The sequence below is a fragment of the Passer montanus genome, unplaced genomic scaffold (genome assembly GCF_014805655.1).
Source record: "Passer montanus isolate IOZ18808 unplaced genomic scaffold, ASM1480565v1 scaffold24, whole genome shotgun sequence".
Lineage (NCBI taxonomy): Eukaryota > Metazoa > Chordata > Aves > Passeriformes > Passeridae > Passer > Passer montanus.
In genome coordinates, this window is record NW_024367037.1 from 3,286,080 (window position 1) to 3,358,168 (window position 72,089).

Here is a 72,089-nt window from a genome sequence, read left to right on the forward strand (position 1 = left end):
GCATAGACTTAGCAATGATGGGGGGAGAAAAAAGCATTTTGTAGATCAATTTGCATCACAAACTAGTAGTACTTCATGTTTTGTATGTTTAAATTCTATATGAGTATCAGCCACTGTGCTTTCACATATTTTCCGTAGATGCAGAAAAAATCACTGAGGCTTAGAATTTATTTCAATATCTAAATAAATTCTCAGCTCATCATTCAGATGACTTCTGGACTGCAAATAAAGTCATACAATGCATGAAGAGATTAAATCACACATCTGGACTCCTGCAATGTATAAATATAAATACATACATACACACACAAGCACCCCCCAATACATACAGCTAAGGTTCAAATCCAAATACTTTGATCTGAGCCTCTCCTTTGGCTGTGGTTCAGACTAGACTAGAATAGCTTGGCTTCTCTTCCCCAGAACTGCAAGCTTAAATCTCTAATTTGTAGGAAGACAAAAGCAGACATTCACATAAATCTATTTAAAGAAGAAATCTCTGGCAAGGTTCTACTATTTGAAGCCAAACCCTTGCAAAATAGATAGCACAATTTTAATTTTACAGCCTAGGCTTACAGTTTAGAAGTCCACTTGCATAACAGAAATTAGCTCTTTTGCAGGATCAGATCCCAGCTGTGAAACACAAATCCTAAAAAGATGTCATCAAATGTTTAATTTTCAAGTCTACAATTTCTTTCACAGTATAAGCTTATATATTTTTCTATTTTTTATGTCAAAACCCACTAAGAAATTATATTATTATTGTTATTGTTATTATTGCTGTCTCAAAATACAGTCTTTTAAAAGAACAACATTACTGTTAACTTTTTAAAACACAGTGTTTCAAAGGACAGGATTAGATCTTTTAATATCTTTATGACTACTCATTTGTTAGAATACATCATTAGATATGATTTGATTGACCTGGAGAGAACGCAGAAATTCATAAGTTATGGAATTCTGAAAATTCCAAACTTAAGGCCCACAAACCCTTATTTGTACATTTTTCAATGAATATTCTACTTTTCAGGAATATCAACTTTTAAAAAATTCTAATATATTAAGTATTTGCATTATCTACTAATGAAGTTAAACCTGTAGGAATTACAGAGGAAACTTTCTAAAGATAATTTTGGTGCTAATTTTGAAAAGCTCAATTATTTTACAAGTGTTTGTAAAGGAGGATTTCTTTTTCCTAATGAAACTTAGATCACCCAAAGATAGACATCATCAAAATCCCTCTGAATTTAATATTCAGAATTTTCTGCAGAGTTACTAATAAGCAAATTTTCCCTTGTCATGTTTGTCTTTGTTTCCAAGTGTGCCTGAAAACCTAATTTGTATTATTTTTTGGTACTAGGTGTTCAGGGAACTACACATTATATTTTCTGCTTAGGATATTTCTCCACAATTTTTTTTTACCTAGACTTTATGCCTTTACCACAGGATTCTCAAGAAAATCTTAAAGACAATATGTTATTTTAAAATTTAAAGCACATATAATCAGTAGTTTAACTGGTGTGTAACAGTTGTATAATATATACCTTTTCTCTACATCATGGTCCTTCTCTCAAACCAATAGCTTGCAAAAGAAAAGCAATGGAGACAATTGCAATTATGGCAAAGCTGTTTACCTGCTGGTCACTTGTAGGCTTGCATTCCTTGGGAAAGAAGACACACTTTGTAACAATTGGGCAACAAGGTTGTTATATTTCGGTCTACTGGCACTAAGGATGAAAATGCCTCGTTAACACCAAAATACTTGAGAATAATCAATAAGTAGATATGCTAAAATTTTATTAGTTTTTATAGAGAGCATCCTTTCTATCCAAGTAGTATCCAAATATGTAGCGTATTATACAATGGGATTGTGGGGAGAATTTTGACACATTCTAAGAAATCTCAGTAACTCAGAGAAACTATATGATGAATTAGTAGATCCTATTTCTATATAAATGAACTACAGGACCTTTTTGCAGTCTGCAACTTAATTTTTTCAAAAGTCCATTGCCAGCCTTAATGCGTACTGGAAGAAAAGTGTTTTCTCAATGGTTTTTGCTTTTCCTGAAGATATAGTGAATAAAAGCACAGCAATATTTTGTAAGTGCCAGCAGTGAATGAAAGGAATCCAATAAATTGAGTTAATCATATCATCTAATGTGTGATTCCTGTGCTTGTCAATGATGGCACATTTTCTAGTCAGGTTCTTCTGAGACTATCATTATTGTGTCTGCTTTCTTAGATTTTTTTTGTTTTTTTGTTTTGTGGTGGGTTTTTTTTGTTTGTTTGTTTTGGTTTGTTTTTTTGTTGTTGTTTTTTTGTTGTTGTTGTTGTTGTTGTTTTTTGTTTTTTTAAGGAGGAGGGTGAGTTGACCCTAGAACATTGATACAGTGTTTTAGTCATTGTTTTGTTGTTTTGTGGTGGTTTTTTTTTTGTTTCTTTGTTTTGTTTTGGTTTTTTGTTGTTGTTTTTTGTTGTTGTTGTTGTTGTTTTTTGTTTTTTTAAGGAGGAGGGTGAGTTGACCCTAGAACATTGATACAGTGTTTTAGTCATCATTTGTACAAACCTTTGGTACATGCAATATATACCTACAATTTCTACATTTTGTCAGTGTAGGAGCTGAGGAATAAGTTAAGGAGGTGTGGTCTTTGCTGGCTGAAGAAACCAGTATGTGCTCATAGCTGCAACAAGGATTGCAAGCAAGATATGAGGGAGATTTAGGGCTCTATCAGTAGAAACATTTGAACAGTGAATGTACATGAAAGGAAGGACAAAAGAGCAGTTGCACAGGGGTCCTAAAAATTGTGCATGTCCACAGCTGAGAAATTACAGGGATTTAGCAGGACAAAAATTGGCATAAAGGAGGAGAAAGGGGCACAAACACAGAGGAAGATTGAGTTGTTTATCAAAATGAGGTGAAAGATTAGCAAAATTATATCAAAAGAGAAAGGATCTTCAGTGGCATGGGATGCTCATCTACCTACCTTTCCAGCTGTTAAAGCTACAGCTGGAGTAAGTTTTTACTTGGGTTCATTGTAGACACTGGTCTCCCTCCTGAAAACCTAGAAAAGCCCTTCCCCATATGAAGAGAGGTTGAAGTAACTCAGCTTGTTCAGCCTGGAGAGGAGCATATTGAAATGAAAAAACTCCAGACATCTCCCTTCCAGATTTCATTGATGATATTAATTTTGGACAACCAAACCATGGCTGCTCAATTCTCTCCTACAGCTTCCCATGGCCTCCTCTGAAAATCATGCTATATAACACTTTAAATACTTATGCAGAAACTGTGAGAAAGCACAAAGGTCAAGCTACACTCAAACATTCTGTTTAATAGCATTTTAGTTCAATAACAAATAGCAGAAATAATAACAAAAAATGCAAGTTTAATATCAAGTAATAACAGCAAAAACTGCAGCAGTCTTCCAGCGTGAACTTAACTGGCAGCTTTGCTATCAAGACAGGATGGAGAATGTGAGACTATAATAAACTACATGAATCAAAGTCTGATTGTTTTCACCAGCTAATATATCTGTGAAGTAATGTTTAATCTCTTCAATGCGGATTCTCTATTGATTTATTGCATTATATGTATTCAAGAGAAGTCATTCCAGGGAAGCAGCTAAGAAAATGTTTCTTTTAAGTGTACCTTATAAGGAAAAAATAAAATATGCCTAGATAGAAAGTAATAATTAAGGTTGCTAGATAGCAGAGTACAAAGAAGTAAATGGGTGGAAATATTTTGAAAGCAATGAACTTCATGGACAGGCCTGTAAGCACAAAGCAGATGCATCAAGAAATCATGGAGCTCCACTATAAGGATGAAACACTCTAAGACTACCATTTATGCGTGGTGAAGCACAACTTACTGAGGTAGCCTCAGAGACACAAAACAATTCCACAAAAATATGACTCTATCTCAAAATATTAAGAAATATTTCTGACAACACATTAAAATAGAAAGTTTTGAATAAAATTATCTTAAAGGTGTAGATAACATATGCATCTTGAATCAGCCCATTTACGATCATAAATAGGCACAGACATACTACACAGCTACTACACATGCTTCACTGAACTCTGCTCCCTGCTCCTGCAGTCAGGGCAGCTTGCTTGTAAAGGATTTCCACAAACTGACTGCAATTCTTATAAATAACTTGCTGTTAAAAAGACAATAAATACATTTTAAATAAAAGAATTTTATCAACACATTAGTTGAAATAGAAAAAATCCAAGAAAAAGATGTCTGACAAAGAAAATGGCTCTTGTCCCTCCCTCCCTTCCTTCACTCATTTGAAAAATTAAATCTAAAATGTCTTTCAAATAAAAAATAACAGAATCCACAACTTTGTCTTATATGGGAAAATGGAATTGTCTTATCCAAATAGCTAACTTATATACTAATATCAGCAGTTCAAATCAAAAAATATTATATTACTTATTTAGAGAATAATACCTGTTATATGTCCTTCAACTTTTTTTTTTTTTTCAGTTCAAATCAAAAAATATTATATTACTTATTTAGAGAATAATACCTGTTATATGTCCTTCAACTTTTTTTTTTTTTTGCTGGACAGAAGTGTTTTTTTACTGGTAGAAAGATTATAATCTAAATTGAACTTTAAATAGAAAGATCACTGTAAATTGAACTACTGTCATATATGGAGTAAATCTAAGTACTCTAGCAGATTTCAGCCAAAGGAGGATCAGAGATCATATAAGCATTGGACCAAACACTTAAAACAAGCCAGCCAGCTTAAACACTGACAAGAAAACTTCCACTAAGTTACATATAACAAAAGGCTTTTGCCAGAATAAACTAGAAACAACACTATGCATCCTAACAACATTTTCACAGATTCACAGAATATTCTGTGTTTGTGTCTTTGTACATTACAGTCATATCTGTAGTTTATAGTATTATCTGTAGTGACAGAAGTAGGACTTTGATATGCGTTGTTCATAGTTGCTACATTTGGAAAAGTAAAAGTAGCAGAAAATATGCAGGAGTCAATACATTCTGCCCAGGATTTATTTATTTAGAGCATTTGGCCTACAAATCTGTAGCTCTACCCTAGAGAAAAGGAACAACCACAGGCCTTGGGCAAAATCTTCCTTCAGTGTGGTAATGATGCTTAGAGGATTTCTATTAGTGTTCTTCCACGTATTTGTACTGTACCATATGCTTAACACAGTATCGTGGATTGTTTGAATCAGTTTGGATCTGATAATGCATCAGAACTGATTTAATTCAGTGAACAGTTCCCAACCCTTTCACGTTTCAAGCTGTCCCTTTAAAATTGACAACTCTTTCAGAAAACTAACTCATGAGATGTGCCTTTCTAATGTGAAATTGAAATACATGGTTTTTTCATTCTTTTCTTTTTCTTCCCTTTGCAAGTACCAAGAATTCATATGAACAGCTGTTTTCTTGTTGGAAAAGGACAATGAGGAAGGAAAATCAACTTAAAAATGTTATTTTTCTGTAAGTTTAAGTGCTTCTTGGTATTTACAGACATAAAGGAGGCAGCTGCATTCTGTCCCAGCTTGAATTCATAAACCTAACTTGATCACCTTCTGAAGAATTTATGAATCATGGTTAATAATCAGCTTTAGGCCCTTCTGAGGAAAGAATCACATTTTGAAGCTACAAAGGTCCACTAAATAGCCCACGGGAAATGACCCTGCATCCCATTAAATATAAAACCTCACTATTATAGGACTCTGTGTCAAAGGGAAAACATTTCAGTCTCTGCTCCCTTCAAGTGTCAGAGAGCTCACTCTGTCTAAATGCTTTATTAAGATTGAGGAAACATACCAGATTCCTGCTTCTCAAGGAAAACTGTTTTCTTCTTCTTGAAAAAGTTTTGTTCCTTTTACTTTGGGTGAAAGAAAACAAACCATTTCCTTTCTTCATTCCCATATATTCATTATGGTCCACCTTTTTTTACAGCTCTTATCTTTCTTTTATCTATTTCATATGCCTGTGGCAAACACCATAGCTGTCTTCTTTCTATTCCAGGAATTGGCTACAGTGTATTCTTTATCTTAGTTAGAACAGGTTGCTATTTTCCTATTTAAATGGAAGATATGGATTGAAAGTCAGATGTGAAGGTCAGAGAAGTGGTTCTTAGTTTATTGCAATTTAAGTCTTTGCAGACCACTTTTTGCTTGATGGAAGGCACAATCACAAACAAATTATCTAGAAATAAAGTGAAATTCACATTTCCTTTAATAATATATTTAAGTTTAAATATATTTAAGGCATAAATGGCCCCCATGTAGTTTGCTGTCTCTTCCACTGCAATAGTGGTATTGACCACAACTTCTACAGAAAAAGGAATTTAAAAGGCCTTCTTCATGTTTTAGTAGGGAACATACATACAAGGTATGTGAAAGTGAAAAGAAGACAAATAGAACAGGTAGACCTGTGGCTCTTGATACCCATTGTGTGATTTAAGAAGTAATAGCAACAAATTGTTATAGATAGGAATATCTTGTCTTTCTCCACTTATGAAGGGGAGAGTTTAACCAAATTATATTCTGATACAACCATTCTTACTCAAGTCAACTTCCCATAGCCTATAAGACCTTTGTTATAAAATTTGTTGGCATAACTGATGGCTGCTCAGAAGTTCCTTAGATTTATATATTTGACATGATATAAATAGCACCCAAGAAGTTATAATGATTATAAAAGCCAGTAGTGCTAGCAAGTTACCACCACCAACAAAAGCCATAAATTCTAATATCAATATTAAAAAAAGTTACCTTCAATCACTTGAGGTATGAAAAAGAACCTCCATTGTGAGGAAAGGAAAATGGAATGAAAAAGGAATGCCAATATTGTAGAGTCCAGAAAGAATATAATTACATTATTCCCTTATCTGAAATATCTAAAAGAAGAAAGGTCTCTGGAAATAATCAACAATTTTTGCATGATCTTATAGTATTTTAGCTACAAAAACCGGAAAAAAAAAATTTCTATTGCCCACACAGAGATTTCATTTCTGAATGCAGGGGAATGTCTTTTTATAGATGCCTCACAGTGTTACTTTGAATATTGCCTGCATTTTTGGAAATTGTAAGAAAAATGGTAAAAATTGTAAGAAAAATGGTAACAATTTCTATTAACTTTGAAAAAAAAAAAGAAGGAAAAACCCTATCAAAACTTGTAAAGGAAATAAAATTAACTGAGATGGAGAGAAAAATAAGCTTTTGGTCTGAAGAAAGCTAAGCGCCGTGCTCTGGCCTGTCAAGAAATCATTTATACAAAAAAGTAGGAGGATGAATTGTCTTATGACAATGTTGAATGTTTGTCTTCCAACACAGAATGAAAAATCTTTCTGCTCTGGATATGTGCAGGTTTCTGGGAATCCCATAAATCTCATAAAATATGCAAACACAAATGCTTATTTGTAAATCAGTTCTCTCCATGCATCAGCTTTATATGATTTTTTTTCTGACACTAAGTTGAGCTTCGATTATTTTTGAATGGCCTGTTGTCTTTGCTCCAGTGAACAGTCACCAATTTTTCTAGCCTGCAGGAATAACATATTATTTAAGAAAGGTCCAGATGGTATATGTTTGGTGAATAAATCTAAAGCCTGTTTTGTTTTGTTCTATTCATGTCGCTTACATTACCAATATTTTGCATGAAAGTTATGGAATAGATTGCCAGATAGTGTCACACTCTTGACAAGTGGAGCATTCAAATGCAGGAATTCACTGTTAGAATAATCCAGTGGTAATATTTAAAGTGCTAAAATATTAAATAAAAAAGAAGTCTAAATAAATAAATATAAGTCTAGCTACAATGACCATACTTCCAAATGTATTACAGCCACAATATTATGTATATAAAACTTTCCTCCTTTCTATGGCATTATTCCCACCCTTTGTTCCTCTGAGTTCCTAAGGCCAATGGCTGATATTTTGGGAGGGGAAATTGTTACAGCAAGTCATCAGCATGTCAGGAGCATTTTGGTGGTGATGTTGACAGTGCCATCCTCCTGATAATAACATATGCTTAGAGAAACTTTATGTGTTCACTAACATGCTCTACACCTAGCTCTGTCTTAGTTGTTCTGAAAGTCCAGGCTGCATCCAATCTTTTTATGTACTTACAGATTTTACATACAATGGATATTTGTCCTTTGAATTCTGCTTCCTTTGTTATGATTAAACCAGGTTTCATTCAGGTAACACTCTTGTGAGGAACAGTATTTGGGCATTGGTCAGTTGCTTATAACTCTGGAGTCTTCAAAGTCACCATTACATTTTCAGGAAGTTCTATATCATTCCTTGTCTTTATTAATTTATGCTGCATTTTATTCCATGACAATGGATCTCTCATTCCACATAAATATTTGTAATTATAGTGTATTAATTACAAAATGTACAGAACAAAAAAAACTGTTCAAAGTCAAACAAAAGCTAAGTCAATGCAGGTAATTGTTACCTGATCATTAAATGATCTAAAACCTCCACAAACAAAACCCTTATCTCTAGGCAGGCTAAGACAAGTCCAGGTCCTGAGGTCTAAAAGAAGCCTGAACCTTCTTACAGGGAGTAACAACTCCCAATTTTTGGGGCTAAAAAGCTACATTGAATAGTAAAGAGGGAGCTGCTCATGAGCACTGAGCACAAGAGTTCACAGTAGATGCTGAGCTACAGTGCAACCACTACTTGCATCTCTTGGATGCACAAGATGTCACAGTATGAAAAATACTCTTGGGAGAGGAGAAAAAGTAGGGGATAGAAACTGGAGTCTCTCCAGCTCCTCCTGCAGTATGATTTCTTGGAGACAAATCTGGTTTGAGACAAGCAGCACAAAGACTGAATAAACTCACAAGCTTTTAAACCATATCTCCACCAAAAGTCCTTAGCTTATTCTGTTTGTTTATTGAGGTTATTAACCTTGCTTGTGGATTTAGCTTGTAGAAAAAAAAAAATGATTGGCTGCTGCCCAGTAACTACTCCAGAGAGATTTTATTTTCTCATAACACAAGGTTGTGGTCATTATTAGCCTTCTGTGTTATGTACAAAATGGTTGAATCCTACCTTATTGTCTCTTATGCCATTTCTGTACTGAGGACAACTTCACAAATATGTCATGTACTCTGCAGGATAAGGCAGAAGTGTCATTACAACTTCATGGAAACAGACATTATGATTTCATTTTTAAAACTCTACTTTCCTGGTAGAGGATATATATATATTCCATTATAAACTGTTAATGATGTAGCTAACTATTGCAAAAACATACTTAAAGGTATAATACAAAATCTATGCATAGCTTTAAAACAGAAATGAAAATAAAGTTAATTTTATAATTAGTGTTTAGCTTCTTTGATTAAAGCCAAGCCGTCCTTCAGTTTTTGTGTCCATACAACGATATTTGGCCAAGGAGGATGCACTAGTCTGCAGAACAGACTTGCCAGGAGTCTGATAAAATATGCACTTGTTTGTTCAATTCCTGGGCGGGTGATACAAGTTCAAGCATAAGAGCTTCAGGAAGAAAACTCGAAAATAAAACTCATAACTATCAATATCATAAAATATTGTTTCAAGCATGCCTATAGTGAAAGCATTTTTAAGACTCATGGGTCCTTTTCTACATGACAATAAGTTTTTCAAACATTTTTGTGTATAAAATCATAATATTTTATTATTTATTCCCAAACACTTTGAAGCAAAAAGAATGACCCTCAATATTTCCGCAGGTGAGGAAGAGGTGAAAGATTTTTCTTCCATCTGTAAAAGCAGCTCCTTAACAGACATACAGCTTATTTGCTTAGACAAAAACCTGAATGCAGGTTTTAGTCTAAGAATAAACTGAAGCTACTGAAAAGAAAAAAATGTTTTCTACATAAAAGGTTATTTATAGATCTCACCTGGGATTAGCCAATAATTTCTTTCATATGTGAATCAAATGCAAGAAGAATGGAAAGTAATTAAAATATGATATATTACATCAAAAGACAGACGTTTAGAAGCACATCTGCAGCCTACCTATGGGAATGACACAGAGAAAACTGACACAAAAAATGCCTGTAAATGTGAACTGAGCAAGTAGCCACAGGTTACTAGTTCAAAACATAACTTATATTTGACATCTGGATTTTGTGAACTGCCTTAAAAATAAAAGAAAATAAAAATATGAAGTGGTGGAGTATAGTCTGCAGCTACAGCTCTATATCTTGTTTTTCTTAACTTATCTTAGGTGTTACAAGGGAATGCTCATCATTGCAATCCTGCATCTAATTATGCAAGTATAACTTTTCCTACGGGAGTCCTCCTGTTGAAAAATCAGAATGTTTTTAAACTTATTCGGTGCTTTTGTATGAACAATTCTGGACATACAGAAAGAATTCTTTCTGAGAAGAGAGTGAACAATAAAGACTGCTGGATTTCGGACTCCTTATAATAACTGAAATGATTAAGTCCCAGTTAGAGGAAACATTTAAAAATATGCAAAATTATGGTGGTGGATGGTACCACCATGGCTCATTCGCCCTCTGACAGTTCTCACATTTCTGTGCACAAAGATTCACAGCATAAGACTACTCAAGAACATGGGAATCCTGTCTGCAAGTGGAAGCTACTTATACTTGCAAGAGAAGTTATGTGTGAGACGTGGTTCAATTTTGTCAGAAGATGAAGTAATGCAATATCACACAATGCCAAGCTATGTGAGCCCTCCAGCACAGTACCAACACAGAGATATAAATGCTTTTTTTGATCAAATGTCCATTCTGTGCTAAGATTGGCATTTGGAAACAGACCAAACAATAAGACAGCTGTGAATATATAAAAGTTCATGTACAATAGGCAGAATATACACCCCTTCAATGTGATGAACTCATACAAAAATGAGCTTATCTATGACAATGTATCCATGCTAATTGAGGAAAGAGAGGTTTCACCATTCAGGAGATCCAAAAGTTTAATTTGTTTTTTGTGAAACAAAGATCCATTCTCACAAGATCAAAACATATTTTTGATCCAGAAGAAGAGCATACCTGCAGTATTTTTGCTACCATTGACTGTTCTCATCTAGGCATAGAAATAATAGTCTAATTTTGACTGTACCAATTGTGAGTCTCTGCTAGGTTGGTCCTGTCTGGACTCCAGGCACCCACTAAACCAGCCTTATCACTTGTATTCCCAGCTGGACAGGGGAGAGAAAATTTAATGAAAGGCTTGTGTGTCAAGATAAAGTAAACAGAGAGAGTTCCCTCACTGATTACCATAGTGGGCAAAACAGAATTAACTTAGGGAAAGTTAATTTAATTTATTGCCAATTAAATACAAATAGAATAATGAAAAAATGAAAAAATGAAAAAAAAAAAAAAAAAAAAAAGCCAAAATATACCTTTGCTTCATGTCTCCCTTCATCCCTGGTTTAGCTTCACTTTTGAGCTCCTTAACCATCTCCCTTGCAGCACTGCAGGGGGATGGAGAATGGGGGCTGCATCACACTATGTTTTGGCTTCTCTTTCCTCAGAGGAAAATCTCCCGACATTCTACCCCTGCTACAGCATGGGTTCCCTCCTATGGGAGACAAGCCTTCATGACACAATGTGGGTCACTTCCATGGGGTGCCTGTTCCCCCGACTGCTCCATCATAGATCCCTGAAAGAGTCACAAACCCTAACAACAAACTTACCTCAGTGTGGGTTCCCCTCTTCACAGGGACACAGGTGCCCCCAGGAGCCTGTTCCAGCGGGGACTTCCTATCACAACCTCCTTTGGACAAGCTGCTCTGGTGGGCTTCTCCACAGGCTGCAGGGGCACAGTCTGCACCATGGTCTGCAGGGGAATCCCACCTCCTGCACCTGGATCACCTCCTGCCCCTCCTTCACTGACCTTGGTGTTTGCAGAGATATTTCTTTCACAGATTCACACTCCACTACCCATCTGAAGTTGCTTCTTCCCCCTGTCCCCCAACCCTTTTTAAATCTATCCTTTGCCACTGTTGTTGATGGGCTCATCCTTGGTCAGAGTCAGGTCCACCTTGGAGCTAGCTATCGTTGGTTTCCTGGGATATAAGGGAAGTTTTGAGCACTTCCTGGCTGAAGACATCCCTGTAAGGTAGGGAACACTTGCAACATTTATAAATTACCATGAACACATTCATTGTATGATGATATTATAATGCAAGCAAATAGTTGATAGACATTGATTTACACTTTTTATTATTTTGCTACAGCATGAAAGGACACTTCAGTTGAGGAAAGGTATTGAAATCCTATAGAAAGCCTTGATGGAAACAGGACTAGCACTGTTCCATTTAGCTGGGTCATGCCTATAAACTTCAGAAGAAAATAGCCATTCTTATTGTTTCATGCAAATCTATCAATATTTATCATTATAAAGAAAATGAAGGACACAAATAAAAGGCTGTTATTTACTATTATTAGCATAATATTACTAGGAAAAACATGTAGTCAGACTGATCACACTCTTTTTATTAGCACGCATTTCAGAGATATCCTGAATTATCTTTTAGTTGGTTTCCTTATTAATTCAGCTAGAGAAGACACATCATTACAAGATTAAAATGGTATTATTATTGCTGGGTGAATATGAAGCTTACTGAAAACAATAGTTGTTGTGACAACAATCACTGAAAAAGAAAATTAAATACATCTAAAAGTACTACTGATAAGACTGTAGTCAAAACTCTCTTTCTAATCTACATTATAACAAGTTAGTATTTTTTCTTTCATGTTGCTAAATTATATATATAATAGACTAAATTGCACCAACATTAGCACATTACTGCAGTTCTTCACTTCCCTGAAAGTAGGAAATATTTACAAATTTTCCAAATATGGTATATCATGACTCTTGGAAATATTCATCTACATGATTCATGAAAAAGGAAGTTGTTTCCAGCAGGTAAAAACAATAAAGACAAAGAAATATTTTGCAATGCAAATAAAAGAAGATGAAAAAACAAGCACTTCCATCAGTCTGACTGTAAAATCATAAGACTACAGAGTATGATATGCATTAAGCATAATTATATACAAATGCATACTTTGAAAATGAACATCAAAAGTGTGTTTATATTGCAGTGAAATTAAGCACATGTCCCAGTTAATATTAATAACTTCCTTGTTATATTAGTGTGTTTTCATTTTAAGAGCATTTTATTTTTAGTCTTTGCCACTGAGTTGGATTCTTTCTGGAAGTTCTTAAACCAAAACTACATCAGTAGACCATTGCTGTGGGCAAAGACATTTCCTAGCTTGTCTCCCACTGCCACTTCCAAATGGGGTATTACAGAATCATATATGTGATCCTATCTAAAGTCCACTTATATGGGCTCTTCTAGCTGACAGGCACCTGTACAACTGGAGGAAGAGATGCATCAGAAAATACAGTAAAATAAATCAGTGGGATAGTAAACATGAGTTAAAAATAGGGGGAAATTATGCAGAAATGTTGCTCTGTTATATAGAAAACTCAGAGTTCAGTGTGAACAAACCTTTTTTCCCAATGATTCCTGGACAACCAGTGATTCCTGGGCCAAGCCATACAAGAAATCTGAAAGGAGAAATAATTCTTCTGTTTCTGAGTCAGTCTATATAAAATTGTCATAAAACTCTTGTGGAAGCTCCACTCTAGAACAAACTTCACCTCAACAGTTTTGTGTGAATAATGAGATGAAGAAACTGTCCTGTGATATTTATAAAAGAGAGCAACACTATATACTTATATACTCATAGATGCTTAATAAGAAACTCAAAGGAAATGTTGTAAGAACAAAATATTCACTAGAAGTTTGGGAATTGTTTGCGTCCTCTTGTTTGAGTCACAACACAAATGCATACATTTTCAAAGGTTAGAGGAAGACCAACAGAAAGTCAGCATGGCCAAAGAGCAGAGTAAGGAAGTAGATTAAAATTAAAAAGCAATCCTTCAAATACGTGAAGTTCAATCTGAATAATGACCTAACCCTAACCCTAACCCTAACCCTAACCCTATATTACTATAGTACTATGCCACCACCACACCTGGTTTTGAATGTTGTGTACATCTGACTCTCTTATATCCTGAAGAAGGTACAATGGAAAGTCAGGAATGTGTTCAAAAACAGCTTCAAAGTGAAGAAATGTTAAATAAACTAGCACAGTTTGAGGCTGACAGAAATGAGGGTGGTGTGATGGCATCTGTAAGTTCAGAAATAGTGCAGTGTAGAGACTGCATTCCCTTCAGCTCTAGAACTGTCTGCAATCAAGCAAAACCACAAGGTGACAGGTTCAAATTTCCAAACAATATGGAATATTAGTGGTAGTAATAGCCAGTCTGAAAGGCAGTGGGACACAAATACTTGCATGGATTCTAAAAAACATTGGAAGAAAATATAAATATGTCACTGGAGTCTGTAAGGAATGGAGATTACACACTTACCTCTAAAAGTTTCCTTTCCTGAACTGTTGGGTTCAGGGGAATTTCACAATATACTCGTCATCTTCTTTTACTTTTTTCCAGGCATCTGCTTTTGCCTACTGTCAGAGACAGGATACAGGACCAGACAGGCTTTTGGTCTGATCTGACACAGCTGTTCAGATGCTCTCAGTGATAAAACTCACTGTTCTTCATTATGAAAAATAAAAATATTTGATTTTTTGTCTGTTAAACATTCCATGTAATAGTCATGAGTGAGTGCTCTATTTCTTTGCAAGTGTGTTTGAAAGCCTTCCTCTTGATCATCATATACTGAATGCAGAAGAATATTGCAGTTTCTGTCTCAACTACACAGTGCTGTTATATATTAAGAGTACTATAAGACCTTAAAACTGTACTCATTGTTCTGGAAATCTTGAAAACTTAAGAAGGATTTCCAATGCAGTTCTAAGGGATTTCTTTTTTAGTGTATTTGCAAATCTGTTTTGGTGAACACTAGTACATCAAAGAAGAAAAGAAAAAAAACATAAAAAAGAAACCTTTGCAGGACCTTTATATTTAGCTTTGCAGAACAGTGAAATGGTTTTTTTGAACATTAATACTCAACTGTACATGTGCTCCTGGTCTGGAAAAATTGTAATGTCCAGTGGTTTCACTTAGGTCCGCCCATGTAGGTTGCAGTTGTGTGACATTATCTGCACAGAAGTCAAAACCCTTTTTTATTTTTATAGAAAGGTTCAGAAAACATAAAATTTCTGCAACCAAGAGTAATATACACTTCTGAAATAGTTCCTCATTTTAATAATTCATTCTTCCTTTCATCTTTTGTATTTGGTCAGATGACATTTTTCTGATGGAATGTGGTAGCTCCCTTATTTTTAAGGAGACGCAGCACATGACAATATAAAAACTCAACTCAGTGGTCTTACTCTTATTAGGAACAGATTTATCACTTCTATGAAACTCCTTATATACAGATAAACACGTTCAAATTTTGAATGAATTTTCTACCACTTTTCCAATGACATTAGTGTCTGCTTGTAAGTGACGTTATTGAGGAAGATTGTATATGGAAAAGAGGGGACTGTAATAAGGACAGAATATGTGATGTTGGAGGGGGTTTAATTGCATAGTTATTGAGTGTACAATGGGCATGCAAACCCCAAAGAAGATAGTGTGCAGTCATAGTGCACGACTGGGTACTATTGAGCTTACTGAAGTGTCTGTGTGGGAAGACATTGTGTCACAATGTCAGGGAATGAAATTCTCAGAAAATTTGTAAAATATTGCTAAAATTTTTATACAGCATGGAAAGTCTTGGCAATTATTCAGGTTTGGATGGATATTATTCTTCTGGAGAAGATTATAGCTGCCTGTCACAGGCTGAAGTTTCCTGGAAAGCATCTTCCAGATATCCTTGATATATTTAATATCTTTACCAGATAAGCCCAGGAAAGGTAGTGGCTTTCAAGTAATAATCTCTGAGGCACTTGCAATGTGGACAACAATAAAGTCCAGAAGTTTTGCTTTGCCACCTGATGAGAAAGTGAGTCAAAAAACTGCTCTCTAAGGAAACAATGTAAGCATCTTGGGTGACCCATAAACTCCATTCTGCACCGTATCTCTTCTCAGCCATAGAAAACATTACTTTCAAGAGAAAGTAAAAAACAAAACAAAAAAAAAACGGACAAAAAACCCCAACCAAACAAACAAACAAAAAAAACAAACAAAACCAAAAACCTCCAAGTTATAGGATAGGAATAGTGTCATGATTTGCTCACGTTGGCATTCTTTAGACTTGGCATGAATTCTGCCTAATTTTGCTTTGTATTTTATAAATACTGTGCTCCTGAACAGCCTGAAAGCAGTAGTCATCTCACCATTGGGAGCTGGCAAACCTCCCTCTAGGTCTGGTTTTTCATACCTGTACTGAAATAAACCAACACGTTTTAGATGCTTCTGGATTGAGACTTTGTTTTTACTATTAGAAAGTCTGATATCGTATAATGTTTCCAAAGAGATTTTGCTTGGTTGTTCTCCAATGCAGAGACAAGCACTATGGATGAGCAGTGGGAAACAATTTAAGAAATGGCTGTAGACCTTGCAACTGAAATTCATTTTGGCTAAATCTAAACAGGGAGGAGGGTTACAGAGGTCAAATGTAGTTATGTAGTATGTAAAGAGTAGAATGAGCAAATAATTGAAAGGCTTTTGAAAAATATATAAACAGTCTGGTAGAAAGACAGACTGAAGAGAGTTTATACAAATAAGCAGAAGAAAGTTAAAAGGATAATTAGAGGAGCAAAGAAATAATATTGGATGTCAAGCTGTATGGAATATTTCAATTAAAAGCTCTTCAACTATATCTGTAATAGAGACATAGGTTCAAAGGTTAAATTGTCCCATTAAAAACAATGATGGGGGATTGAAGACAGGGCATAAGGAAGTGGCAATTTGTTAAATGTTATTTAGCTTCTGTTATTACAGCTGAAGAAGAAGATGGAAAACTGCTTGGCAGAAGAATTTTGTTTCTCACAAAGATAGGCCAGCCCCTAATAAAGTGCAGGTAAAATTGGAAGTAAATGAGTCATTTATCAGCAAATGCACATTATCCTGGTGTCACAGACAGAGGTGTAGGAGATTTAGGAAATATACTCTAATTTCCTATAAGTTAGGGAGGTTCTATCTTATTATCAACACTTTTTTGTGTATAACCTTTGTGCAAAGTCTCATATAGCACTGGAGTAGCTCAAATGCCTTTAAATTTTCCTCAGTGCAGCTCATCCTGGGCTTTTAGAAATTAAAGTAATAGAAATTATCCAGGTTAGTGGCAGATTATATATCAAGGCACACCAGTCAAATATAGAGGTAAGAACATGCAATAAAAGAGCAGAACAAATCCAAACCTTCACTAAAGAACCATATGAAAATAAATGTTGGGAAAACCTAAGATTCTTGCACAATGTACAGAAATATATTTCCTCAGATCAGATATCAGCACTGCAATGAAATATTAAAGCTTTGAGCTGGACGACTATCTCAGCATATAAATGAATACATTAACCAGCTCAGTTTATAAACTGTGAGTAAAATTCAAGTAGAGTATCATATTCAAAAGAACCGGAAATGTTCGTATGGCATAAGGTTTAAAATCACTCTACAGAACAAAAGCAGCATACACCGTATAATGAGAAGAATTAGAATATTTTTACAAGAGAGACAAATAGAAATAATACACAACACACAGTGAATATAAAGATTTAAATATGAAATTAGTTTTCTGTCATTAAATAAATCTTGAAAACTGAAGTTCAGCACCTTTTATTTCCAAAATTCAACATTCAATATTGTCCTAAAGATGGCTGGACATTCAAAAGTGTCTCCTATTAAAACAGAATTGAGAGTTTCTAGGAGTTTTGAATATCTGGCAGTTTGAGTGCATCATCTTTTTTAACACCATTTTTTACAATGAAGAGTCAGATCTATGTTTCCTTCGACAGTCCTGTTTTGGCATTTCCACCTTTTATCGCTTACAGGCAAGATTGACTTCATCAACCTGTTCTCTATGACAGCTAATAACAGCTAAGAGTTTTCTCTGGTGAATCCCATCTCATCTTTGTATCTTTGAACCACTGGAATCTATGAGCTTCCATAGAAGGGAGGAGCATTGAGGATGCAAAATGGAAAGTGGCTAGCTGGAAAGCTGTCCAGAAACCCATCTTCCCCTAATTATAGGGGTCTAGACAATTAGAATAGCAGATACAGCTGTGAAGCAAAGAAATAGTAACAGCCTTCCCATAGACACTATGGGAAAACTTTCCATAAACCAGTTCTGGGCCTTTAGGGGAGCACTAGAAGAAAATAGGAAGCTTTTTTGTAATTTGATTTTTCTTTTTGTAAAAATAAGATGTAGAATATTCACATTAAGAATCTCAAACCTCATTTTTGACTAAAACTCTTCACATCTCAGATGCAATACCAGTAGATTTATTTCTGACTCAGCCCTCATGGACTATATATCCCTTATATATTCTTTGCCAGCTTTACAAAAAATATACCTGTTTCATCATGGGAGTTGATTATTGTAATTTGCTCTTTAAAAATCTCTCAGGTTTGTCACATCAGCTCTGAATATATGAACTCGACTTCTATATTGCTATTCAGATGAATTGAGCATATTATGCTGTTCCTCTCTTTTGCACAGTAACTGCTTCTTAAAAAGCTGATTTACTATCAAGTGCTACTATTTTTTAAAGCTCTTAATAATGTGGGCCCTGGTTCTGTTCTTTAATCTCATTTTGACAGGTATCTGTGCCATGTGTATCTCCTATTGTTTAAATACCATTCTGTCACCACTTTGGAAGGTAAATGTCTTTTGCTTTGTTTGCTTCAAATTTAAGATGGTTCTGAATTATGTCACAATGTATATTTTTATGTCTTTATGGTGTTTAAAATTACAAATGTCCCAATAGAATGAGAGGGAAAATATAAAATCCTTATCATTACCATAATAGCAATCATGTTTGGTACTTCAATGCTTTAGATGCAAAGAGAATACATGATTTCCAATAACCTGTCATAATTACTACACCTATGCAAAAAGTTTCTGTATTTCAACAAAATTCTCAATAGGAACAATATATGCTAAAAGGTAAGTCTTGAGACTTAAATCAGATTAATGCACAAATCTGCTTTTATCATAAAAGGAGAGGGGAAAAAAGCCCTTGAATTATTTTCTTTTCTTGCTACATATCTCAAGCCATTACTGCCAACCCATCAAATGAAAACTGCATCTTCTAGAAGCTAAAATTGCGAACACTACAAGTCATGTTGCAGTTGACATGAAAACAACCATTGCTGGCATATCTTGTATTTTTACAGCTGACTATTCTCTCCCTGACATTTTTAGTAAAGTTGAGCAATATCCAGATTCCAGCCTTGATACCAGTCGGCACAGCAACATTCATCTTAAGATGACATCTGTTGAGAATTTTTCAATAACTTAATGGTTATAAAGCATGTGAGGAGGGGGATAATAGAGGGATTATGACATAAAAATGCTAAAGCCCTTGTGGGGGAACTGCTGCACATAAAGTTTTGATTTGGTAATTCAAACTAATGCAGTTTGTAGTCCTCTAGAGAGAGGGCAATAATGGTGCACAATATGCTCTTAAACACTGATGCATAACACATTGTGCTAGAGCCAAAAGGCACTGTACAATATCATTATGGTGCAGAGAGAAGCAGTAACTTTGGGAGCTGCTTTTATAAAGATCTGAATGCACAGGTAACAAACAATGCTATTCCTCTCCTTTCTATGCTCCTCAATCTATTCATTTGGGCATCTTAGGAAAACATAGCATTTATTGTTAATAGGACAAAATTATAAAGTTAAAAATACAAAGATTTGTGTCATCCAGTACACAGTACATATAGCCTTACCTTCTTTTTTTCCCCCCTTTTTTTAAAAGATTAATTAGGCAAGATTAAAATTTTTCATTGTTTGTCTTTGAATGTGGTGAAATAGGGAATGGACCTGTTTGGACAAAGCTAGAAAACAAAAAACTAAATCTGTCTATGTGCAATTGACCCAAATTAAGTACTAATATTTTTTGGGGACAAAAAGCATGCAGAAATTAAATGGAAAATTATTATAAAATTCATAAAAATCTCATCCAATGTACAAATAATATGATGTTTTATTATTTTTTCCACTATTTTATTATTGTTGAAATGGGCTTATTTAATTTACATTGCATGTGCTGCTGGATGTAATGTCAAACATAACATTTAAATGAGAACACAGTTTTTTGATTACTTCTCCAGGACTTCTGGCAGTGTGAATTTAAGGAGACAAAACCAATATGCTTGAATGGCAAATTGACTGTACCAAGACAAAGCAAAATAAATAAAAAAGCTCCATATTAGCTGATTTTCTAGAAAATGCATATATAGATGACTTTCTGGTTCATAAGGACCCTATCAAGGTTGAACTCCATCATGCCCTTCCCGTAAACATAATGATACGTTTTTGGATTTTTTAATCTGAGTCAAAAGTTTAAGAGATCTTATTATTCAAAATACTTCTGAGGAATCCTATAAGATAAGTAAGTATTTTTGTGCCTTTGAATAAATGGTGATTCATCTCATCTTCCTTTTGTGGCCTGAAAATCAGTTTTCCAGTGGAGTTTGGTTGATTTGTCTAATCATAATTAATGGCATCAACATATGGAAAAATAGTAATCAATCACATCCCAATTTGCTTGTCCCATTTGGATTAGACTTAGCTTCCCAGGGGCCTATGTCCTTCAACTGTCTCTGAAGAAGCAGCCCAGACAACTGGAACATCTCATTCTGACTGACAAAAGTAGGCAGAAATTCTGTGTTAAGGACTGAGTATAGAAGTTTAGGGGAAAAAAAAAAACCAAAACAACAACAACAACAAAAAAAACCCAAAACCCAAAAAACAGAGAAAAATATTTGCACTCCTGAATGTGCAGGTATCAAGTGGCATTTCAGGTAGTGAGGCTAAATCTTCTGGCTGTCTGCTGCTGCTCCAGACAGCTGTGCCTTCCCTGTGGGTCCCAGGTCATAACTGCCCTCTCCATGCCGGTGTGCCAGACAACTGAGGGTATGTAAAACAAGTTAGGGGCTGCTGTTTCACTCATCCGAGATCCATGGGTCCTCTGCCATAAAGTGAAAACCAGTCCTATCTCACCAAGGGATCAGACTCTGAGCTGCTGCCCAATTTTAGTTATATCTGGTACCACAGACTCTATCTCACTGTGGTCTTCTGGATCTCTGCTGCACAAAATCTTGTTCCTCTCCAGTGGGCTCTGGAACCACAGGAGTCTGTGTAGCAGTACATCACTGGTCATTGTGCTCAAGAGGCTTGTGCTTTATGTACAGCATTTGTGCCAACAGGAAGCTTTGCAAAGGGGCCCAGATCTTGTCAGAGAGAGTTATTTATGTGCCATGTGATTGAACTTAATTTAAATGAATGTCTTTTTTGTATCGCAGAGAATATAGTGGCCAGTGTTTCCTCTTTTGTCATCCAGCTGCACTCTGGCATTTTTTTCCTCACACGTTACTGGTGACAGTAATAAGTTTTTAGGCTCCTTTCCTTTCCAGCTTTTTCCCTGTTTCCCGTGAGGAGTCTGATCTGAAATTTTGTTAAGCAAATGGACGATTTTTTTATTTAAAATAAAAATGTCTGGGGGGAATTTTCATTTTCAGCTGAGGTGTCTTTAATCATGCCTCAATGAATGAGAAGCTAGCACACAGTGGATACCTAGAAATGAAGACATTGCTTGTCAAACTATCACCCAACAATAGAGCAAGCAAGACTCTGCAGCTCCCAAAATCACTGTTATAAGGCAGCTGTGTGATTTAATAGGGGTTAATTAGGAATAAAGTAATTTTGGGTTCAAATGTGGTGGTTTGAATGTGTGTCACACAGCTTCTTCCTGTCAGGATCATTGCTGGATTTGGTACTGCGCATCACAAACAGTGCTCTGTGATCACATGTTGACTTCTCATCTAGAGCAGAGCAGTATGAGCACATTGATGAAGCATAGATGTTTGTGACTGAGAATCTATGACATTATAGACTTTTCTCAGGGGTACAGTTCCCCCTTTTCTAAGCTGAAATTCTTGGAAAGATGTAGAAATGTAGGTGTTGCAAATCTGTCGGTGCACAGTAGCTCTTCACTCATGCCTGGTCCGCAGCTGGCAAAGGTAAGGTTTCATTCCCAGTGTTCCCTCCCTTTCATGAGGACAGAATGCCAGGCAACAATGGCTGTGATCCTTCTCTAGGCCATTTGCAGTGTACATGCAAACCAGGAGGTGGGTTTGGAAAAGTATAGGCACTACTCAAATGATGCGGAAAGATTAGTAGCCCCAAAAGGATAGCTTGAATTGTATCTTTTTTCCCAGCCTGCAGATTTTGGGACATCTATTGAGTGTGATATATGAGATGCATATTATCATTGAAAATAAAATGCTGGGATATAAATTACCATCAAAAAAAAAATTAGTGACACATCTACCAATTAAAATACTCAAAATTCTGCTCCATGCTTAATATATAATGGGGGAAATTACACGGAATATATGTAAATCTTTTTATGTTTTCTTTATATATAACATTGTAATCCCTCGAATGAGAATTTGTTGCATTGTTCCATTGCCAAAGTGATGTCTACAAATGAGGGCTCAGGGAATTGCTGCAGGCTTTCTGATGAACTGAGCCAGCAAGCCACTGTGGACACAAGCCTGAGTTTTTGAATGAAGAAGAGGATTTACACATGCAAAGATATTTGTCTTCTTTCCCTTTCAGATTTCCAACAAACAGCTCCTCCTTTCATATACTGGAAATAATTGGAAACAAAATGCAAAACCTAAATGTACTTGTGTGCTGCAAGTCTTCTCCATCTTTTTCAGCCACATAATTTTATTTCTGTTAAAAGATGCAATTCTCCTTTACAGTTGTCACTGATGAGATAATTAATACAACAATTTGAAATTCATTATTTTAACCATCTTCTAAACACTTCTAAAAATACTTAAATGCCATTTTGCAGACAAATTACTTGTGAAACAATCTATCTATCAGGGAGACATTCAGTTAAAAGTTTGTACAAATAAATATATTCTATATGTTATTCTTTTCAAAGAATGTTTGATCTAATAGCTTCTAAAGATAGAATTTTGTTTGATTTCCTCGTTGTTTAATACCTAAAAGAACAGTCTGAAAAAGACGAAAGATGCAATAGTTTGCTTAGCTACTTAGCATTAGAAGAGTCAGTATTTTGTGAATTACAGAACAAGATTCAGTTTAAAGGATGAATTCTTTTTTCTTACTGATTGCCTCCCTGTTTGAAAATACTAAGTGGCCTTAAAGTGCCAAGGAGTTATAAGAAGTTTAAGTTAATGTTAAAAATATTAATCCTTTTTTTTCTATGGAAAAATGAATAAATTCAGTATATTCACGCATTCAAACCCCAGCTATTTGATTATTTTTGTAGGAGATCTTATATACATTAGTGCATACACATGAAATCAACAAAAAAAGAAAAATAGGACTGCCTTTGTCCCTGTACCCTTTGTGTCTGTTCATGGCCTTCTCATGTGCTGGGATATAAAGTATGTGACTCCATGAAACTTTTCACCCCTTATCTTTCCTTGTGGATTTGGATAGTATATATTTAGATGCTCTGATATCAGTACAGAGGAGAAAACTTTCCTGAATACATTTTTATAATCATTTATATACATAAGGCCATGGTATCTACAGATTTGGGGAAATTAATATTAAATGTTAAGACAAAGCAGCTAGCAATAACTAGGGAATTTTCAAGGTCATACCTGCAAAATGACAGGTATGTACACTAAAAACAGCACTCAGTCATTTCTGAAAGAACAAAAGATAGAACATCCATTGCAGTTTTTCATCACTTTCATGGGTTTTCTTTTGAAAAGAAGTGCTACACTCTAGACTCCTTCCAGTCAATCAGAATGCAGAATTCTTTTTCAAAAATTCTTATTTTACTCTACAAGAAAGCCCTATTCCCTCAGAAATCATTTGTGAACAGCTGTTGAACTTTGTTAATCCATTGTCTGAGGTGAATCCAAGACCAGTTTTGGTTTGAACATAATTGTGAGGTGTGCAAATAACTGTTTTTTAAAGGCAGTATTCTCACTATGGTTTAAATTCAAGGTTTTATAAATGAGGTGGTACAGTAAGAAAGGTTTGTAGTTAAAACTCTGCAATGGAAAATGTCCCCCAAGTCAGAAGGCAGGACCCATTCGATCAAGTTTATAATTAAGCAATAATCTCAAGAAACGCAGTCATTACCAGCCTTTAATGACTACTTTGTTGGTTAACAGCTCAATGTGAAGTTGAGGATTGTTAACACTCTATCAAACTTCTTGTTAAGTGTGCTAAGTTTTTATTTAAACACACTTGGATCGCAGCTGGAAAGCTGTGGGGGAATCGGACATTCCTGAGTGGCTAATGACCAGTTTTTTCCATCACTCAGAACACAGGGCACATTCCTTTATGTTTATATAATAGCTGTTAACTACAGATGGCTGGTGCCACCCGATTTTGGTACTCTGTGTGACCTTAGTCATCTACTGTATCTGCAACCAGTTGATGCTCTTTTGCTGCTGAGCTTTTGTGGAATAACAGAAGTTTATCTTAGAGCCTTTTGGAGAATCCAGCCAAGAAGACATAATAATTACCAGAGAAATCAATAATAACAAAAAACCAGAAAGTACCTTTCCAAATGCTATGACAGCCTGTGCTGAATCAGATTTATTCTGGTGGGCCAGAAAAGAAACCATTTTGCATATTTGGTGAGGTGACTGGAAATTAATGTTACAAAGTCTACTGAAGTAATTCAGGCTAAGAACATCTGCTGGAAAGCAAAGTAATACTGCTGAATTAATGGCAATTTTTCTTCAGAACTACCAGTGACAAGCAGCCATTTTCCTTTGTTTCCTGCATTAGCAAAGATGATAATATTTTATCGTTTATGATTCCTTTTTGGACAGGTATCAGCATTTACACTGCAACTGAAGAGCCCTTAAATTAGCAGCATGGGTCAGACTTGCTGAAAAACAACAAGGATAGAGGGTGGCTGAAGTGATGTCATACACGGGTTTGTTGACTTTGTTGAAATACCCACAACAGTCGTGGAGTCAGACAAATTCCGCCTAATCAACCCGATAACTTATTATCAAAAGGATCCATTTCTTTGTCACGTCTGTCAGGGTAATCCGGAATTCATTATCATATTAATGTCCTGACTGGGCTCCTCTGGACCTCTGAGTTTTGTTTGTTGAAGAGCTTCCTGGGGCGTTTGGAGAAACAAAGCGCACTCTCTGGAACATGAGGCATTCAGAGCCGCGTACAGATGGGCCCAGGCTCTTTGTTCCTCTCTGCCTGGGAGGCTGTTATGGGAAGCAGCCAACCTGCAGTCTGTCACAGTGAACATTGTCAAGTCATTGTGTACTTTTAATTGTTACTATGTACATGGAATCTGAAAGGTCGCTCTGGATATATAGTACAAGTGCACAGAGCCCTTTGCCAGACCAAACAGCTGTCCTGTGGTGTTCCCATATTCAGCTCCAGTCACCTTTCCCTCATTGAAGGATTCTTCTGACAGAGCAATTAAAACATACGATTTATTACTAAACAGTCAATAAGGAAATCTTAGAAGTGCACTCTTTCACCACTTCACTGTTTCCCATGTGGCTGTCTTAACAGGTCCTTTTATATTTAAGCAATTATTTCTGCCCCAATGATATTACAGACCCGGCAAGATTAATTAAAGAGCCGACAGCAAATTACAATAACAACCTCAAAATACAATCAGAGAGGTCAAACTGTATACCAAATTCTGTTCTTAGACACTCCTAGATAAAATAAAACTCCCTAAGTTTGGCTGGCCTGCAAGAGATGAACTACATTCTTTTCTTTATTGAAGATACATGAATATTTCTTTAGAAGACTTTGTGTAGCTTCTCATTTTTATCTGCAGCATAAAAGATTCTGTCTTAAAGGAAAACGTAATTGTATATGGTGTGAATAATCCTTGGCTGTAGAAGCACTACTCACCAGGGAGTCTACAAGCCGTGTTAAGTCTAGATATGCTAATATTTGTTTTCCCATCATGCACCTCAGCTTTTGTTTAGGAAAATATGATTGCTTGCTAAGTACAGCTGAACACTAATAAAGTGGTGTTTCTAAATTTTTGTCAAGTAAATTATTGTTATGTATGTAAATACAATAATTAATAAATAATTTTAAATTATTATGTTCTAAATGTAAATGCGCAGAGATTTCAAGTTCCTGCCCACTCTGCTTACCCCAGATGTGCTAAATATGAAAAAAACATGCAAAATGTATTGGGAAGAACATAGTCATTCTCATGCAATTTTGCTGCATTAAAACTTGATAATTAATAATTTCCATGCTGCATATATGGTAAAAATTAATAAGTATGTATATAAATTAATATTTATACGTGTGACTATGTGGGGAAAAATACTATATTTAAACTTTTTAAAACAAAATTTAACATACAAAACTCATGCTCATAATTAACATGAATAAACTGTAATCCAGGCCCTAAAGTTTTAGATACTGAGTTCTTCATGATTAACAGTACAATGCATAATCCTGAGGGCCATGGACTTCTGAAAATGTACATTCGTGTATAGAAGCAGGTATTCTTTAATATGCAACTTTCCAGCTCTTTGGTGGGGGTGGGGTCCTTTTCCTCTTTCCTTTCCCTATTTTTTTCTTTTGATTTTTCCTGGTTCTTTTCCCTATTTCTTTCTCTTCCTGAATCAAAGAATGAGTAAGGTTGGAAGGGTTGTCTGGTCCAGCCTCCCTGCTCAAGCAAGGGCAATACAGACTACATTGCACAAAAGTATCCTTACCCTTATCTGGACTTTACCCTTTTTATTTTTTGTCTTGACTGTAGAACAAAAAAAAGTCAGGTTTAGTATGGTAACAATGTATGATAATGAAAATAATCTTCAGAATTTTCCAATACCCATTTCAGAAATCCATTTATGACAATAAGATATATTTTTATGATACTATTGTTGTCATTTTTGTTATTAGCATTATTGTTATTCTTCAGTGCTTCCTAATGATCCTGTTTATAGAAATGAAAACAGTGAGACTTACACAATTAAATTTGAGAAATTTATTATGATTAAAGCCTTTCCAGCTAACTACTAACATCCATTTAGCTAACTGCATTTCTCAGTTACTTTTTGTTCTTTGTTTACATGAATAGTTATATATATTTATTGTCCGTTTAAGTATTAGTAACAACTCAGCTTCCTTCATCTCCTACATCTCTTGGATGAGGATAACTAGTAGATCAACTTGCAAATTCTTTTCATTGCCCTGGAAAACCCTTACTTTTCTGACACTGCATTTAAACCAATTTTTCTGTTACTCAGATCACTGTGGATAACTTAATAGTATCACAGAGGAAGAATTAAAAACACCTGTAGACGCTCCAGTACTAACTTCTACAATGATTACCTCTCAAACTCAAGTTTAGACATTAGTTTATAGCAATTTTTACTCCAGATTCACTAAAAACTTCTTCTGAATGAAAGAAGTATACTACTCCTCAAACTGGGATACTGTCTGACTCAAACAAAATCACTAGGTAACCATGAATAAACCTATTGTGAGGTCTAGTTTAGGAGTCCTCAGTGCTGATAAAGGAACCTTGGAAGGCACCGAAATAAACAAAGTACAAGGCAAAGCAGGGCAAGGCAGAACCCTATGTAATGGCTGAAAGAGTGGGTTTTAGTAATACACTTTTACTCAAAACACTTTTTATAGAATTTCACCTCAGAGTATTTGCTTAACATTTTGCTTTTTCACAAAAGAGAAACAGAGAGAATACTGGAGAAAGCAAACACACGTATCATGAGAAATTTTTCCATATTGTGACCTGGTTTATTTCACCTTACCTATCCCTTAGAAAACTCCATGGACTAAAAATACAGTGAGTAAATCCATGCTGTGGTTGATGAACCTATGGCTCAGTCCATAGGAGACCAATACTCAGTGGAAATGAGGAATTTGTCTTCTGTGAAAAGTTCCTCATAGACTTAAATGATATTTGTCATTTTTGAATATTATTTGTGTCAGTCTAAAACCATTTCAAATAACCCATTTTGTTTCAGAGACTTGACATAAACCAGTAATGAGCACTTACAGCATCTAGGGTTATACCCAATACAATACCTTGCTTATAGCTTACCATTGCCTTAAGTTCCCACTGGGACTGCTCTGCTCTGGTGTTCAACTTTTTTTTTTTTTTCTGTGAGGTTTTTAAAATTTTAAATAACTCTACAAATAGTGAGCACTATAAGACAGGTACCAGGGCGTCAGCAATGGCACTGCTGATGTGCTGTGCTGCTTCCTGACAAGATGTGGGTATTGAAGAGGGATCCTGGCCTGTGCTGCTGACCACAGGCTGCCCCAGGTGTCCTCTGCTGTTCTCTTCTTCCTGGCCCAGGGTGTTCACCCATCCCTCCTTGGAGCCAGTCTGGGGGCTAGATAAGATGCCAAGTAGAAAGAACAGAATATTTTTCTGTCAGTTTGCTCCACTGAGCCATCCCTCTGGGGAGCTGAAAGCATACCACTGCCAGGACACGAGAGTAGGCAGACACACATAGCCAGGGCCAGGAGGAAAGGCAGGGAAGAGTCTGCTCTGTCTGGTGGCAGTTAGCTGTCAAATCAGATTAGCTGTATCATAAAACAGTGTATTATGGCACAGCTCCAACATAAACCAAGGCTGCAGCACTTGAGTGGGATGAGAAAGCTTATTTGTGTGCTCCTGCATTCGAGAACGATTCCACTGTGCAATGGATTAGTGAGCTGATCTATGTAAAAAGAAGAAAAAGAAAATGGGAATAAAAAGAAAATAAAAAGATGGGAATAAAAAGAAAATGGGAAAAAAACCCAACAAAACAACACAAAACTCAACCACACATGTAAAAAATATTATTATTTTGAACACTTTGGAGTTTTGATCTATTTTCTACCACTTCATGCAGTATCATTCTGCCACTGGGGAAGAGAAATGGGAATAGGGCTGTCTTCAACTAGTGCTGACATCTGAAATCCATTGCTGCAAAAATAAAGTCCAAGCACATTTGCCCTAACACCTAAACTGCAGTTAAGTTCCCTAATTTGGAGTGTTAATCTTGAACTATGAGTTTATATTTGTGGTGATTATTACCTCTAAGAATAGTCCACTTAATCTAAAATTATACTACAATTGAAAAGCAATTCATGAAGTTGACTGAAATTTTTAAATTGAAAATCTCTCAATGACTCTATTTGTATGAACAGTGATGGAGGTGAACAGAATTTCCTTAATTTGACAAATAAATAATAGCTTCCACTATGGACATGCCAGAACTCAATGGCACAGATATAATTCTATAATTTGCAATAAATCATATAATGTGAAAGACAAAATTATGAGTTAACTACAATTATTCAGTTAAAGATCAACAACTATACCTGATACAAAAAAATCCAAGGCCAATATATGGTAAAGAGATAGACCAATCAAAAGATTTAAAGCAGGTTATATTTAACACATGTGCTGTGAGCAAGTATGAAAGATTCTGATATTCAAACCAGTTTCCGTTGAATATCATTTTACTTCACAAATATTTCGTGCTAGGATCGGAGAGTTAAAATGTATCATTGTGACCCCTTTCCAGAAGACATTTTAAGCTATTGTATAATATAAAATATTGCACCATCCTGAAAGTATAAATAAATAAACAAGATTTGTTATGCTAGTCACAATACTAATGCATAATAGTCCCCACTTTTCAATTTCCTGATTATTACTTTTCCAATTTATCTAATCTTTAAATCAAAGGTGAATTCTTTGCTGAGCATCCACCCTCTCATATTTTATTTAACTTTACCCTTGTTTCTGCTTTGTGTCTGCCAGCTAGTGCAGTTTCATTTCACTTCAATCCGTTTTCTGTCTCAAAAAAAAAAAAAGACAGAAAAAGTAGATAGATATAAAGACACATAGAGAGAAAGGGTGGAGAGAAAAAAGAAAAAAGAGAAAGAGAGAGGAAAAACTTGCAGTGGACAAAATATATCAATTAAAAATTAGGTTAAAAATAGTCTTTCATGTGTACTGCATGTCCCTGAGCTAGATTAACATTGTTGTGAACATGTTGCACTAGTCAGTTCATTGCCTGAGGAAAGTTTGCGGGCAAAATTCATCTGCACAGCTAGCACACTTGAAAGATTCAGGCACAGGGCTGTGTTCATGGTCTGGCAACAACAAAACACCTGCTTGAAGTAGAGACAGAATAGCAAGCTGGATGGAGTTCAAAAGAATCAAATGATAATCACACCCTGATTAACAGAAAAGTGAATTACTGTAGTCCTTTGTCAATAGCTGGCCTATTTGCATAGTATCTTGCAATGCCCAACAGGTTAGAACTTTTTAGTTACACATGGTCAAACATTAAAAAATGGAAGGAAAAACTTTATGCCTGTGTAATTCAGACACATTGCATGCATATTGTGTGTGTTACATCTTCTTAATGCTATCTAGTCTGATTTTGGCAAGTGTACAGAAAATTCCACCCACTGTCTTTCCTCCTTTTCCCATTCCCCCACCTACCAAATATAGCAGCCAAACAAGAAACACGGACTATAATTTTGTTTGGCACAAGTTTTTTAGTATATTTGACAGCAAACAACTGTATATTAAACCCATTTGTTTCAGCAGATGAAAGTGAGTAATTTTTGATTCAGTCCATTAGAGCTGCTCTTGGCTATGTGAGCTTTTGGAGGTTTATCAGCAAAAAAACCCCTGTAACAAACTACAATGCCAGAACATAAAACATGGAATGTACTACCTTAATTTCATACTGGATGCCTTTTGTTTCATAATTGAGTTTTCTGTGCATACCCTGGGTTTTATTTTAGATTAGTTTCAAAACTGAATGTTATGATAAAATGAGCACTTCTGTATTCATATCTTTACATTGCTAATAAGGTAGTGAGGCATGTCAAAATGGAAATAGAAAACATAATAAAGCCAAATTAATACTGTTGCTTGATGTTTTCCTTTATATTATAAATTTAGTCTTGCTTCATAGGTATTTATAGAAAAATATCTTCTTTTGCTGCAACATAAGGAAAGTCCTGCTAGACCCATCTTTCGTTTATTCAAAGAATAGGCAAAGCATGGATTGCCACTTTCCCTGGCAGTGTCTCTCCTTAGTAGGAAAGTGTATGAGAGAAAACCTCATGGGATCATTTCCCTACTGTAGTTGAGATATCAAATGTGTCATGGCAAATATGTCATTTGTCTAGCTTGTTCTTAAACATTTTCAAAGCTTAAGACTCTAGACATTAGTTTTCATATTTTGAAAAACCCTACTGACATCTCAGTTATTATAATTTAAATGTAAGAAATTTTTCTGTTGCACCTATGACTTCTTACGTTATCTTGTCTTGAAAAGAGATTAATCAGTTTCTCAGTTCAATAACCTTCCATTTATGAGAAAATTAGAGAATTGTCTCCACTTTCTTCTGCAGCTCAATGAAGACTAGGAACTTCAGTCTCCTCCATTAATAATGTTTCTTAAATCTCTAAATTCCATATTAGTTTCCTGCATATGCCCTGGTCCTCTCAGGGCTTAGAGGTGACACAGTAGAAGAATGATTCTATGTGCCTTACAGATCTCCTCTTCTCTTTTCTCATTTAGAATTCTGAATTTAGACTAATATTTGTCTTGTGACACCAAATGTCTTTCTGCAAAATTTTCATATGACCAGTTTTCTGCCCATATTGGTTTTACAGTGGATAACTATTTCCTGTGTTCTATAAATATGAATCTATTCTCTCTTTTTCACAGACAGTTTTTCCAGTGTTTTCTGACAATTTTACATTGTCTTCCTGTTCTCTACAGATTTTGTGGTTGTGATGCTTTCCACTCACTTAATAAACATTCCATAATCTATGTCACAAAAAGATATCTTGAACAGGACAGCGACAGATGATATGTTTGATTTCATCAACGAATCATAATCTTTTCTATCTTTTCTATCTTTTCTATCTAGGCCAGGCTGGTATTGTAACAGTTTCTTAAAAAAACGTGTCTTTCTAAATGGGTTAGGAAAATGTGCACAATGTTAAAAGATTTCTGTTTTAAAAATATATCTACTGCTCCTGCTTTGTCCACAGGGCCTACTACTCTATAATAGAAGGAACTAATTTGCTATTGACAAATCCATGCTGGCTGATAGTTTTGCATTACCTTCCGGATTACAAATATTTTGTTGGATCGTATTTTTGGTCCAGCAGTTTTCTGAGCACTGAAATTAAACTGGTTAATCTGTAATTCTCTTGTACCTCCTTTTAGAATTCCTACCCCATTTTAGAGATGAGCAGTCCATCCGCATTGTTCCAGTCTTCAGTATCATTCCCATCCTCTCCGTTCTCAGAGATCATTGCTAACAGCTGTTAAATCACTGTAGTACTTTCAGTAATTTAGGATGAGATACATGGTCCTCACATGCTAAAATATCTTCTAAACAACTTAAATGACAAGTGTTCCTTGAGAACATGGGCAAATGAATATAACACAGGAAAAGGAAGGGAAAGATGAGTGTCACACTTGATGACTACTGAAATTCACAGATTGTTTATGCTTCATAATTTGTGAAGGAGTGTTCTTAATGAAAGGTTGAGGGGAAGAGATATTAATAAAGTGGTAATGCTTCCTTTACCAAAACAATTCTGCTGAAATTATTTAATGTCATCAAATGTCATTTGATTTGACGTCATTACTACAGTTTTAAATAATGGGTTGGAGAATAAAGATGTGGCTAGAAATCTGTGTTGCCTGAGTGAGAAGCTGATCAAAGGAAAGGGTGCTTAGAAATACCTACTAGATATGTCAGTGCTGCTGTATTGATTGTAGAGAACAGAGTTTTAAAAATTAGCATATGAGGCATTTTAAAATCAATGGTGTTGCACAGTGACATAGACTTCCAGACCAGCTACATAGGCTCAGAAGCAATATCTGTGCCATATCACATTGGCTTTCCAACAGGCGGAAAAACTACAGATATCTAGCTATTGTATTCATATTGGCATTCTAGATTGCATTTATAAGAGAAAACTTCACTACATTTCATATTTTGAAAGGAGTTCATAAATATAGTTTTTAAAAAGTTACAAAATTACACTTTTGCAGCCTTTGTGTTACTCTCTGTAGCTCTTGAGTTATGTTATTCCATTTCTAGGAACTCAAGCCACAATTTTCATCAGCTTCGGTGCATTTTCCATGAGTTTTCTACAATTTTTGAAACAAAATAGAACAGGCTTTTAAAGTAAGACATGGCTTGAATGACTGTTTCTGATTAGCTCCAAAATAAGATTTTCCTCCTGCCTTCTCAATTCAGCTTATTAGTATTGCTTTCCTTGTCCTTATTTTGGAACATAGAGCAATGGATTTACAGGCAGTCAAATGTGCCTAAAATTAGTTCTATTTTTTTGTGAATTTTTTTTTAATGGAACACAGTACTGGAACATCTATGTGCAAAAATATGCCTCAGGTGAAGGGAAGCTTGTCTGCCTTTGGAACTTCTTTTGAGAGCTGAACTACTGCTACAGCACATCAATGTTGTCTCTCTATGTTTCGTAACAATATTTTTGCCCAATCCTTGCAGTGTTCAAGGCCAGGTTAGATGGGGCCCTGGGTAACATGATCCAATGGCTGGCATCTCTGCCCACGGCAGGGGGTCGGAACTAAATGATCTTTAAGGTCCCTCCCAACCCAACCCATTCTATGATTCTGTGATAAGTACTAATAAAATCATGATAGCAGTAATGTCTGGAACACAAATGGCTACTGTGTGGCTTCTAAGTAATACTGCCATCACTACTGCAACAGACATTGTCAAGCACTGCAAGACCTAGAGAAAAAGAAGAAAACTCTAGACACCATGGTATACAGTCTCTCTGGTAATCTCACAGTATTGTTTTCAGATTGCTTTCCTGGCCTGATTTATTTCTAGTAAATATTAAAACTCAAGTATTCAGGTGTGATGGCTTGCTTTGCTACATCTATTATTGGATTTTACTTGGAGCTGTGGCTGTGTTCATTCAAATGGGTTGAAATTAGGATAATGGATGTGACCTCTACTACTGGCATTATCAGATTCCTGTGTACACTACTTTTCCATCACTTGAAGCAAGTAATCCTTGTTTCCCCTGCCTTAAAAAGGTTTTGATTTACAACCAGGCAGGCTTTTGCAGACATGATGGGTTTGCAGTACAATATCTGGATAATGTAATTTTTTATTAAATGGCTTGGCTGAGAGTACGGTGGAATGATTCAAACAGAGCAAGCAGAAAATGAAGTTTCAACAGATCAGCTTTTCCTCAGCTTCGTAAAAGACACATATGTAGGTCATACAAAACATTTCCTCGCCCCTGTTAATTAAAAACTGTGGCTTCATCTGTACTCTGCTGTTTAACTTCTGCATTTCACTTAGGGAGAGAGTGATAGTTACCCATGAAAACTCAGATGCTCAAGCCACTGGCCATGAATATTGTTCAGATTGCACAATATTCATTTCTCTATATGAATTATATTTACTATTAGACCCCTCTTTTAGACATCCTAATTGTGAACTTCTTGTTCCAAGAATGGATAAATCAGTTCCCTGGTGTAACAATATATAGAGTAAGAAGGGGATAGCTCCTCTGAAGACCTTTATTCAGACTGAGTTTGTAGATATCTCTGTACTGCCTTGTCAATTTGAATTTCAAGATCAATTTCATAGAGTCCAGAATGAGTTTTGTCCACACTTCTGAAGAGCCAGACCCATTTTCTTCCAATGTCCTTGCCCAGAAACACAGATGCAGAGGCTTTTAAGGATAGTGGAACACCAAGGAAACAGGAGTTATGAAGAGGCTATTCTGGGAATGCAAAGTCTGACTGGGAGGTGAAATTTTACTGTCTTCTGCATCGTGCTAGATCAAACGCAGGTTTTGAGTCTGTCTAGTTCAGCAAAGATGGCACTCAGGATTTTCTAACCAGTTTTTTTTGATGAATTTTTTTATTAGAATTGTAAGCAAGATATTTGCAAGTATTTTGGAGTTAGTACTGTATACTTTCTGGTCATAATATCCTTTTTGCAAGAAGAGTTATTCTAATGGAGAAATGCATGAACAATTTATATATTCATTATAATCCCTGTGTGATAATTATTTACAGGAATGAAGTAAATATGCTAATTTTATTTATTTTGTTATATTCAAATTAAATTTACATTGTGAAACTTCGTCTCTTTATGCCATGACTGAATTTTGACCTTTTCAAGTGAAAACATTGTATTTACATTGTGAAAATGTAAATAAAGTAATCTCTTTATGCCATGACTGAATTTTGACCTTTTCAAGTGAAAACATTGTGGCAGTCCAAGTAACCATAGGAATTTCCAGTCATCACACAGCAAAAAAGTACAAATGGTACTGTGGAAATATCTTCTTTCTTAGCACAATCGTATTTATATGAATGCAAGAGTCCAAATTCTGTCACTACTCATCCATACTACTTTTTTAGCTATGTCTTTACACCTGAGCCAAGTACAAGCACTTTAACTAACCAATTAGCAAAAAGCCCTCTTTTTATTTTTTTATTTTTCTTTTTTTTTGGGATTCTTTTGACAAGCATAGTACATAGGAGCTATGTACTCAGGTTCTCAGTTTTAAGAGACTGTGCAGAATGAGTTCATTCTTGGTGCTTGTTATTCTAGACATGCAAAAGCTCTTAAGTTAACAACTAAAATGAATCAAGGTAGCATGACTGCAGTAGCTCACAGATGTAATATTTCATAAGGAAACTAATTGTTTTTCATTCTAATTTCTGTAGAAGAAAATAGACTTGAGAAATGCAGGTAGTAGCACCAGATGATCATAAAAAAAAGAGTCAAGTGAAAAGGAAATTTTTCCTTCAGATCAATCAGTGCACTTGGCAACCCATGCAATAAACAAGAGAAGCTGTAAAGAAAGGGTATCACTCCTTCCAGGAAAAGTAGTGCTTTGCAGTAATAGCAAGAAAAAGTTCTTTGCTGTTAGTCCTACAGTAGAGGGAATTTTATATTAATTTGTTTCACAGCTTATATTCAGACAGTTGCAAAAGATGCCACTTGACCACCAGTACATACCTTTCACTTTTAAAAAAGCATTGAAAAGGAAGACCAATTAATCACCTTTTTTCCTAAAGATACTAAATTAAGCAACAACAATGAAAATAGAAATAAACTAACCTCATTCTTCTGTAAATAGTAGAAATAAATAACTGAACTATTTTTTTTTTCTATTTCAAATGTTACCTGGTCAAGTGGCATCTATTTCCTTAAGAGGTTTGCATATTCTATTTTCACTTTCATTTTATTTCACTTTAGGAAACACTAACCAGTCTAGGAAGAATACTTTTTAAAAGAGATATTTATACTCAAACTTCAGAGGATAAAGACAATAGAAAGTGCAAAAAATCAGCTGAAATATTTTCAGAAATAATTTAATTCTCATGTCACTGCTGACTGACAGCTCTAATAAATTCCTACATTTTAAGCAGACTTACATTTCACATGCATTTGCTCTCCACTGCTGAGCAGAGTGGAACATCTATTGTCAAATGCATAAAATAACATTAGAAATGCAAACTTAATGTAGCCAATGGTAATGTGTTATTTAAAACTTATGAGCCTGAATAAGGGCTTATTTTCTCTAAATTGAAATTTATAGTTTCATTTTAAAGTACTAACTTGAATATTGATGGGCTTCAGGCATGCTGTTATAAAACGGGAAAGAAAAACAAAGCAAGTAACTATGAGGCATAAAGCTGCTATTATGGTAATATATGGAAACTTATATAAAAAGTAGATCCTAGTTACCTGTACTAATAGCAAAAAAACACACAGTAGAATTTGTGCAACTGGTATAGGGAATTCATACTTTCCTCCAATATATGTCAAATCTAGGTTTAGAATCACAATATTTAAACACAGATGGTAGAGACTGGTTTTGAAATAGCACCAGAAAGCAGGTGATAGCTTCATTTCTCCCTTTAAACTTTTTTCTTGGCTTTTTTTTTCTCTAGTTCCACTCTGATCAATGAAAATAAAGAACAAAAACAGTGTTTCTCAATTGCTTTTTGACAGCAGGTTTTCCTATCACTGAATGGTTATACTACATATGGCTATAGGAAAACTAATTAAATTTACATGAAACAGATTTTCTTCAATTTCAAAATAAAAAATAACTCTCTTCCATATCTTGATTTTGCAGATATTCTAAATAACTGATTTTTTTCCCACCTCCTCTGTTCAAACATATTATTGAGCTATATATACATACTTCAGAAACAATGCAATGTAGTTCAGAGCTAGCAAAAATACTAATTTGAAAGTCTATAGCACTTATCATCTCTTGATGCAAATATTTAACAAAGTAGTAAATAGTCTACAAAATACCCCTGGAAGAAGTGCTTTCAAATCAAAAATTTTATGATGATTAAGAAAATTATATTAGGAATTACCTAATTAAAAAAAAAAAACAACAACAATACAGGTATTGGTTCAGAAAGGAATTCAGTCTCTCAAATCAAACACTTGTAATTCAGTCCTGCGGGTGGGATTCTGCACATTAAAAATGCCAATCTCCATAGAATAAAAGACTTAGATTTCATTAAATACAGGTAAGTACTCAGGAGAGAACATATTTTTAAACAGTCCAGAAGAAACAAAACTAATCATAGAATGGCAGAATGGTTTGGATTGGTAGAAGCCTTAGAGATCATCTTGTTCCAATTCCCTTGCCATCAGCAGGGACATCGTCCACTATCCCAGGCTTCTCAGGGCTTCATCCAGCCTGGCCATGAGAGCTTCCTAGAGTGGGGCATCCAAAGATTCTCTGAGCAACTTGTTCCAGTGCCTCATCAAAGAATTTCTCTCTAAAGTAAAGTTCATTATTTAATTATGATTTGGGTGTAGCTAGGCATTTGTTCTTGTATGCCTTCTCAATTCACTTCTATCATTAATCAGTCACAGGTATAGCTGAGATAGCATATTGGGTTTTGACTTGAGGTCTATTTGAAACTAGGTGATAGGTGGAACTTTTGTAGTTAATTATTGTGCTGTTACAGAAACCCAGGTGGTAATTTTTGGTCATTCTCAAAATTCCTCAAGGCAGCTCTTGCTGTTTCACATCTGATTATTACACTTAAATGTGTTAATTATCGGTGTGAGTGGAATGTCCTTAAGGCTTCTCTCTGTGATTTTTGTTGCAGAAGTGATCAAATTGCAGATAAGACATTAGAAATGAAATCTTCAATGAAAGCTATTGTTGTGTGAGCAGCATCTACAACAGTCTTATCCATGCAGTTAAGATATTTAACAGATGTTCTGTTATGTAGTTAAAACTATATTCAAATTTAAGATTGTAGCCAGTTGATTAAAAACAATAATTTGAGGTGCTCTTCCAATCCAGCTAAAGATGCTGCGTAAGAACCCTTGCGATGGAGGGTCCTTTTGCCACAGGACAGCTGTCAAACATTCTGTTTAGGAGATTTGGTTCCTTATATGAGTATTACCCTATATCAGGGCTTAGCATCTACTACCTGTCATCTACTATTCTAGTAACACAGAATAAGAAAGAAGGTATATTAATATTTTTTTAAGAAATAAAATACTTTATTGGTGCACAGAAATTCGTTAACTAATATAGCTTAATAAGAGGTGCCATATATTTACTTAGTGCACAGCATGGATTCAAGGTCTTTTTCTGGTTTAGAGATTTTACCAAATGTGAACACATCCTAGTTTGCCTTATTAATGGTCAAATTTATTCCATCTAATGTTAATGTGAACTGTTCCTTATCGTTAAACTATTTTTACATGTGATTCTCAAACTATTTTAGAAGGGCTTCACTAAAGGAAGAGTTTGTATGATAATTTTATGCCTCTGAAAATTCTGAAAATGCTTAATTTAGAGATGTATCCTTTATAACATGCCAAATCTAGGTGTCAAATCTATTAAGTTTTGCTCAAAATACAGATTTATAAAACATAGATCTATAAAATACAGATCACACTTAAAAAGAGGAAAATACAGGCAGAGGGATACTCCAAGAAAAGATACTATGTTCAGGAAGGTAGTGATGACTGACTATTATTTCCATGACTTAGACCTGCTCCAAGAATTGCAGACTACATCCAGTCTCCTGTCTTGCTTTCTGAGCACTGCCAGCTCAACTGAGCACCTTACAGTAAGTTATCAGATAGTGGTTAAAGTAAGTTACTATATTAATTTTGGTCCTCCAAATAAATTAATTGGGTTCCTATCTGGAGGATACAGAGAACGCTATTTTTTTACTATTTTATTTTTATTTTCTGGAGAATAAAAGGCTCCAGGAAGAATTTATTGCTACATTTCAAAATATAAAGTACACATGTAATACGGAGAGAGACTTTCTACCAAAGCTTTTTTTCTTCCAAGATCAGAAAAAAGGACAATAGTTTTAAACTGCAAGAGGGTAGACTGGACATAAGTAACAATTTTTCTTATGGTGAAGGTGGTAAGGCACTGGATAAGGTTGCCCAGAGAAGTTGTGAGTGCCTCATTATTTGAGGTATTTGAAGTCAGGCTGGATAGGGCTCTGAGTAATCTGGTCTAGTAGAGAACCTATGGCCAGTGGGTTAGACTAGATGGTCAGGAAAGGTTATTCCAATCCAAACCATTCCATGATTCTATGAAAATGTTGTGCGATTTTATAACTTTTAAAAATTGCATGGAAATGCAGGGTTCTCTATTAACAGACAGTGCAAATACAAGTGCTTGTCTTCTCTCTCATAGTTCTATGGAGTATTCACAAATCCAGAAGGTTCCAGAGCTCATGGGGGCCAGTCTGGTAATCAGACAGAGACTGGCTGTGTCAAGTTTGCAGAAAAATATTCTTTCTTATAAGCATTTACCAGAGCGTAGTAGAATATAGTAGAAAATTGTTGAAAGGGTCCAAGAATTGCATGGAATAATTAGAGTTTATTGTTACTTTTAAACTAAAGTATTTTAGCACCATGATATATCTAATTTTTGCCAACTCTAACCTAAATTTGATAGCAAATACAATGTCATCACTTGGCTTTGGTTAGCATGGATCTGGCTGCAGTTGCTGGGAAAGTGTCATCACTCAAACTGTATCTGATAGAATTCAGTAGAAAATACCTCTAGAGTTTATTTTGAGATGAGACATTTAATATTTTTTGTTTCTCTCTACCCGTTCTAGATTGTTATCTTTTACTAGGATTGCACAGTCGCTGTCAGAAACTCTCAAATTTTGTAATGATCTCCAGAAGCCCAGGGAATTGTTTGCTATCACCTTGACTTGGTGCCTGCTTACTGTTTTGTCAAAAATCAGAATTCAGTCTTGCGTCAGAGCCAATACTTCCTCCATTTTTGATACAGAACGTCTCTTAAAGTACCACTAACAGTCTGATTCCCAGATCCTGAAGACCATAGCTTACCTGTTCTGCAATAAGTAAGAAATGTCTGACTTTAATACAGGTAGAAACAGATTCTAGAAATATGAACAGATTCTAAGTGGGAATACAAATCTCACTAATGTTTGCAGCATGTTCAATTTTTAATGCTAGTTCATTTATAACTAAAAAAATATAAAGAAAATCCCTTTGATAAAGCCTTTTGAAAATTATGTTCTTTAAATAGCTAAATTGCATGTAATACATCATAACAATGAATTTTAAAGAAGTATTGGTTTATGCTACACAAATGGAAAGCAAGCTAGCTTCAATACATTTTAATTGTGATTTGTGTAGCTGGCTTCTTTTGTGACCTACTGAAATATTTATAGTGGACAGAGAAAAGAGGCAGTCACAACTGCAAATTCCTGCAGCTGGGGAGATCTCTGTCACTGTGGGCTTCACTGAGACAGCTCTGTCCTAATTTCATCTGACTTTGAATATGTGCAAATCACAAGAAAATGTGAACTGACTATAGACAGAGAAAATCAGCAAAGACAGAAAATCATTTTAGAACGCAGTGTTATCAATATTTTACTTAGTCAGGATTAGATAAGTTTTTTCAGAAATTTGCAGCCCTAATTTCAAGAGATTTATACAATTTCTTTAAAGCAGTGATGAATAAAGAAAATCTAAGTTGAAATTAAGGTTGGTGGGTTTTTTTTCATGTTGATTCACATGACACAAAAGAAAAAATTGCCTAAATTTATCATATGTGGACAACATAAAGCTTTAATCTCAATTGTTATAAATAATGTCTAGAAGCATTTATAATATGCTCTGCTTCCAATGTTCTGTATACTAATATCTTCTGAAATCATACTTGGAATTCATTAACACTGACATGACTGTGACCTTGAATTCAATGATCAATGTCATGATACCATTAAAGTCCTTCCTGATACCCAGAAGCAAAAGGGTAAGCTTTGTTTCAGCCTCAATCATCTTCTAAAATCCCCATGGTGGTGGTTTAAAAGTTTGGGATCTTTTAATGTTTCTTTTCATTTTAAAGGAAACAGGAAGTAGTTGGCAACCTTGACCTTTGTCTGTCTGAGTTCCCAATTTGATTAGATCAAGGATAAATGAGGCCTCTTCATATCAAAATCTATTCTGTATATATTGCTCTGTAATAAACGTTCACTTAACTAGAGGAAGGCAAAATATCAAAAGCAAGCAAACAAAAATATCAGTTAGCATTCATCTTAATGGGGTAAGGTAACTGGCTGAGTGTTAATCCATTGTGCTGGATCACTTTGATTGTGGATGTCAGCAATACCTGAGACGGCAGGGATAATACAGGAAAATATGTTAAAGAAATGTCAAAAGGTTTTGATCAAATTAAAACGTCAAAGGCATACTCAAGGCAATCAGCTTCAACACAGAAGTTCAAAATACAGAAGAGGAACATGCTGGAGGGTGGATTTTCTGTTGTTTATTTTTTTCCTTTCCTTTTTCTCAGAATGATTGCTTACCTACCTAGCAAAAACTATTGTTGTTTATCTTGTCATCTCTGAACACAAGGCCTGCTGAATCTCCTAATCCAAAATATCATAAATTAATAGGGAATTTTGCCATCAGTCTTAGACATCTGCCAGTTTTTATGAATTTTTTATAAGAGGTTGCTTAGTTTTTTTCTCACAGCTTACTTTTACTACGGAATTTTTATTCTGTGACAATATTTAATCTTTTCAATATTCTAAGTAAAAAGGCCACAGAAATCTAGCTGTATTTGTCAAGGAATAAACTAGTGTTAAAGCAATGCTACGTATGCATCTGAGTTACCTTTGCTCTTTCTATGTCTTCGAAAAAATATTCTGTGAAAAGATACACAGAAATTTTTCTTAAAGAAAGCAATAGCTGTTTCCAGAAAACACTGCTGAGTTAAACCTTATATTAACTGAATGCAGAATTTTGATAAGTCAGAATTAATAGTTTCCAGTCAACTTTCAAAGAGATAGTACCACATAAGTCTTCCAATTAAAAAGAAAATTAATGCATACAGAAGCCATTATAAATAGCATCAAATATAGCAAACCATATTTGGAATGCTTTGATTAAATTTTAAACTAAATCTGTTGGTAAGAATTACTGATGATAATATGTCCCTCAAAGTTCCTCTCTTCATCGTTATTACATATATTCAAACATAAAGTATTAACATGATATTTACATTGCTGTATTTTTAGTACATTACACTTAAACACATTTTCATCTGATCTGGTCTGAGAGTTGAAGTCTTAGGCTTTGTGTATGGTAGGTCATTCTTGCTTTAGAAATTGAGTCAAAATCCCATCTGAAAAGCTCAAAAAATCTCACACCAAACAGCAGGGCAGCAGTCTCCACTGCTCTCAGAGCTCTCAAGTTTGCCTTTCACTTGCAGGCAAAATCCAAACATACCCAGAATTATATGGTATGTAAGGGTAGCCCAGTGCTCACAGCAAGCATCACTTTTGATCCTGCATGGAGCCACAGAGATCTACAGATCTGCCTTTTACTGCTGTGGTTAAAACCTTTCCTCCTTCCTCAGAGTTGAGTAGTGACCAGGCAGGCCCTGTCAAATGGTTCATCTGCAAAGAAATTTTCTTTTATGATCTCAGAAACAGCTACTGAGCCAGTCCAGTAACCACCACAGAGCTGTTTTTGGGTCTGCCTGGGCTCTCCAAGCAGAGCAGAGCAAGGCAGGGCAGCACTGCACACCACATGTGTGTAAAGACATAGAACATCCCAGCTGAATTCTGTGTCTCTGCCCAGTGCTTCACTCACTCTTTCTTTGGGCTCAGGCATATGGTGTACATCTCCATACAGTACCTTTCCTTATAGTAATGCTGCAAAACTACTCACAACACCAATGACAGGGATTCCTTTTGAAATGCAAGAAGCAATCTTTAGCCAACAGCCTAGGCCAATTTAAAAGCTCTCTTACTCATTCCCTTTAAACTGAACAAATAGCAGAACAGATTCTTTCCAAACCATTTTATTACTTTTTGAGACTGATAAATCCGGCTTCCATCATCACCCATTATTTTAATTTGTGAGTTTGCTGTTTCTCAGGCAGACACTTCTTTGTGGGGATAGGAGCCACAGATGACATAAAGAGATTTGGTGCAGGAATGTCAATTAATGGAAATAGAATTATTAGTTCAGAGGCATCACTGCAAACCTACTTGATACCCAGAAGCAAGAGGTACTGCAAATAATATATTCATCATAAATATTGCCATGTGCAGAACAGAGGAAAGGCAAACTAATCTCTGACTTGCCTCAGCAGCATGCTATATTTTTTCCCAAGTCAGTGCTCCCTGTGGCATCCTCTCTGTATTCCATGTTGATTTGTTCAGCTTACACTGTTTGAACTCTCTAATAATGACTGAATAGTGGATGAGTGTTTTTGATAACTTGGTTGAGAGCTATCTTGCTGGTTAGAAGTGTAACAACCTTCTGAGCTGCCCAACTTCTGAGTTCTTCACAAGATTTAGGATAATGATTGTGGTGGTGACTATTTCTCAGCTAATCTTTAAAGCTTTCTTGAAAAAATAGAAATAAAAAAATAAAATAAAATAAATAATTAAATGACTAGTGGGAGGGAGGTGGGAAAAATAACAGCAGTGTTCAGGCCTGTAATCACAGCAGTGGCTGCCCCTGTCCGTGTCTAATGTAAGGGTTATGGAATATCATAATCCCTTCTCTGAGCTCCTTTACAGCAGCAATGATGACTAAATTTCTTGTGTCTTATCACACTGTCACAGACTGGAACTAGGAGAAGGAACTCTGAAGAAAACACAGCATGAAAACTGGAGAGCAGATGATCAGATTAGCTGCTATTGGATTTGTTAGCAGGGCCACAATCTGACTGAAACAGGCTCGATTCCGAGGCCCATGGAGATTTAAACCATCAGCTCTCCCCCTTGCCCCTTATCCCTATCACACCATTATTTATTTTTTTAATATATATCCCCCTTCTCCACAAAACACACATCCTTTTACCTATTTTAAGTCATCTTCCAAAAGGATGAGGTTAAGAGTTTAACACTTCACAGATTCCAGTGGTATCAGATGAGTTGATGGATTTTGAGTAAGAGGATCCATCAAAAAGTACCACACAAAAAAAAAAATCCCCAAATAAGACTGAAAAGCAGCATTCCTTTACTGTGTAGTGAGATTTCCTCCGTTTTACAAGGCTTCTGCAATGGAACTTTACAGAGATCTGCTGTAATGTGTCCACTTGTGCTGACTGCACGATCCTCAAGGTAGATTACATACCACCCACAGCCACAGAGAGTGGGAGGAACACAGTGAGTGCAGCCCAGTCATGATGGGCTGCATCCAGTCCCCATCATGAAAGTAGGTACAAATCTCACTGCATAAGGTAAAAATTTAGTTTGATTATATGTGGCAGTTACTGGTTTATAAACAACCGAATGCTACGTTGCCTAAAAAGGCAGTCAATTTGTCCATGATGTATAGTAAGCGTAGTTTACATACTAGTTTACATGTGTTCAACCTTATATTTCAAATCAAGTTGCAGATTAAACCAACTACAATATTTTAGAGCATCCACTGTAACAGAGGAAACATGACATAAAAAGAAGAGCTTAAGGAAATCTGATAGAAAACATAATTTCTTAATAGATATGAATATTTGTATGAAAGAAGATCAACTGTACAGCAAAGTGAAAAATTTTGTGCACAACAACAACAACAAAAAAAGTAAGTAGAGCATTGAAGTCTTGAATTCTTCAAAGAGATATTCATAATGCACAAAAATGGACACCTGTCTAAATTTTTGCACAGTAGGGGTTTTAGTTTTCATTTTAAAATGCAAAGCAGGTTCCAATTCCTACTAGTGCCAAACACAATACTTTCCAAATAAATCATCACAAAAGAAACAAAGATATATTGAAGTCCAGCTCTGTAATTATCTTGATGAAATGCTGCATTCAGTAGAGTGATAGTTAGATACAGAAAAGAACTGCAGGGTCAGGATAATATTATACTTGAGTGATAACTCCATCGTGTTTTAAATTTAGAATATTTGAGCACCTGTAACTCTGAAACCGGTATTTTACTCTTCTTCAATCATCTACTTCCATGGTAAAATCTATGGTTCCAATTTAAAGTAATTTTAGTGAGGGTTCTCATGTTACAGCGATTTTATAAACTGCATGATATATTAATTTCTATAGATAAGGATTTATTGCAAAAGCATTTCAAGAGTTTTGTTCTTTGAAGCTGTGATTGAAATATATCCTTTTTTTGCTTCCTGCCTTTTACCAAATATTCTTCCACCTAACACTCAAAACACCAAAGAACTTTATGTGCATGACCTACAGCATTCTTGCTGTCTGTACTGATCTGTGTAAAATTATTTGATGATCCATTCATGACAATGCAATATTTTTATTTTTCAAGAGGACATCTTGTTGTGCTAATAAGATCTCACACAAAGTCAGTCTTTACCATGATCCATCCTTGAAAATAAAACCAGAACTTCCAGATACTGTGTTCTGATTAGTTATTATTTACCCCGTGACAAATAGGTAGGATAAAAACCTTTTTAGATATGATAATGCTGAATATTCTGGCTGAAGTTCTTTTGAATAGATAGTGGCTATTGGTAGAAGTGGCTATTGAGGAAAGCCACTTCACACTCACCATTTTGCATTTCTGTAACAGCTGATATAATTACTTTTAATTGTAAAATATTTTATTTTGAGAGGTTTTTTTGAGACCAGATAATACCCATGTGATGTTACACTGAAAGATGGTTTGAGGAAATGGTTAGATCCAATTGCTCAGAAATTTTACGGGAGCATTACTCATCATACTTCTGAGATAAAAGGGTTGCATTCTTCACAGATCTTTGTCTTATTCTGGTATATTCTTTAGCCAAGTAATAGTGTCAGCACAGTATCTGAAGGACTTGGAGTTTGGGGTTCTTTAGTTTGGGTTTGTTTCTTTGATTGATTGATTTTTAATTTAGATCTTTCCAGAAACCATCATGCTAACCTTTCTGGAAGCAAACCTTATATTTAGATGTAAATTATGTTTATGAAAACTTCTTCCAAAGTCCATTTGAAAACTGAAGTAGTGTATTACCAGCAAAGTCCTCAATGACCCAAAGAACTATATTTATAGGTCCTTGCATGTCAATAAAAAATGAGAGTGATAGAAATTTTCAAATCTGGACATATTTTCATTATTTAAAGCCTTATCTTGCCAGCAGGGTTCGCTGAAATTTGTGATTATATATAAAAGTTCTCATACATTTCAAAATCCTGTATTTTACATAGGTGTTCATTTTTACTTTTCCCAGAAAGGATCTTTCTTGTTTGCAATTGCCTTTACCACATCAAAAGAAAAGAAGGGAACTGAAAACTTGGATTTTAAAAAGAATAGTCAAACTTTTAGAGAAGGCAAGAAGGAAAAACCTTCTTTCAGGCTTTCCTGTTAAGCTGTCAATTTAAAAATCCTGATTCTTCAGGTTTAATTCTATACCAAAACCAAAATTTTGTTAATAGTTTTATTGGTTATGTTAGTCTGAAATAATGTAAGGAACACTTACTAGATTTCTGCAACTTTCTTTTTACTTATGTGATGAATGTAATAAAAAATACATAGTTGCCTAAAAGGACATATGAAATATAAAGAGGAGATCTTTAAAACCTGATAATGTAGGGTCATTGCAGCAGAATCTAAACTCCTAAAGAGCTGAAAAAAACAGAGTCCCATAATTCAATCCATCAGACCATAAAACACATCCAAACCAGTGACTGCTCAGAGAAAATAAGATACTAAGATACTGCCTTTGTAATTAATCTACCCCTCTCCTTTTACCCAGAATAAGATGAGGTTAAATACAATAAGAAATTTTGACCTCATCATATCTGTCACTCTGATCAATGGATGTGTAAAGCAAGGAGACACATGTACAAGGTGCTCTTATTCTAATATGGTAAAGTGCATATAGTTTATATCAAACTGGCTTCAATCAAAAGGGCAAATTTATTTATTGGGGGGAAAATGATTGAAACAATATTTAACTCTATTCACTTGTTCATCCATACTACAGAAGCTTAATATTTTCACAATGCACTGAAAAAATACAAATTAAATATTACATATTAAAAAAGTTGCCATATAATACCTTTTACAAAGAAGTCATATGATATATGCACTGCTATTTATCCTAACAGAACAAAGTGAAATAAAGCCCATCTCAAGCTGTCTTAAGTATATAAAAAAATTCTGTAACATAAAATTCAGAATGTGTACAGGTTTTTGCTTTGGCTTTTTTTCACTACTCCAAGAGGAAAGAGTGTTCTATCACATGTATCTTCCCTCTCCTTAGGAAGTGGGCTGGAATTAGTTACAGGTCATAGAACTATTTGGACTTGTAGTACCATAGCCTCTGTCTGCAAAATAAGAATACCCTGACCACAGAGCTACTGAGTCAACCTCCCAAAGGTTCACTTTCTATTGAATAAATAAATAATATTTAATTACTTATAGAGAGTGGAATGAATTATTCATAGAAATAATTTCTCTAACAAAAGAAGTGAGAAGCATCTCACATATTTTTCAGTGTAATTGAATGACTGGAGAAGTCATTACCTGCAGCATATCACAGTCACTCACAGTCAATAAGTTAATTCCACATTGGATTTCTTGGACCTCTCAAGTATAATCCTTCCAGTTTAGTTGTTTCCTCTTTTTCGAGATGGGAGCATATAATTTCTCCTTTCTAGGCTATGTCCTGGATGTCACACAAGATGAATCAGTCAGAGTTCACCTCATGAAGTCTCACAGTTCTTTCCTGGGAGTAATGCCAGTGAGAAGATACCTATGTAAAACAGTACTTTTTTCAGGTGAGGAGAAAAACTTTCTTAGAGGAAACCAGCCTTTAAACAATGGATTAAATAGTATTCCTTTTCAGCTCATGCCATACCAACATGTGTATTGGCCACGTGCCTACAGCTGGTAGGGTGTGTTCAAGTGCCTTATCATCACAAAGTTTTTCAGAGCATTTTCCAGCTGATCAGCCTCCTTCAGTTTCTAGAGTTTTACCTTTGATAAAGTAAAGCTTCTAGAAACTTGCAGATGGAATAAAAGAGCCTATAGCTAATAAGCTAGTCCACTTATTTTGAAATAGATTGGCATTCTTGTTTCAGGATCTGTCATAAATTTTTTTTCAATATAGTATTGATAAATATGTTCAGACAGAAAAATCTTGTAGCCCACAGAAAGATAATTTTACAGTAAAAAAACCAAATCCTTACTACAGTCTATTACTATGGCAATGACATAACATGAGTCTGTGCGCAGAGTGAAAGCAAAGGTGCATCTCAGCACTCACTGTCCTGTCTCTGCCAATGGTACTAACAGGCTGGTTAAGGAGGAGCATGAAAACAAAATAAATTTTTAAAGATGCATTGACAAGTACTCTCTCAGCCCTCAAAAGCTTTCATTTTAGACATTTCCTGAACCAGGAGTGGTGTCCATGTTTTTATGAATCCTCAAAGGATTTCTAGTTTATCAATTTTTCCAGTGACCCCTTGCATTCCACTAAACTTCCAACACCCACAACATGTAGTAAATTCTCAGAGGTCATTACCTTTAGACTCTTGTAGATACCTATATCGAAAGTAGTAGTTTAAATTCTCTTTCTGGTTTATAAAGTGTGACTGTAAAGAACTGACTTAAAGGAAGTCTCGACAACTCAGAGTCAAGGTCTATGCTGTGAACATCTAAGTTAGCTAAGATGAATGCCAACCTTTCCGCCAGTTACAGTTCTTCTGGGGCAGTGTCAGATACAGCAAAATTAATCAATCTTCACAACTGCTCCCAGTTCCCAATAAAATGCAGACTAAACTTCTAGAAAAGTCAATATGAAATTTCAAAGGGAATCGTATCTTTATAAATTCCATTGATTCAAAAACATTGAAGTCCCTCTTCTCTGAAATTATTGTCAGTACATTAAAAGATGATATCAATGTTCACAAAATAAAATCTTCCAACAAGAAAACCTTAGCTGAATGGTCACAGTATATGCCTCAAATGTTCAGTAATTTCTCCTATGTTTTTATTTATTTTTATAAAAAAAACAGCCTATTTTATTCTGTATTCAGTTCAAAGAATCACAACCACACAATACTCAACATTAGTTTAGACATCAGGAGTTCTAATAGGATGTCCCCAGTGTTTTGCTAGATTTTCAGTATAAGTATAGAGTTGATAATATTGCCTGAGCATCTATAAGTTTGATTTTATAAGTGCACCTCTTCTAAGACTAAGATTTTTTTCTTTTTATTCTGTAATATTTATCAATGTTAAAGTGTTTAAATTTCAAATTCATTGTCTGGTAACCAATATGAAATTACTATAAAGGAAGTGTAGCAGGGGAGACACAGAAAGAGTGAGAGAGAACAAGAGAAAGATAAAGAGAAAGACATAGTGAGAAAGCAAGATAGTGAACAAGACGGTGAGAGAAATTAGACAAAAGAGAAAAGTTTGCCAGAAAAAAAAACAACAACTGTGGACAAAGACTATGGGATGGGGGTATAAAGAGCGGATGAAACAGAGAAAGACAGAAAAAGAGAGGAAGAAAGAGTGATAAAGGGACAAAAAGAGAAAAAAAAGAAAAAAGAAAAAGCAAACAAACAAAAAAAATAGGTAATCGGATGGGGATATGAAGAGCGGATGAAACAGACAAAGACAGAAAAAGAGAGGAAGGAAGAGTGATAAAGGGGCAAAAAGAGAAAAAAAGAAAAAAGAAAAAGCAAACAAACAAAAAAAATAGGTAATCAGGAGGCTATAGAAATAGTATCAAGTATTCAGGAATTATACTGAAAAATATGAAAAAGTAGAAACTTATTTAAATTAATCCAGAGTAGAGCCACACATTTGATCAAAGAGCTGATATGCATCTCCTATGAAGACAGGCTGAGACAGTTTGCTGTTCAGCATGGAGAAAAGAAGGCTCCAGAGAATTTATAGTACCTTCCAGTGCTTACAAGAAGGAGAGCTCACAGGAGAGCCAGAGAGGCACAAGGGCATGTGGTGATAGAACAAGGGGCAATTCCTATAAGCTGAAAGCAGATATTTTAAATAAGATATTCAGGAGAAATTTATTATGATGAGGGTGGTGATGCACTAGAACAGGTTGCCTCATTCCTAGAGGTGTTAAAGTCCAGGCTGGATGGGGCTGAGGAACCTGGTCCAGTGAAAGGTTTCCCTGTCCATGGTATGGAGGCTTTCCCTACATGATAGGGAGTACATGACCTTTATGGCCTTTTCCAACCTGAACAATGCCATGATTTTATGTGTCTATGAAGAAAATATAATGACGAAATAATTAATTTAAAATATTTCTGAAAATATGTAGGCCATATGTTCAATTTGTTTATCACTGTTCATCTATTCATTTGTATTCCTTGCAAGGACAAAGCCCTAGCTCACCCTTTGAGCAAACTACACATTGCTCTGCTCCAAACCAGGTCACTCACGTTCTTTTTACCATGAGGACAAGAGGGTTAGAGCCAGTGTCCATATTTTATCCCTCAGCTTACTGAGTACAATGTGGGAGTTTTCATTTTTCAGCAAAAGATGTCTCTGAGAAGCTTGCATATATGATAAATTTTATGCATTATAGCATTGCTGTGGACATCTGTCAATTTTACAAGCCGAACTTTAAGGTTTCTGTTCTTTTTAGCATGTACACTAATGAGAAAAGCAGTAAATAATAAAAGTTAATAAGAGTTAGAGCTGTTCAAGTTACTGGTAGTAAACTGGAGAAGCTGTAGAAAGAAAAATAATTTTCAAAGTTTAAAAATTAAGACAGGGAGCACTTAGCTCACAAACAAAACATATTTCCTGTAGGAGGAACAACAGGAAAAAGGGTTGCCCACAGAAACCTTATAAATGGAACCTCTTGCAATGAAGTTTCACATTTCCCCTCAAATCTCATCCTGTCTTTTGGAAGGAGTATTCTTACATCAGAAAACTTTCACTCTCATTTTTCTCATACAAACTTGTTTTTGTGAAATTTGTTACAAATAAGAGCATATGTAGTAAATTGAAGTAAGAAAACCCCACAGACTTCTCTTATTAGGGTGTTCTGCTCTTCAGAATCAGTACCTCTCCACCTGAGAGGACTATTCTGCAGAGTATAAAATTTCCTTTGTGTCCAAAATACTAAAATTAAACAGGTAGTGTATATTAACCATTGCCTAAAATTATTCTCACACAGTTTGTTTTTTTTCTTACTATATTCTGTGAGTTTCTAAGCAAACAATTTCTCATGTTTTCTCCTTTTTAGCGAACTTTGAGTCAGAACATAAGGTACAAGCAGTTCAAATACCAAATTAACTAAATAGATTAGAAAGCAGCATAATGATAACTGGGATCCATGTTCACTCTTACTTCATATTGCAAAGGAGAATCCACCAATTAGCTAAATTAATTTTGATGGATTCTTTGCCAGGATTTCACCCATTCTGAAAACAACCTTGAAAATTTGAATTAGGCATAATTTGATCAAATTTTGTCTTGTGTTGTTTGCAGGCTAAGTAAAACAATAGTGAAATACTGTGTCCATTGAAGTAAGTTTTCAAAATTTCACCTGAAAACTGGCAAGGGCATCTCAATTCCTCATTCACCTATTTTAGAATTTACTGCAAAGATTTAAGTCAAGTAGGAGAAATGACTGAATTTAGGTCAGATTTAGCACTCATCCTAGCCAAGGGAAAAAACCCAGCTATTTCACTCCTCATAATTTTGACCACAATATTAATCTTAATTTCATATCCCACAGTTCTAAACCACTCTTTTGCTCTTTTTTGGAAGTCAAACTATCCAAAGGAAACAACACTAAAAACAGGTCACCTACTGATAATCTCTGAAAATAAATGGAATTATGGTGCAACTTGCTACACTGATCACAGTATGTTCAGAACATCTCTGGCTGCTTATTTATCATCAGGTTACTGTTCCTCAGGTATATTTTTCAGAGAACAGAGGAAGTTACGAGTTGCTTATGGAGTTTTTTGTCTGTAAAGAGAACTGCACCATAAATTCTGTTTGTCCCACACTGGATATATATATACATGGACCACTTGTGCTTGAAACTGTTTGATTTTAAGCATGCTCTCACTCATTCTTCTATTTAGTGACCAAAGAGAAGACAGCTGTCATCTGTCTTATGGTCTGTGGCTTTCCCAGCTCTCTCCTTATTGCATCCTTGCTGGCTTCACCTGGGAAGGTGCAGCTAGGAACAGGGACCCGGGTGAAAGTGCAGCAAAAGCTTTATGGTTTTTAATCCTCATGGAAGCTGCGCAGGCACAATCAAGACAACTTCCAGTTATCTTGTAACTCCTCAGCCTCAGCCACTCAGTCCTCATTTTGGGTATTGCTGCTTCTGGACTTCTAGAGATGATTGCAGATAGTGATCTATCATGACCAGGATAGAGATCTTCAAATAAGTATGTAATCTAAAGGGAAATCAGTTATGAAAAATACAGGCCATGTTTTTCCCCATTTTCCTGATATAGCTATATGAATATTCAGGCGGTTTGATACAGCTCCTGTGAAAGCTTTCAAGGGAGAAAATATTATTTGTGAAAGCCATATCCTGTTCAAATGCAGATTGTGTTATTCACAAACACAGAAGGTCAGTTTTAACTTACATGCCTGATTTTTTCACTTAGTCACACTTTTACTTCAATATAGTTGTAATATTTCCCTCATTTTACATGTTCTTTGTCCCTTTGGTAGGGTGCACGGCCCTTTGTATTCACCTGAGATGAATGTTTTTTTCTGGGAAGGTCATAATGCTATTTTCTGAAAATTATATGGTGCAGCTGACTAAATTTTCTGAGGAGAAATAGTAATAATTTAAAGTTTGATGTTCAGCAAATCAAAAAAGAATAGGTATCTCAGGGATCTTAATGCAAAACAGCACTCATTTCATACTATATTTCTATCAGACTCTAAAGAGATACACACTTTTATTGCTAAACTGTTCTTCAGTGTCTTATAATTTGTCTTGCTGAAGCAGATTTGAAAGGGAGTGTCCAGGCTACTGTCAGAAATGATGTGTGCCTTGTGGGGGTTGAGAGTATATAACGCACCTGTATCCTTGAGAAGTACTACTTTTGAAAGTAGTACCTGAACTCCCAAGACACATTTTTTCACAGAGAGTAAATTCAGTTCAAATGCTAGTTGCCTAAGAAACACAAGGAATTGTTTTATTAAATGTATTTGTATTAATTTTAGTCCATTTGTTCATGAAGAAAAACATCAGTTTCTGAATATCTTCTTTGATAATTGTTTCTGTCAGCAATATCTTTACTCACTGCTATTGGCATCATATCTCCCAAATTCTCACACATCCGTCCCAGTAGTCTGGCCACTACTGTGCTACACTGTGCTTCTTTAACCCAACAAACTAGTCAGTTTAGCCATTGCTTGACTGGTCACCTTGAATATTCAAAAGTATTTTGAAGAGGTTAAAGCGTTCCCCAAGGGCTATGTACTAGGCATAGCTCTTTAATGAGTGCCATATGCAGATTATCTGTCCCTGGGCTGTTCCATCTGGAAATTAGGTTTAGAGGTACAAGTTCACTGATGCTCTGTTCCTTCTTCGTCTTCTGGACCCTGTCGGACCTCCCAGCACAATATTTCTAAAAGTCATTGCACTTCCCTGCAGTTTTAGAGAGACATCATGAAGTCCTTATGAGAAAGGGAAGAATCTTAGATCTCAATATTTTCATTGAATAAATCTTCATCTGAACTTTGCATAAGCCATTCATAATTGTGCTACTATAACTAGACAATCTAAGAAGACAGAGGTAATACAGTTTGCTTTTCCTTCTGCCTTAGTCAAATTCCCATGCAAATACTCAATTTTAGTTCCCATGCAAATACAGAATTTTAGACCATGAGTATCCCTATGAAATTCTGTATCTATGAGCATACTGAACAGTTCTCCTGTTTGTTACAGTATTTAGGCAAAATGACATAAAAAGGTCATATGAAGACATAAAATATGCAGAATTACAACTAAATACTTGCGGAACTTTCCTTTTTCAGATTTCACCTGGCCTTAACCCCACCTTGCCTTGATGATCACATTTTTTACCAGCTATTTGATTAAAGGAGGCATCAGTTACTTGTCGTTAATTTGTAAATATATGTTACATTTCAGCTCAATTTCTATCATTTAGTTCCTGGTTATTAGCTATTCACATATGGAGACTGGATATACTATATACTCCCTTGGCTATAATATTTTTGTTATGTTGTCTGTAGAGTGATTAGTTCTTCAGCGAGGTTTTAAAACATATAAATCTTTTCATTACTATTTTTTGAGGGGGCATGACTTCAAAGTCCTGAAATGTCAAGTCAGTATTTTTGTGGGGTTTTTTTAATTTTTTTTTATTTTTCCTTGCCCTAGGAAAGCCTCTGTGTACTGTCAAAGCAGTGCCAAAGCTGTGTGAGCTCCAATTTACCCTCTCGTTGCCAAGAAGATATTTGTAGTGAACCAGCATCATGAACTAAGAGAGACACCATCTCTCAACAAAATTACCACCTCAGCATAAGTAAGCTAATCAATAAGTTAATGGCATGAATCAATGAAAAAGATTTGGGAGAGATCTTAATTAAAGAAACAACTGCTGATACAAATTATGTTTCCAATGTATTGATGTAGCAGAGGGCATGAGGTTGAACGGAGATGAGTGCTGATCAATGCCTTGGACATTTGCATTTCTTTTCATCAGAAACCATCTCTCTTCATCCTTAGGCATACAGGCACGCACACATGCAGACGCACATCACTACCAGCAGCACCTCAGAAGGGCTTTGGTTTCTTTGTCTTTATTGATTCCTGTAGCACTTTTCTGGAGGCTATTGTGGTTGCCTCACTTTACAAGGTGAAATGAAGGTCTCCACAGACTAGATGATGCTCATCCCTTTAGACCTTCCTGGATACCATCTCAATATACTAAACCAGTAAGAAGTGTTTTGCCTCAGTGTGAACATCATGACCTACACGTTGTAATGCACAGATGTAATAAGGAAGTGCAAGTGTAACTTTGGCAAGCTATAGCTACACAAAAATAATGACAATATTCCTTAACACAAAGGGACCAGCATGTGTGTGTGCATGGGCATGCCTTCAAGAGACAAGCAGAAAAACAGACAGACAAAGGGACAGAGAGATAGTAAGAGAGCATTCTCCAGTGGCTGAACAGCACAAACATCCAAAGTCAATAGCTGGTTTCCCCAAGTGATTAAATCTGAGACACAGTTTAAAGAGACATCAATCTGTGATGTCAGCAATGCTCAACATATAGCTAATGGAGCTTCAAAAGATCAATATTCAAACCTGACTTTTTTTCATGCTAGAAACTCACACCACTGTGACATCTCTAGCTAGATGCAAAGTAGAATTCATTTTAACTGGTTTTATCACTGCTATTCATATTTTTGTTACATCAGATGTTAGTGTGCCTGTTTGTCTTTTTTTAATTTTCTTTTATTTTTTTAATTTGGGACAGGAGGAAGCTTTATTCCCTAGGATGCAAAAAAGTAATTTAAACTTTTGCTCAGCTGGTAGTCATGTAATCCATCTTATTTTCCTGTCAAGTTTTATAATGAAGTCAAAAGCAACCCTAAACTAGTGACATAATAATCTAATGCTGTGTAGTAATGATTATGCTGGATCCAAAAATATGTTTTCACTGCATACTAAAATTGAAGAAATAGAGAAATTTCAATTATCATCATCATAGTAGTATCCCAGGGCAATAATAATAAAAATATCTGATAGGAGAAAAAGAGCTACATTTTTAGCTACTTAAATTATAACCAAGACTCAGTGAAAAGGCTGAAAAAAAATGGATAGATTGAAAAGTATCTTTCAATAAAATACCAGTTTCTTGTGGTTGAATTGCTGGGTGTTTCATTAGTTGCATTTAAGAGGCCATAGGAAAAGCAGAGGAATCGAAAAGATTGAAGTCATTAGCAATACTAATATTATCACTGTTCTAAAATAGCAACCTATCTAGAGCTAAACTCTAGCATGCCTCACATTTATTAGAGAATGATTCTGTTGACACACTGCAGTATATGTAAACTGGCTGAATATGTTGTAAAATGATTTAAATATTAAGTGAGCTCACTCTTCCAAATGTTAGTTCAAAGACTGGTAGAATTGGAACTCCGCTCTAATCAGGCTTTCCCATTTCCTTCTCCCACAAGAAATAAAAGAAAAACAAAACCAAGTCAAATTAAGTTGTTAAATGGTTTAAGGATTTGATATCTTTTGCTGTTAATTTAAAAGGCTGAGCTGCAGCTCATTTCTTTTCATCTTTATAGCAAAGCAGAGAGTGACCCCAAGGGTCAGTGAGGATTATCTCTGTGTCTTTCCATTCCATCTTACGTTATTAGTTTACGCTGCAAATGAGAAACTGATGTCAGAAATATGCCAAACATTATTTATAAATATAGAAAAAGTCAGGGTGAAGTCTGATAGGTCTGTGACTTAGCATGTTAAGGTCTCAACAGCAATTAGTAATTGAGATACACCTACTGTAAGGTGGAACCTCTCATCTGAAGAACAGAAAATAGTTTTTTGGAATGTTGGTAATTTGCATGAAATAGAACCCTGAAATATCAAACACTAAGCATGAAATGTATCAGAAATCTAAAATTTAAAAAATATAATTATTAGAATCGTGTCTTAAGGTAAGCAGAAATACTGAAGTCATTACTAGTCTTAAGTTGACTGAAATTTTTTAGGAAGTTACTTGAAATTTTTCCATATACTTTATTAGATTGACATTAAAATAAAGTGGTGTTTTGCATTTTTTTATAATTAAGAGATTTAAGTCCACCAAAGTATTGTAAATGGTGGATATAAAAAGAGGTGAACTTTCTCCATTAGTGAAAAGTCATACTAGCCATATGAGGACTTTGAGTTAATTAGCATTAGGATAAATGCCATATGATAAAACATTGTATTTTTACATTATCACAGAGCAGTGGAAACTACTCCTTATATTAATCATTGGAGGAACTATTAAAAAATAACCAAGGCAGAATTTAAGGTTCAAAATAGTTCAAGTAGAAATTTACTACTAAGAAAATGCGAGGGCAAAATAGCTAATAGGCAATGATATTAGAGGAGAAGAAATTGTTCTGTCATATCAAAATCCACTGAAATTTGACTAGTGTTATTTGAAATCTTGTGCCTTTGTATCATGGAAGCTTTATATAAAAGATATACATTCTTTTTTCAATGCTCATCACAAGATACTGGAAAGATGCGAAATACAGCAAATACGCTATGTTTAGGTGATATTACTCTATACCATATTGCGCTAATAAATCAGAAAGAATGAAGGTTACACATTTGAATAGAGATGCTCCATTTGTAGCACATCATACTTTCTAACCCAGCCTCTAATGAAGTCAGAAGTTGGTGAAGTGCTGTGCCACAGAGGACGCCTGTGCACGCACACATATTCTCACAAGGGCTGATCATTGAGGCAAATCAGTAAGTCAGGGAAGTCATATACCCCACTTTTAACAAAGCAAAGAAACACAATGTTCTGACCCTTACCACCAGAAAATAATAAAAAATAAAAAGAACAAACAGATATCTCTGACCAATCAAGTGACCAGATCATTCATTCAAATTTCATTCCAGTGTGTTTCTCTCATCACCCCCATCTCTAGCCTAGATCAACCTGCACACAGAAAGAGTAACAGGTGCCTGTAGCATAACTAACTAGAAACTTTTGTTATGCTTTAAATCCCATCTTGTGGAGCACTTAGGGTATCATGTTCACAGAAATAATGTCTAACTTTTTAGATTTGTAAATTTGCTTTTGCAAATTTACTTTGTTGTAATGATTAATTCTTCCCCCTTTTCTGTCTAGATCTGTTATTTCTAGGTTCCTGCACTGTAAACCAAGGAAAATCAAATATTCCAGGTTCAGAAGCTCCAAGGATAGGAATGATCACCTGGGAATGGGGACAGAGAGATCGATTTTCTTCATTCAGCTATGCTGCCAAAGCATTGTGTCTCAGGTATTCCTGGGTGCTTCAATGCACATTTCTCTTTCCAACAAGGTTACAGCTGTTCCTCTGAACTTTTAGGATAATTTTATAAAATCTAGTAGTCCAATTTTGTTTGACAACACTACTACAAAGAAGTCAAGGTAGACATAAAGCATTGAAATTAATGAAATGAAGTAATTTAGTTTTGTTTTGTTTTCCAATGAAAACACAGAGGAACAGGTAAAAAGAGATAAAAAGAATAGCATGTTTGAGCATAGAAGATTCTGTGAAGTCCACTAGGAATTCACTAGGTAATTTCACTTGGGGAGTGTGACAATAAGTGAAGATTAACACTATTCAAATTGTAAAATAGATTTTAGCCTGAGATACTATAGACTTAATTGGCAGACACATAAGTGAGGACTGGCAGGAGGAGGCAGTAGGTCATCAGTATCTCAGCATTTAACTTTCAGGTGTCTCTTCACAAAGTTCCAAGTGTGTTTATTAAACCCAAAGGTCATGTATACTGTCCAAAGGAAAATATGGTTAAAATATCCAGCATGAAATCTACAGCTACACGATAGTGCAGTTTTGATGTAGGAAATTTTTCTAAGTGCTGGTTATTTATACAGCAATTTGGACAGTTTTACTCAAATTATACCCAGGGCTACTGTTGAGAAGATTTGGACTTTGATGATCTTAGAGGCCATCTTCCAACTCTGGATATTCTGTGATTATATGAAAATGAATTTGGACAGTTTTACTCAAATTATACATTATTCCCAGGGCAACTGTTGGACTTTGATGATCTTAGAGGCCATCTTCCAACTCTGGATATTCTGTGATTATATGAAAATTATGAAGAGAACAATAAGAACAAGACGCTGGAAATGAGTAGTTTTTAGTTTAAATAACACTCTGATGAATGCTTACGACAAGAAAGTGTCTTCAATACACACCCAAATGTCTCTCAATGTTACTTGAAAAGTGGAGTAGGCCTTTCCTGTCCCTCAGGATTTAAGTGAGCTCCTGAAAAGCTCACTTATACGTTTTTAGCAGTACATGAGAACATATTGGTAATAATAAAGTGAGACAAGAACAGGTAATCAGTGGTATACAGTGTTGTACAAATTGCCACCTTACAAGTGAGGCTGAAGAGCACTCTCAGGGTAGACGATTTTTCGGATTACATCTTATTACCCGTTACTTACGTTGGCTTATACAGCATGGTTCTTTAAATTCTTTGTATCACTGTAGCAAGAAGTTATCTCTTTACTCTGGCAAACTGTACTGAAAGTCCATCAAAAGCATTGGTGGGTTCATTGAGACTAAGTTGGAGGCCTGATGTTTTCAAAGGACTTAGACAATGGGGATACTGGAGCATACAGTCACCCCAGGACACCTTGGTAGCTCTAGCATGAGTTGTTTTAGTCTTTGAAGCTCCTACTTCTTTCCAAAGCAGACTATAAGTCTTCCCCATAGTCAGAGAAAGAAGAGCTAGTAGAATCTTAGAGTGTTGCTCATTTGGGTCATCTCCTAGCCAAAGCAATGCCAAAAGACTTGGAGGAGTGACTGATAATGAAAGTATTTGCTTTCTATGTGAACACAAGCTTCCTGGTCCTTCAAGGCCTTATTAGGCCTTCCTGGCCGAATAGGAATTGCTTCATTAAATGTCTACAAGGAGATGGTGGCACAAGCAATTTTCTTTGACAGAAAAGTTTCATCCAAAGCTCAGGATATAAGGATGCACAGAATTAAAACAGTTTCTGGGAGATCACACTTTAAATGGACCGTATTATGACTTAACTATCATATCAAGAAAAGTAATGAGGGCTCTTATGTTAGCCTATAAGTACATCCAAATTTGCTGGAAGAGCTTGGCTTCTGGCCTCATTCATTATGTCATAGAGAGTACCATAATCACCTATGGCACCTCTGTGTGTCACAGTCTCCTTTACATGGCAAGAAGACTTCAAGGAATGTTTTCGTGGAGCCTTCTTGTATTCAACATTGCAATGCAAATTTTCTCTGTGTACTAATAAAAAATAGTTGCTTAAAATGAAAAAAAAAATCACGGTACTACACTTCAAACTGTTCAAACTCCTATCTAGTCAATCTAATGGATTTTTGAATTTTTTAAATCCGTTTAGTTCTTGGAATCTAATCCAGATCAATAAGTATTTGCAGCTGGTTGAAAAGCAGCTAGCTATCAACTAATAAAACAAAGCACTGTGGAGCAAAACTAAAAACAGTAAGTTTGAAACCGTGTATCATGACTGCTTAACACACAAAACGATATTCCCTTTACTTTTCACTGCATGCAAATTCACTGCACAGAAAAGAACATACAGATTGTCTTTCACACTTATACATAGCACATACAGTATAGTTCTCAGAAAGTTTCTGAAGTTATTGAACATGTTGTAAGGTTTTTCCTGTGTGAATCTGTTTGTGAGTTGTGAGTTGTGTATTGATGAATGCAATAAATTCAGATTAGATGCTGTTGTGCTATTAAGCCATTAAGCCTTTGTCAATCTCGAATCCTTTCCAGACAGCACTTAGGCACACTTCAGAGGACTGAATAATTCAGAAAATGTTACCAAGAGTCAATATGGGTGATGCCACTTTGCTTTTTTAAGATCATAAGAATTTTTAAGATTGTAAGAACCACATAGATATGAGCTGTTCTGTGTCACATGTCCCTGAAGATCAGAGGACAGACACCCAATCATTTTATTTGCAAGGACAGACCTTGGGATAGTAGTAAACAAAGAAACAAAACCAAAATGTCATCCATTTCTAAAATGGGTAGTCTGACTCCTCTTCCTTTTGCTCATTGGCAAGTGGCTGTTTCAGAATTCCTTTACTGCCAGTGAGGGAGAGACTGAGAAGCTGCCTAGTGGTCAGCACGTAAGCCTTGCGTGCTCGCCTGCTTGTCTCTGCAATTCTCTCTGGGTAAAATCACTTCTCTTCTGGTCTATCACAGACTGAAGAAAAGGACAAACCCTAATTTTGTTGTTAAGGAGAGATTGGCTCTTACCTGAGATCTTGATGAACTTGTTAGAAGATGCTGTATTTCTGTGTCAGGGATGCTCCAGAATATGATCCATGCAACATAATTATATTTGTCAATAAAATGTAGAACACAAAGATGTATGTGGCTACTGCTTGTTTAATTAAATGTATGAGATACTGCATTATTTTCTCATTAGAACAGTGATCTAAGGTGAAATTTTACTCAATTACATGCTCTAATAAAATAGAGCAGCAACAATAGAAGACAGCTTCAACTTAGATATACCTAAACCATAATCATACAGAGTGGCAATAAAACAATATTGACACCAGACCAGCGCCTATTTAAATTTTGAACCACAGAAGTCATAATTTTTCTCCCTGAACTCATTTAAATATTCCAAATGTCATAAACATAAGTCCACACCTCTTCAATTATATATATATATATATATATATATACACACATATTCATATGTATTGCTTTCAAAGAGCAGTTGAATTTTATGGGTACCATATAATATTAAATTACTGGAAGACTATGTGTCTTTTTTAGCACTTATTTTTGGAACATGACATAATTTTATTTACAAAAATTACTTGCGTGCTATGCTTCCTGTTCATTAAAAAAAAAAAAAGGAATTTTTTAAAATTAGCATCTCGGGGTCATTGGATTTTCCTTCTGTTTTGAAGGATGTAACAGTTTTATTGAAAGAATAAGTAATCAGCTCCAAATAATGTATCATCATATCAATCTTTCAGGGCACAAAAAGTGCAGTTCTTACTGAAACTGCTCAAACTACAAAGCTGAGTCTCTTCAACATAACAGAGGTGCAAAGGAGCATTTTAGGCACCTGTGTTTCCAGTAACAATTCTCAAGGAAAAAGTTGCATTCAGACTCTGAGAGTCTTAGAAGCATTTGATTAAGATAGGTATAGATCCCTCCCTCCTCTTTGCCAGACAATAGTACAGCTAAAGGTCTGGGCATGTAGAAGGTATACCTGGAGATATACAAAATAACTCTAGCTTGTTTTTACTTCTCACTCCTCATTTCATGATGGTATTTCTTACAGTATAAAGAAAAAACAATATGATATATGAAATACTACTCTATAGAATAAATGTTTCTCAAAATAGAGGAGTTGTTTTTAAACAACTTATATGTATGGCTATTATGATTCCTCAGATCTTTGCTTTCCTAAACTAGGATATTTTGGGTCTGATTTTATTGGAAACAGTGTGGGGGACATTTTGTATAGCAAATTTTATTAAATTCAATGCCTTGAAAATGTGTATGGGGAAAAATATTCTCCTTTTTATAATTCTACAGAAAGTCATTCATAATGATGATCTGAATGATGAAACAACATATATTCAGGGAGTATGGATTTTGAAATATTATTCTCTATTATACTGGGAGCATTCTATGACTTTCCATGTAATATTATTTATTCAGAGTATTAGGAATAAAAATTACAAGGTAGTCTATATTTTATCTTTTGGGCATTTAAAGTGTGTCCAGTTATCAGGAGAAGGCCCAATTGGTTTTATGATTTATCAGCCTCTACATTTCAGTCACATGCCCACAAGACAAAATCATGACTTGAAATTTGCACAGGCTGTCTATATATTATACTGCTGTGAGTAAATTCATATTTTAGAAAAGTATATACTCCTACTTGTATTTAAAACAGAGACAAAAGTCATATTGATTTCCATGAGAAACAAACTTGGATAAATGACTAAGATTTTCAATACCTGAATTTAAGTTTCTAAAACCAATATTCAGTCATATAAGAAAAGGCCTCATTTTCAGAACTACAGAGTTCCTAAAAACACTTGTTGAGATTTAAGGTTTTGTGAACTCAATTTTTTTTAATAAAACAGGTCATTTATTTGTGTATTTAGGGGTAGACTTTAAGGATCTAAATTTAAGATCCTATTTTAAAAATTCTTGGCCTAGATGTTTTGAAGATATTTGTTTCATATATTATTGACACAGTGGTTCAGGAGGTGACATGAATATTATATCCTACATTACAGCCCTAGTTCTTTACAATGGTTTTTATTCAATTGTGCCAAATATATTTACTTGTGGCTGGTTTTAGTACAAATGGTAATTTTGCAATTCTCTTATGACAGAATGATAACTGAAATTTCTTGTCACCAGAAGTATTTAAAATCAGTGAAGAAGTGGGCTCTTCTGATTGTTCCATAAAATTGAAGTACAAATGTTCAAATGTAGATCAAGTCTATCAGAAACACTTGGGTCAAAAAATACTTTTTGATTTAAAAAAAATTCTTTAGAAAAATTTAATTAATGAAAAAATTCATTATCAATTTATTGTGTGGTTTCAGCTGCTGAAAATGTGAATTCAGTCTTAAAGGTTGGATTGGTGAGTTACTGACGAGACTGTGGAGCCTCCATTCACAGAATTTGGCTGGACATAGCCCTGAGCCACCTGATCCATGTTGACCTTTAGGCAACATCCAGAGGTCCTTTGCAATCTAAATTTTTCTGTGATTCTGCAACTACTCTTGCTCTCTTCAATACCAAATTGTAATTTCCAACTAATTATAGAGAAATTTGCAAAGTTTATGTATTTTCTGAATATGCTGTAGATTATGGATCCAGATATTTCTTTGGTGTTTTTGCTCCATACAACCAGAAAAGAAATAATATCTCTGGTAATGCTTTGAAGGGTTTTCTCTTCTGAAGAGAAACTGCTTTATTAGATACTCTGGACAAGCTTCTCTGAGGAGAGCAGAGACTAAATGAACAGCCTAAAGCAGCAATCAACTGAATCAACAAACTAATGGCAGCAATCAGTTTCCACGAGGACATTTCTTCTATAGCATAAAGGATACTTTGATATGTAAAGACAATGAAAAGGAAGACTCATCATTTAGTACAGACTCCTGAGTAATACTTTCACTGAAAAACAGCAGAGTCATTGCCATATGAGAAGGGATTACACTCACTAAAGATATTTAAAATCCCTACACTGATGCGAGCACTTCATGTTCCTCTTCCTGTTTTCTACATCTCTGAGACAAGACAACAAGACTTCTAGACAGCTGTGCCATGCCTTGGACTCAAATACTGCGCCATGCTTTGGACTCCAGCACAAAGGTTCATTAAGATAGCTTAGCCAAACTTATGTATGACAGCTGACCTTTGGAAACCCCGTGTGTATTCCTAGACCACCAAAAATGTGAGATCTAACAATTAAATTCATGTGGGTTTCTCTCAATGTATTAGCTAATATGTTTAATCTCATACTTGCCACAGATTGGTTGGCAACAGGTATGTTGACAATTACAGTTATTATATATCTATTAATTAAACTCGTAGGTATGTCTGAATTCTTAGAGCAGAGAACAAAAAGAGACTCAAGGAATCAAGCAGGAGTCAGCCATAACCTTGGGTTTAATGCAAAAATCACTTTGTTCCTACTTTATGTCTGTAACTTTAATTTTTGGCTAATAGGACATCTTTTTTTCCTGCCAGTGGTGAATTTCAAAAAATGGTGCATTCCCTCACTTTTTAAATTGTCTGGAAGTTGGATTTGTTTACAGCTACTTATAATTTGACTAGAGCAGCATTTCCTACTTAGGAAAAGCATTTCCTGCTTTAAGGAGTGTTTGCTTTATCCACCTTCATGTGCGTCTCCCTGTATAGTAAATGCTTCCATCCTGGCGAAGAGAATTTCCAAACATTCATGTTTGGAAAAAGAAAAGAAAAAACCCAAATGGAACTTATGCTAATATTACAGACATATTTTCACATGTAGTCTAACCCAATCAATTGCTTTTCAGTCAATGAGTAAGTAAATCACAAGACATACCACTACGCTACCAGGTATTGATTTGCTTGCTAACTTAACTCACAGTAAATGAAGGTTGGCCTTGAGCTGGAAATCAGGGACTATTTTTTTCTGTACATCTCTAGAGTCAAGATCCATTCTTCAGCCATTAAAATGTGTGAAATAAGCTAGTAAATAGTAAGAAAAGATAAAATAAATAAAAACATACATGTAATTTGAAGGACAACATATGAAGCATATTAAGGACAATATTGAGGCAACCCTAACTTGCAACCCCGTAAGAGGCTGTGGATACTTGTATTTTTTTTTTGTGCCTAGTGTTGCAGATTTTGCTGATGGAAAATTACCACCAACATTAGATCAAGCCTTATAATGGCACTACATTCAAAGTACTTAATTTGAGAGTTCTCTGGAGTCCCAATTCAGAGGTCACCCCTGCCATTTCAAAGGAGAATGCTACAGGGATGTCAAACAGAGAATCCATTCCCAACAACAAATATTTAATGCATTCTATTAGTTTGTATTTAATGTGTGGCTCTAGCCTACAGAATTTTAAAATAAAACAAAACCATGCATTACACTTTTGGAAACAGAAAGTTATTCATGGTCTTTTCCCTGTAATTTTTCTGGTCTTCAGACGCTGGCAGCTGAGAAACATATACCTTTCCTTTCAGCTGCATAACTCTCTTTCTAGCGATTAATTACTTAGATACTTTGGAATAAATAGGATGTAAAGAAATACCTAACAAAAGCCTAATGCATCTCCAATGATGGAACCCTGTGCTATGCCTGAGATGAATATCCTTTTCAATTTTTTTTTGAAAGACAAGCAGATTATTCAAAATTATGGCAATCAGATACTGGCAGAGAAGAAAAATAGCGATATGCTGAACAGAAACCACTTAAATGCTACGAGTCTTGATAATATAATATTTCCACAACTGTTTCTGTTTAAAACTAATAAAAATAAACATAAAACATTCCCTTCTCCTCCTATCAAATTCATTACTTTGAGCGACAAAATGACAAAATGATTAGCTGTTAATAAGGCCCTGGTTTAAAAGATTGACTGACATTGCATTACTCATTTAATTTCCGCTTCTCCTAGGTTTTTTTTTCCTTCCTCCAAGCACAGAGGGAATTAATATTATCACATCAAAGGCCTCCCTCTAAATGGGGGAGAAAAATCATTTAAAAGGACAGAGGCTGTGATTATTCAAACTAGGTTATTTGCACCTTGTATATATAACGATATCATGGTACAACTTCATTTTGTTCAAATTGCTGTCAGTCACTAATAGAAGAAATTTGCTTCCGTTTTATCAGCGCTATTGTGTTCAGTCAGATTTGTGGGTGTAGGACGGGGAGTTCAGGCTGGGCATTAAACATGAAATCTGATAAGAGGGATATGAGGAACGGAGAGTAAGGAAGGTACAGAGCAAAGGAAGACTGATTGTGTATCCAGCATTCACAATGCAAATGCCTCCCCACCCCACCTTCCATCATGATTTTCTTCCCTCTCTCTGCATGTTGTTTTTATTTAAAGACACAGATACAACCACACACCAAAGTATAAGCACGAGTCTCTGTGGAATAGTAGATTTAGCAATACAACTCTGTGCTCTGGTGATTTTATTTCCTTTCACTTTGATTCCTGGCAGACAAATTATTCTAGGGATGATTTAACACCTAAAGATGTATGTCATATTCCATAAAATAGTTGTATCAGTGGGAAAAATTATGAGTGGCACAACCCCTGGCCTAGCAACATCCAATGATCTATCAGCATTTAACTCTTGGCAGATTGAATTATTCCCCTCCCTAACTGTAACTGTGTTAGGGCTTGCATGACAAACATTCCACTTGTCAAATATTTATCCTTCCTCCTAAAAAAAAGAAAAGGAAAAAAGAAAGGGGTGGGGAGGAGGGGGAGCAGGGTAGAGGGAGAGGGAAAATAATAATAAAAAAAAGATTGACTAGGATAAGGAGGGGGAATATAAGTGGTAAAAGACCAACCACAGCATGAAATATGAAACATAAATCACTGGGGTCAGGGAGAGCAGGGGAACTTGGTTACTAAGGCTCCAGATGGATTAAATAATGCACGTCCTGAGGGAGGGTGGGAAGGCGAGCACTAAAATAATAACAGAACAGAATGCTCCTGTGTCGAAAGGTTTGAAGACAAGCCTTGTTAATTCAGAAAACAGCAGAGTTAAATTAGCCCAGGTCCCTGTGAAAAGTAGTGTTACATATTGTGCAGAGAGATAAATTTTCACCCACTCTCTCCAATAAACTGGCCACTGACAGGTGACTGCTGTGAGTAGTTCATTAAAATGTCCAATTCATGAGAGACTTTCAAAATTTATAATGCTTCCTATAGACAACAGGGTCAAGTTCAATGAGAAAGGAAGAGAGCAAAGTAACTAAAGGAATTATTCACTAATTACCTTTTAAACACATTTGCAATTTTTTTCCAACGAGTATTAACTTGCTTTTAATGCCTCTGGGTTTATGGCTTTAAATCAGAGAGAGAGATCAGAGTTCAGCACACATCCCTGTTTTCATTGTCCTCTGGATGGAAGATTTTTGAACATGTAAGACCATGTGCTAAAGCCCTCAGAGTAAATGATTTTAGAAGATATAGGATCAGACGTTTAGCAGGGAATGGAAGAGTCATGACAATTTTAATTAGCTTTCATTTACCTGTAAGCCAAGAATATATACTGAAGTTCAGTAATTATGAATGGAGTGGATAGTCCTGTATATTATGAAAAATTACTGGACACCTATGAAAAAAGCATAGCAAGACTTTATTGTGTTACCAGGGATGAAATATCTTTCCCTAATGAGATAAATACAGTTGAATTTCTTTGCAAAATTTCATATAACAATTATCCTATCCAGAAATATTTTAAAATTTGAATGTGCTTTAGACAAGAAAATGCATATCCTATAAGACTTGGAGCAAGAACAATGGCAGGAAAACAGTGTTTTCCATTCATTTCCAGCATTTGTTTCCTTTTGAAAATCTTCCTTGAAATTCACCAGGGTAAAGATTTGTCTTTACACACATCTCCATAGTAATCTGGGCATGCTAATCTATGCCAATAGATGAGTAGAACTTTTCCTGAAATTGTAGATTTAGGCTGCTGCCAGCTGGGTCAGGTTTGTCATCTGCAAAGCCTTCTAGCATAGAGTTTAGTCTTGGTCTTAGTCCACACCTGTTTCCTCATTAGCTCATCCTTGAATCCTGAGAAGACATAAAACCCAGAAAGCTTTTGTTTCTAACTGTCACTACAGGAGGAATACAGTCTGGGACAGTTTTGACTATGTCTGTCTTTGACTATCTTCTGAAGGAAAGTAGTGGTGGACTGTTAGAACACAAGGACTGACAGGGTGACATGAGGAAGGGGACAACTGATTGATTCAAGTGGGTGGAAGAGTCCTTTTATTCAAAGGAACAGGAAAATGTTACTAATTGAAAATTATGAGGAACTAGAGAGAAACATGAATGACTCAATGGAAGGTTGGAGAAGGATCCCAGAGGCATTTGCAGAAAATCTCAGAAAGACAAAGACAAAATGTAGTTTAGTTGATGGGGAAGTTAGGTTATAGGTTGGACTAGATGATCTTAATGGTTCTTTCCCACCTAGTTCATTCTGTGATTCTGTAACATCATGTTCAGAAATCTTCCTTAGGGACAGAAAAGCATCTTTCATTGTAGAAGTTGGAAGGTATGTAGCAAAAGTGAAGGAAGGGAAGCTGAGGGAAGAAAGAATCAGAACATGGTAAGGACTATGCAAGAAAACTGAAGTGGATTTCAATTTGCAGAATAAGACAGATAAATGCAGGTGTCTACATGTGAACTAGGTGCTGCAGCTCCCCTTGTACTCAGCTAAATAAAATATACTGAAGGGCTACACAGCTGAGCATACATGGGTATTACCTTCAGGGCAAACTGATTAACATAAAACTCCATTGAATCACACAGGCTGACACTGTCGGGATTCAAACTCTCACTTCAGAGACTGTGGCTATGCTGTAGAGGTTCTATGTTTTCCTGGGCAAGAAAAGGTTTTTTTGTGAGATCGCTATCTGTGCATTCTTCCAGTTCTTGGTTGGATGATTGGAGGCCCAAGAACTTGTTTGTCATAAACAATGAGAATTCACAGCTGCAAGTGCAGCAAATGCAGCAAATAAAAATAATCTTTCCACAAAATGCTATCTAATTAAAGTGTCTTTGGAAAAAAGATATAATTCAGAAAACAGGCCTCTCAAATTCAGAGAAGTACCAGAGAAGTATTTCGGAAGTACCATTGACATGAATCTCATTCCAATCCAGTTGTTTTTGCAGGGGCATAAATTCCCTTGTTTGTTAAGTGTAAGTGAATGATCAGCACTATAGGCAACCCATTAAAGGTGCTCATAATTGCACCTTCAGAAGTGGCTTGAGTAAATGCATATGTCCCGAGACCACAAACTGAATGATGATGGGAAAAGAGTATAGTGAATAGTTATTGGTAAGAAAATATTATGCATTTTATGATGTAAATTTCTGGTAGGAAAAAAAAGAAAAAGAACAAGGAATGTGATCATATTATTGATATCTTTATAATAATGCATACTCTGACAGAATAAATTAAGGTTGCATGAGCTATTTTAATTCTGGGGTTTTCAAATTTTTGAATGCTTGACTTTGCAACCTTAATAGCTTCTCTTAATATATTTTATGTGCAATTATACAAAGTGCAGTGCTTTTTGATTTATTGCAAATGAATATTCTTTGTTTGCTAGAGTCATGTACATCATTAGTTCAAGTGGAAGAGCAGCATTTAGATTATATGTGTTTAGAGTGTCATGCTATGCCTTTCTAAGGTATATCTGGTTATGCTAAAAGCCCATGAAAACTCAGGGTGAGCAGAAAAAGATGGATGTGATTCAAACCACTGACATTCTGGATATATTTGTAAATTTGTTCAAAACTCTTCAGAATTATTTTTAAGAAATGAATTGCCATAAAAAAACCATTAATTTTTATTTGATAAAAATATTAAACATATTTTAAACCAGTTTCTGGAAGGTTTATTGTTCCTCTAGGAACATTAGACAAACATTAGAAAAAATTTGCCTAGTATAATATTCAAAAAATTTCCTAAATAATATGTATAGTCTCATTAGCCCCATATGAAACGAAACTAAAAATATTAAGTCTTAAGTGAAACAAGACCTTTTGATAATTGCTTAAAAATAACGTTTTTTGAGATAAATCCCTGTGTAAAATCCCCCAGACCTTTTCATATATAGATTCCCAGAGAGCAGGAAAAGAAACAAATTCTTAATTTGTCAGTAGTTTAATTTATCCCTTCATTTACTGAATGCTACTGAAAGCTTCTTATAGCTTTTTACATAATTACACCACTCGGGCATGGCATTGCTCCTTGTGCTATTTACATCGTATTATCCTCACCTTGCTCAACAGCATCCATCCTCATTGGGGAAAATTTTTCTTTAGAAAATGCTTAGTCGTGGCACTAGTCCTTGTTGGCATGTCTTCTTTGCTTGTCAGGGGAATTCTTGTGCTGTCATGGACAGAATCTCAGGAAAGGGAACACGGCCTCAAACTGTGCCATTGCTTGTTCTGTGTGTCCCAAATGAGGACGGGTAATGAATACCACCCCATTGCAGCCACTATTCCAGTCCGCTCTTTGTAAGGCATGGTTTTATCATCTAAAAGGCAGTCTGTTATAGAGCTAATGAAAATAATTCCATCTAGAAAAGAGCAGGGACTTGTGCACAGTATAATTTTTATTCATCCTCCATAGCTACTTCACTTCAGCAAGACCACATTGCATGAATAGAATGAGGTAGGATTTTACCTTAGAAGAGATGACATTTACCTGGAAGTACAAAAGTAAAAACCTTTATTTTCTACAGATTTTTCATTATTTTAGGACTTAATTGATTTGCAACATTTTAAGGGATTTAATTCCAAATGGAACAAAAAAGTGATATTACAAAAATTCTTTCATAATAAAATTATCTCAAAAGTGTAATTGACAACATTGAAACATCTTATTTGATAAAGTTTTTTATTTGAATATAAAATATATAGAATAAATGTACACTTAAAATATACAGAGATAAATATCAGTACATGCATTTTATAATATTAAATAATAATCTATTTCTGTGAAATAGAGCAAAAAAAACTTTAAAAAGTTCTCACTTTATCTCACTGAACAACAAGAAAGAAAAATATTATTTTTAAATTTTCTATATAAAAGTGGTGAAATTTACACATTTCCATCAATTATTTCACTTTAATGAATCTTCATATTTTGCTAAAAATCTGCTCAAATAGTATGCTGGCTCCAGTAATCCATTCCTCAGAGAGACTATAACCTGTTTTCAAGTTGACGTTGTTTTCAGAGATTCTGTAAAAGAGAAACTCTCTTTTAAATGTCAGAAACTGAGAGACACTCAGAAAGCAAGTAAGGTCTAAGAACTTACACAGGGAACTCAAGAGACCATGTGCTGATTTTGTGCTTTTTTCAGGTGAGCAACACTACACATAGTTTTCACAGCTCTTTATCTAAAATACAGAAAACCCTGTTAAGACC